The sequence below is a fragment of the Micropterus salmoides genome, unplaced genomic scaffold (assembly GCF_014851395.1).
Source record: "Micropterus salmoides isolate LMB-PRFRI ecotype aquatic unplaced genomic scaffold, ASM1485139v1 Ms_hic_scaffold_4, whole genome shotgun sequence".
NCBI classification, from domain to species: domain Eukaryota; kingdom Metazoa; phylum Chordata; class Actinopteri; order Centrarchiformes; family Centrarchidae; genus Micropterus; species Micropterus salmoides.
Window position 1 is genome coordinate 9,466,213 of NW_024043372.1, and position 71,162 is coordinate 9,537,374.

At 39.4% G+C, this 71,162-nt stretch overlaps 5 protein-coding genes across 8 annotated transcripts in view; 4 read left to right on the forward strand and 1 right to left on the reverse strand.

Annotated features, from left to right (window-relative positions):
* Positions 1-1,536: 1,536 nt before the first annotated feature.
* LOC119886055 (monoacylglycerol lipase abhd6-A-like) lies at positions 1,537-14,679 on the forward strand. Its single transcript, XM_038696537.1, has 9 exons — positions 1,537-1,656; positions 6,163-6,278; positions 8,209-8,368; positions 9,039-9,152; positions 10,744-10,876; positions 10,961-11,136; positions 11,378-11,432; positions 12,512-12,612; positions 13,996-14,679. The coding sequence occupies exons 2-9, from the start codon at positions 6,175-6,177 to the stop codon at positions 14,173-14,175; spliced, it is 1,023 nt and encodes a 340-aa protein (XP_038552465.1). The 5' UTR covers positions 1,537-1,656; positions 6,163-6,174; the 3' UTR covers positions 14,176-14,679.
* Positions 14,680-15,579: 900 nt separating this feature from the next.
* rpp14 (ribonuclease P/MRP 14 subunit) lies at positions 15,580-18,372 on the forward strand. 3 transcript variants are annotated; one of them, XM_038695644.1, is made up of 6 exons: positions 15,580-15,718; positions 16,456-16,615; positions 16,831-16,915; positions 17,094-17,170; positions 17,290-17,368; positions 17,524-17,730. In XM_038695644.1, exons 2-6 carry the CDS (start codon positions 16,524-16,526, stop codon positions 17,578-17,580), a joined length of 390 nt encoding a protein of 129 aa, XP_038551572.1. In that variant the 5' UTR covers positions 15,580-15,718; positions 16,456-16,523; the 3' UTR covers positions 17,581-17,730. The 3 variants fall into 3 exon arrangements, with proteins under 3 accessions (XP_038551572.1, XP_038551571.1, XP_038551570.1); XM_038695643.1 differs by lacking the exons at positions 15,580-15,718; positions 16,456-16,615; positions 16,831-16,915; positions 17,094-17,170 and having other exon boundaries at positions 17,290-17,396; positions 17,524-18,372; XM_038695642.1 differs by lacking the exons at positions 15,580-15,718; positions 16,456-16,615; positions 16,831-16,915; positions 17,094-17,170 and having other exon boundaries at positions 17,524-18,372.
* A 778-nt stretch (positions 18,373-19,150) lies between these two features.
* On the forward strand, positions 19,151-43,223 carry pxk (PX domain containing serine/threonine kinase). Of its 2 annotated transcripts, none has more exons than XM_038695638.1 (18): positions 19,151-19,406; positions 22,653-22,703; positions 22,855-22,902; positions 24,683-24,869; positions 25,439-25,516; positions 26,282-26,355; positions 26,976-27,050; positions 27,712-27,816; positions 28,474-28,575; positions 28,684-28,845; positions 29,232-29,349; positions 29,505-29,583; positions 29,716-29,764; positions 29,880-29,957; positions 31,268-31,354; positions 31,610-31,673; positions 33,809-33,868; positions 38,086-43,223. In XM_038695638.1, exons 1-18 carry the CDS (start codon positions 19,305-19,307, stop codon positions 38,277-38,279), a joined length of 1,713 nt encoding a protein of 570 aa, XP_038551566.1. In that variant the 5' UTR covers positions 19,151-19,304; the 3' UTR covers positions 38,280-43,223. The 2 variants fall into 2 exon arrangements, with proteins under 2 accessions (XP_038551566.1, XP_038551567.1); XM_038695639.1 differs by lacking the exon at positions 19,151-19,406 and adding an exon at positions 19,976-20,111.
* Positions 43,224-44,212: 989 nt separating this feature from the next.
* On the reverse strand, positions 44,213-54,816 carry LOC119885563 (uromodulin-like). The gene is made up of 10 exons (XM_038695641.1): positions 54,669-54,816; positions 53,280-53,370; positions 53,052-53,114; positions 51,398-51,600; positions 49,533-49,670; positions 47,832-48,022; positions 47,496-47,641; positions 46,903-47,148; positions 46,057-46,219; positions 44,213-45,045 (listed from the first exon to the last, which is right to left on the reverse strand). Exons 1-10 carry the CDS (start codon positions 54,811-54,813, stop codon positions 44,953-44,955), a joined length of 1,479 nt encoding a protein of 492 aa, XP_038551569.1. The 5' UTR covers positions 54,814-54,816; the 3' UTR covers positions 44,213-44,952.
* A 12,102-nt stretch (positions 54,817-66,918) lies between these two features.
* The window catches only part of pdhb (pyruvate dehydrogenase E1 subunit beta), a 7,419-nt gene continuing 3,175 nt past the window's right edge, over positions 66,919-71,162 (forward strand). The window contains exons 1-7 of the mRNA XM_038697103.1: positions 66,919-66,957; positions 67,051-67,110; positions 68,243-68,350; positions 68,788-68,850; positions 69,115-69,150; positions 69,631-69,821; positions 70,122-70,216. Of these exons, the coding sequence (XP_038553031.1) occupies positions 66,919-66,957; positions 67,051-67,110; positions 68,243-68,350; positions 68,788-68,850; positions 69,115-69,150; positions 69,631-69,821; positions 70,122-70,216 (592 nt within the window). The remainder of the gene's footprint in view (positions 66,958-67,050; positions 67,111-68,242; positions 68,351-68,787; positions 68,851-69,114; positions 69,151-69,630; positions 69,822-70,121; positions 70,217-71,162) is intronic.

The following is a 71,162-nucleotide window of genomic DNA, read 5'->3' on the forward strand; positions in this document are numbered from 1 at the left end:
ATGAGGTAAATGCACGTAATTACATACACAAGAAAAGTAAAACAAAATAAAAATACAGCGTCAACTGTTGCACAATACAGGTCAAATATAACAATATAAAAAGCAAAGTCACAAAAAGTATGAAACTGACAAATGCTCAGATACCTGTACCCATCAAAGAGTTTTAACCCACATATTGAGAAAACCTTGTTTCATATCTGAAGTATTTCCCCGTAACATTGATTATTTATGATTAAATAGGCAACAATTAAATTATGCATTAACTGATTTTAGCCACTATATACTGACATATCATCACCTTTTAAGTTAATAAAGCACATGTTAGCAAAAGGTTGCTTATTTACACATCCAGCAGTTATGGAGCAACAGTATCATTCTTTTGGAGAGGTTTTTGTGTTACCTGATGAGTGTAAGTCGATTATTTACTTTACTTTTAGCTCTGTTTTGTTCTTCACCAACACTTGAGATAAATCTGTCTCTTTAGCTACTAAATACTCCACTACATTCACCAGCTTCTCTGTCTGCTGTTTGCTGCTGAACAGATAGTGTACAGTGGGTTTTCTCTCTGAATACAGCTGACTGCTGCTGCTGAAAAAGATGTAATGAGAACTAAAACATTAAAGTTGTGGGCCAGACAGACAAATATGAGCTGAAACTCACAATAAAATTCCATAAAGCCAAGTGACTTCTTTCACATTGTTTTCACAATGTCACAATACATTAATATTATAAAAATAATTACTATAGCTGCTTTAAAGTTTTAGTTTGGGGGGACAAAACAGTCAAAAGCTCCCCGCCCACTTCAAAACCGGTAAGAAAAACACAGTCAAAACAAAAAATACAGAAAACCTCAGGTGAATTAATCAAATCTATTTCAACTTTGGCAGAAGATCACATCACTCAGAGTAACAAGCTAATTGAGAAAAAATGTTTTTAGGGCATCTAATTCTTTTTTCTTTTTTTTTTCAGTATTGGAGAAAAAACACTTCAGTACAATGAGAACCACAGTAATAGAAGAAAAAAATTGTTTCAAACATTATTTTGTATGTTTCAATAAATCAACAAAATGGCAGCCATACTTGTTTTGTGTACAGATTAGAACAGGGTCAGAAGAGAGAAAAGCATCCCATAGTTGACTTGGGGGTGAGGAGGGAAAAGTAGGAAACAAGGATTTTGCGCAGTGTCTAATTTGGAAATAGCAAAAAAGATGGGACAGTGGAAGCTGAAATTCAATCGACATATCTGCTAAGCTACGAAAAGTACCATCCCTGTAGAGATCTTTGCAGGTTTTTAGACCTTTGTCATGCCAGATTGAGAAAGTGGGATCAGATAGTGCAGGTTGTGCACGTGTGAGTGTTGGCCTCTAACTCTTGAGCTGCTGGAGCATCAACACTGTAAAATGTAAATGGTGGATACACAATAGGCCTACAGACCTAAGATGGTGGCGCCCTCATGTGGAGCCCCTGTGCATTTGTTTTACGTGGTTTTACGCATGAATTCATGATTTCCGACAGTGCCTGAACACAACACTGTAGTCTGATACTCTCCCTTTAAGTGAAGATGAAAGCTGTTGTGTAATTTGGGTGAAAGAGGAGGAGGAGGAGCGGACTGAATGGAGGACAGCTTCCTGTGACAGATCGAAGAGGACTCGGACAGGTACGATGCCACTCCTGTATAGATCATTATTAAACATGCTATAATGAAAATGTCTTCACTTAAGCAGCTGACGCTGTTATTATAGCTGAGTGATTATATAGCCTACAGGGGATGTGAGATGCGATGTGTTCTCAAATACGTTAAACGGACACTTACAAAATCATAAATGAAATGTAGCCTAATATTTATTTCTGCTGCTTCTCAAAGTTGATTTAAACATCCTCTCTACCGCTTACCTTTATTTGCCTATAAAACGTTTATCTTCTAAAACTAGCAGGAAACCAGTGGTGATCTGGTAAAGGGGAAGTTCCGTTTTCTGCACCGTCACTCTGTTTTACATAACACACAAACGCATCAAAGTTCAGTCTTGACCTTGGCAAAACATTAACCCCAAGCCTCAAGATCCACTTCTCTGAATTTGTATGTTTTGTATGATCTGATCCATCTGTTTATGTTATTATTCGACGCCAATTGTTCACATAGACAAACTGACCTCCATAAAAATTGTTGGTAAAACAACAAACTAAAGTGAAATATATTAACAAAAATGAAAAAACAAAGATTTTCGTGAAGACAGGGTTAAGTGTGCATGGTTAGAGCAAGCCATTATGTTACAAAACTTCATTTTATCACTTCATGCCTGTTGTATTTCTAAATACAGGCAAACTGTATAAACCAATTTACAAAAGTTGGGAATCACGTACTGTAGACAAACCTTAAAGTATACCTAAACGGGTAGTTCAGTACTACTTTTCCACTGGGTCCTACATGTCCCACAATGCAACTTGACAACAGCTTTGAGACCCTCCCTGCCTAATAAACCCTCACATATTTAAAGGCAGGGTAGGTAAATTTGAGAAACCAGACAGAAAATGCTGGATTTTGAAAGTCTCCAGCAGAGAAACTCCCACGCCCCCCAAAACACGTGAACGCGCGTTGCCGACACCGCAGGAGGACGAGGACAGTGTGACGAGCAGCGGCTCACATCAGGGGTAAGAAAACATCTAACTTTATCATTATGAAAATAAACAACTAACTCACTACGTACTCACTATGAAGCTAGCATCTTATTATTGGATAACTTTTAAAAGACTGAGTTTTAATCAGTAACGAGTTGGCTAGCTAACTGTTAGCATCAGGTAGCTGCGCTAACAGCTGCGGTAACATTGGGCAAAGCTAAAAACAGGCTGATACACATTTTCCCGTTTCCATCAGTTACAATACACGAACGAGTATTTCGTGTTAGACTCATAACATGTACGTTGTTTTGCATGTTGGAGCTTCCATGGTGACAGCATTATTGTCTCTGATGAGGACTGCACCCCAGAGCCAAACACAGACCGGGACAGGCCCGGTGACAGACAGGTGTCGTGCCAAAAAGTGATCGTCTGCCGAAAACTGATGTTTGGTAGGCCTATGTGTAATATTTTTGTTTATATTTGGAAAACGGGCTGTAGCCTAATTAACATGACTTACTGCCAACTTAGACATAAAATGAAGACAATTTTGCAATTATCCTTATGACTGCATTATTTTACTTGCTGTGTAGGCCTACCAACTAATCCACTCTTTTTTACCTGTTATAATACCTTTAAATGGCCAATACAACTCTTAAAATGCAGTATTTCACTTGCCAGAAAATTATTGAAGCCTTTTCTTATTGACTGAAAGGTTATTTCTGCCCTGAAATTAGTTGATTTCATTCAGAAGAGTTATTTTTGACAGATTATAGCTCACCTAGTACTTTTTTTTACCTCTTAAAATACCTTTAAATGGCCAATACAGCCCAAAAAATGCAGTAGGCTATTTCACTTGCCAGAAAGAGATTGAAGAGAGCGGGCAATACAGCTCCAGCAGACGGCAATCAGTTTTCGGCAGACGATCACTTTTGAAGCAGAGGAGGGAGGGCTGCCGGGGTACGAGGAAGGACGGGGAGGACAAGGTGAAAGCCAAGGAGCACATCTTCTAGGACCTGCATCGAGCTTCACGCTCCAACAACAGCATATGAACAGGTATATCTATACATATATATTTTAATATTAGTCAATTATCTCCCAGTTTACTTGTCTCAAAGTTTCTCTGCCCTTTGACTGTCAAAAATAAAGTGCTTTATAAATGTAAACCATCACTATTGTTATTACTTTTTTAGTATTGTTTACTGATTACAACAACTAACTACAGCTCTGCTTCAGCCATCGGCTCATCTGTGTTATGTACGTTGACCTGGTGTGTAATGTGGACATAGAAGTCCTGTTAGAGAACAACAAACCACTGTTCAATAAAAATATCTGATCAGGTTGAGGAATGTTTTTTCCTATTACACCAATCTTTCCAATTTGGGGTTCTAACAACTACATACTCCTTTACAGGCCAGAATCTGAGGACAACATCCAGACTACAGTGTTTCCATGCACCACACAAGGCTGACCTTCCAGACAAAGGACAGAGTAATAGATAGTTCAGTCAGACAGCATACAGACAGTTTGTAGTGTGGCAATGTGGAGCACTTGGTCACAGAGTCGTGATACAAAGTTGCTGTTTCTGGAAGATATGCAACTGTTATCCTGATCCACCAGGACAATACAGAGATTTAATCCTAGCAGGGTGTAAGATGTAATGTCACCAACTGCTACACAAATAATTCCCTCCACTGTGTGGATGAATACCTGTACATTGTTTTCTTTTTATGCCCAGGAGGGTAGAGAAAATACAAAGATATTTTTCCCTATTCTGGATAATATTTTCATTCTTTTTTAAATAAAACATTGAAAATGATAAATGCCTTTTCTTTACACTTGCAGCATAAACAATCAAGCAGCTACATTTATGTCTTATGTCTGAAATAATGACATCAAAGAGTGATATAACACTTGTTTTTGTTATTATATACTACTAAAACTACAACCTATATCACAAATAGATCATTTTTAAAACATCAATAAAAATAAGTAAATACAGGAAGAGACAAGGTGTGTCCAGATGTATCGACTGATTATGAAGACAGTTCAGACTTTTCTCATAGCATCGTATCGCTGCTGTGGAGATGATTAAATATATCACAGTCACCTCTCTGACATGATTACCACATTTCAAAACCAACCATATTACTTTTTGTTTTATATTTTGATGCATCTAGCAACACAGCTAGGGCAGGGACACCTGACTGAACCCCATGTTGACAGGGATCATCAGGTCTCCTGGTTCTGCTTCTAGGCATTTCCTCAGTAGTAAACAACCGGAGGAGGAGGACCACGGCACTCTGGAGGTCTGCGATGTAACTGTAATCCTTCTCCACCTTCAATGAGTACAAGCTCCACCTTGCTGTACCTGATAATACAAAAAGGAGGATCAGCTTAGTGAAAAGTTTCTAACACCTCACATTGTTCTCTTATAGAGTAATTAGTAAACTATTTCCACATAAAATGCAATAAGTAACAATAAATTAGCACCATCTATCTGTATTCCTCATACTGTTTAATATTTTTTGACTCATCACCTATAAATGTATTGAGTAAAATGCACAAGAGTACTCATAACGCAACATACTGAATTGTGTCATCAGCTTTTCTCCTGGCTGGTCTGTGGACATGGTGGTTGTAATCCAGGCCAGCCAGCATGGTGAGATGGCAGTGTGCTGGTGAGAAGCACAGGGTGTTGGAAGACTGCAGGTGACCTGAGGGTGCAGTAGAAATAAAACATACAGGATTTTTTACTTCTGGTAAAATAAATAATGGCATAACAGCACCAATTACAGTAAAATGTTTTCACACAGTAGGTTTAGCTACGAACAATCTCAAAACTATATTATAGATGGCTTATATACCAGAAACACAGATACTTGGGGACCTTTAGCCATCACTGTTTATGACCACTAACGTTGAAATGTCTCTCCTAACTACAAACACACAGATACATCATTTGTAAAAGAGTAACATACAGTCAAACAACGCCTGCAGACACAAGATAATCACACAACAGATTAGATACAAGGTGTAAAGATAGGTGTAAACATAGTATAATAAACCTAGATGGTGAATAACTAAACCGGCGCAGTCTACACCTACATTGTCTTACCTAATATTAGCGTTGGAAAACAGCTTGCGCTGCTCTTTTCCAGCTCACCTACAGCTAGATATAATTCCTCGTCTCTACTCTTGCATTCGGTCCGAATGAAACGAGTGGCTGTGTTTACTGCAGCCCTGAGAGGACTACAGACAGTTTTATACTCTCAGAGCACCTAACTTTTTAATATGTATTGGTGTATAAAGACAATTTCAACAAATATGACAAAAAGTGTTTCAGATGCATCTTGCCTACCCTGCCTTTAAATTTAAACACTGCACTGTTCAGCAAGATCTCTGACTCAGAAAAGCTAACTTACTGACTTTACTGGACTCTTAGCACTGCAGTACTCTGGTGTCAGTCGGCACTGGGTCAGCATCCACAATTTAGAAACTGAGCTGAGAGCAAATGACGAAGTCTGTTTGTGTGTTTATGTTTTTTAAGGAATGTGCAGCGATGGAGCTGATAATGCTATCAGGAGGTATTCTAGTTGTCCCCATCCTCGCTTTCATCACCTCCTTCCTGTTCTGGCCTGGAGCGCTCCTTAAGGCCTACAACTGGTAAAAACACAAATACACTCACATTAAAACAACAGACTGGTTCCTTAGAGTTTACTGGAAGTTTAGAAATCCTGGTAATACCAGTTCTTAAGTCCAGACTAACTAATAAATCTACTGTAAAAATGTGTAGATTTTTTTCAGTAAAGCAACAGTCACTTGTTACTTTTTCCTAAAGCTGGATTTAACTTTTATTATAATCCATTGATATATATTGATAAGGCATTATGAAGTACTGTTTTTTACGTGTTAAGGCTCCAAAGGTGACATGTTTGTTTTTTGTAGTTTGCTAGTAATTTCCCCTTTGGCGACAGATTGGATTTCATATTTTATTAACTCCCAAAAGGAACCTTAAATTGCTTTGGCACAGGCAAAGCTGTCTAAGCTGTAAAAAAAAAAATAAAAAAATAGAACACAAACCCATACATGTTGTCCTCTTGGTAGATTATTGTTGCTGTTTCACCCACTCTCTCTCGCTCTCTCTCACACACACAGAGTGCTGAGTCACTTTCATGTAATAGCGTCTTTGTCAGCAGCAAGTTACAAAACATGGAAACATTAAAATGAATTAGACTAGAATTTAAATTAGGCAAGCTGTTTACACAATGAGTAACAAAAAGAACTTAAGATGATACAGAAAATGTTTAGAAAAGTATAAAAGAGGTTTGTGGTCCTCATGGACAGACTCTCACAAGAAAGGTTAAACAGGCTGAGTAGCCTACCCGATGTAGATACTGCAGTTTTTCAGATATGACTTACTGTATGAATACTGTTGCCCAATATCTGTACTCAGAGAAACATGTTTTATTTTGTTTTTCATCCATATGGCTCTATGAAAGGAAATGTTGGTCGGTCTGTCATTCGGTTGTTTGTTCCACTACTTTGGTCAATGCTCAAACATCTCAAAAGCTGTTGGATGAATTAGTATGGGATTTTGGGCAGAGGCAAATTCCTACCAACTTTGTTGATCCTCTTATTTTTCCTCCAGCGACACAAGCAGGTTAAAGTTATCCTGTGAAATATTTCTGTCTACTAAATTGGTACAACATATTGTTCAGACTGTCCCTATGCTCAAAGGATGAATCTTAATGAAGTTGGTGATCCTCTGACTTTTTCTTTAGCTCCAGCATGAGTTCCACATTTTGTTCTTCCAGTGAAATATCTCGGCAACTATTCAATGTATTGCCATGAAATTGGTTCAAAAATAATTACATTCTCATCAGTATCAGCTGTACTATGTTTAGCACTCATTAGCATTAACACTAAAGTGTGAGTAAAAACGGGAATGTTTTCTGGCCCAAACAGATGGAAACTTTGGTCCATCAGTCCATTTAACGCTGTGGTCCAGATTGACATACAACGTTTCAACATCTATTGACCAGATTTTGAGAATTTCTACTAACATTCCTGCTCTCCATAAGATGAACCCTTAGATTTTAATGACCACCCGTCCTCTATACCATCAGGACAATCATTACATTTTAAGATGTGAAATTACAAACAGCTACAGTGAAGAACTTTATGTGAAGCAGAATTTAACCGAAAGTCAAAGATATCTGTGTGCACAGTCATGTTCAGGTACACTTACCATTGACAGTGCAGCATCTGTTGGGGCTCTATGAATAGATCAATTATCAATAATGTTTCTGTTCAATACGTAAGTTTAACGTTCACCTGATGTGAAGGACAGACAGAAGTTACATATTTAAGGAGAAACACATCATACGTGCGTGGCTCTGTAACATCTTAACACACAACTATAAATCTATTTTTATGTACTGTGGGGTGTGATAAACACTGCATACAATGGGATGCTAGCGAGACTTTGTACATTTAAATAAACACATTATGCAATTGCAAAAAATATTGCACATAATAAAAATGCACACATGCACATAAATAGCTCTAGTGACCCTTTCATAATCGTCCTCAGGTTTTTGCGTCTCAGGCTGGGGCTGGTGGTCCGCTACTCTCACAGTGGAAGTTACCGCTTCTGTTATGCCAGCCGGGGGACGCCAGGAGGCACCACGCCATCACTGCTGCTGCTGCACGGCTTCTCCGCCAGCAAGGACATGTGGCTGCCTGTCATCAAGGTATCACACACACACACACACACACCGTTAGGAATGATGGTGTCTGGCTTTCTCAAATACCCTTTTTAAGAAGAAGAATGGTGGTTGGATGGAAGGGTGAAGAGGAGAAAACAGAAATAGAAGAGAGCTAGGAAGGAACAAGTGGAGGAGGAAAAGAAAGTGAGTGTAAAAATATAGAGGGAAATAAAGAAGGATTAAAGGAAAGCATGAAGGATGGAAGAAATTATCTAAGGAATGATGGACAGAAGAAAGGGAGGAGGGATGGAAGAAGCTCAGAGAGAAGAATGGATTTATCTAAGGTGTCGCAAATCCACACTGCATAGGCCTACTAGATTTATACAGCATGTACTACATACAAATTGTCACAAATAAGCAATCAAACTGCAACTTTGGGATGTTTCTGCCAGTTAACCTTCGCTAAGAAAAAGCAAAATGTCTCTGTTTTGATCAAATACTTATTTTTTGTTTTCTTAATAGTTCCTGGATCTGTTTGACTAGCATCAACATTTTATTTGAATTTTTCCCAGCTGAGCTCCATTTCCTCTGTGAATTGCATTGTGGGAGAATAGTTTTCCAGTGTGAACACTCTATATACTAAAATCCTGCTCAGAATTAGTAAGTAGTGTGGATCATCTTTCATTTCAGTTGGGTGTGTTTGTTTCTTGTGCAGCATCTCCCCAGAAGCCAGCATGTGGTGTGTGTGGACATGCCGGGGCACCAGGGCACGAGTCGCACTGGTGCCGAGGACTACAGCATTCAGGGCCAGGTCGGCCGAATCCACCAGGTCTGTGCGAGTGTGTGTTAATACAACACGCTGTAATGCAATACAGATTGATGGACCCTATTGTATTTACAGGAGATGGAAATCCCTCCACATGTTTAATGCCAGGATCAGACTACATGACATCAGCACACTAACATAATAAGTGCCTGATGGAAAACTGGCATGTCAGAAATCTTTTACCTTATCCTGTCTAGTTTAACTCAAACACCACAGTTATTAACATTTCTGATCATGTAGTCTGTCTTTGGAACTCCTCGCTCAGTCGCCTTTGCATGTCATGAATAACAGCACGCTGTGGTGTGGTGGGGTATCAAAATGTAACCTGAGGTCAAGGTCCACTTTTTTTCTTGCCGGCAAACTAGACAAAGCTCATGTTTTCTTTGCTCTGGCAAATGTGTCTGGCCCCCTCTCCCGTTCAGACATATTTCCTGTTGACCTGGACCTGGTTGGGTAAATCACCACTGTTTATCTAATAATGACCAGGTTTGAGAGGATGGCTGTACAAAAGAGCGCTTTTACGTAGACAACCAAGATGGCTGATATGGAACGTTCTGTTGAATCCACTACTGCGTAAGTACTATACGAACTGGACCTCTGGATTCTGATGGCAATTCCTCTTCACAGGCATATCAACACCATCCCATCCTCATCTCCGCACACTGTAGACATTTTTCGGTTGCTCAGCGTTACGTCACGTTTAATTGCTCGGATCGGTTGTAGGTCTGTCCAATTGCATCCAGAGGCATTTTGGTCTGCGCCTGCGAGAGGTTTCAGATTAAAACACATTTATGAATTGTTCTGGCGATGTGCGTCTACCTTTGTTTATCATTTAGGTTTTTTAATTTTTACCCTGCCCCATAACACTACAAAACATACTTTTCATGTGGTGGTCTACAGGTAACAGACAGAAAACAAGAAAGAAAACTGAAAGCACAGCAAGATAGGTCACAGCATCCTTCTCACAACCACACAAACAACACGCACAACATGCATTACAGCTTTCTGTATTGCCATCTAATGATGCCCACCATTAATTAATCTGAGGAAGCTTCCCCACATTTCAGTGACTTATCCCTGTGGACATCGCCCCTCAGTTACTGGGAAATACACGTATTATGTTTCTTCCTGAGAATGAGATGTTTAGATGGATTTCAGTCTCATGTCTGTGTGTGAAAAATGGTTCAGGACGTGGTTAACCTAGCTTAGCATGAAGACTGAAAGCAGGGGGAAACAGCTAGCCTGGTTCTGTCAAAAGTAAAAAAAAATACACCTACCAGCAACTCTAAAGCTGTAGTATCTTGTTTTTTTAATTGGTACACAAACAGATATATAAAACCCAAAGTTTGTGGTTTAAGGGGTTATATGCTGGAAGTGTTTCTTGTTGTGGTGCAATGTCTTCATCTTCCTGAAGGTTTGTTACCCCCGTGCCTGTACAGAGATTACAACCAAAACATTTCCTTACGACCAGATCTGGCAACCAACGCTACAGTTGAAGACACTGCACAGAGGCACTGAGCGGATGGATACACTGCTGTTCTCCTGGGAGACGATAAATTAGATTACACCTGTCTGTCTCTCTTTGCTTGTGTAGTTTGTGCAGAGTATCGGTCTGGATAAAAGACCGTTCCATCTGGTTGGGACATCGATGGGTGGGAACGTCGCAGGGGTGTACGCTGCACATTACCCCGATCACCTGTCCAGCGCCACCTTGATATGCCCTGCAGGTAAACTCAGCAGATGTCTGATCTACATGGTGTTTCAGTGTTTCCCTCCAGGATTCAAACCTGAGTCTGCTCCTCCTCCTCCAGGCCTGGTTTATCCCACAGAGTCTGAGTTCATCATTCGGCTGAGGGAGTTGGAGAAAAATCAGAAGGAGGAGAATAGTCGGATGGAGGAGTCGATTCCTCTGATCCCCTGCACTCCTCAGGAGCTGGAGGATATGCTGAAACTCTGCTGCCACACCCCCCTCAAGCTCCCCCGGCAGGTACAGAGCTGTCCTGCCTGGTCTGAGATCCATAATAGACACTTTTAAGATTTCACACATATACTCCTCCTCCATATACAGTATCAATAAATCAGGGCAACTACTGTTATAATGCTGGTATTCTATAGCTAGTACTGTTGCCGCTGTTTCAGTGTTTGTGGAATACCAATGGAAATATGTGTGTGTGTGTGTGTGTGCGGGGGGGGCGGGGGGGGGGGGGGGGGGGGGGTTGTGTTGTCAGGTCCTGCGCGGTCTCCTTGACAACAGGATCCCCAACAATGGCTTCTACAAAGAAGGTTAGTCTGCTCACATCACTTCAGCAACACTCAACTCCAGTTGTTTTTCTCCTTCTCTTAAATTTTTCTTAAACTTTCCTGCAGCTAAATGCTGAAGACAGAGATTTTAAAAATAGGTCAACATATTTTAAATACGCAAATACTATTCTTGGTTCACAGTCCCATTCAATAACTGGGCATTGCAGAAATCTTGGTGTTATTTTTAATCAAAACCTCAGTTTAGACAATCCCCTCAGGAACATTTCAAGGATAAGACCTTTTCTTTCTGCCACAAATCTGGAAACTGTTATTCATTCCTTCACAACTAGTCAGTTAGACTACTGTAATTCCCTGCCCTCTGGTATCAGTAAAAAATCCCTCTCCTGTCTCCAGTTAATGTAAAACTCTGCTGGTTGATATATAAATAAAGAATGATCGTGATGAATGTCATTGACAGAATCTTAACAGCGATCAAAATGCAAAGTTATTTTATTTCATTAGTAAATTTAGAGTAGTAGTATAGTTTAGTAGTAGTAGTAGTAAATGTAATCAATATTTCTGTTAGATAAGAGACACTCATTGCAGCAGAGTGGAGAGTACGACACAACTCTGTTGTACTGATTGAATTAATACTGTAGAAATGTACATTATACTGAATTTACAATTTCAACCATTATAGTACTGATAATTCCATCCAGTCATTATTTCCATTAGGTCTTCTATTATTTTAATAATCAGCTTTTATTTTGAAATTTATGGTATATAAGTCAAAACGTTTTTTTTTATATCTCTACTATAACTGTGGAGTGACTGTGGCACAGGCTCCCTGGCTCCTCCTCTGCATGTCGAAGTGTTCTTGGGCAAAATACTGAACCCCGATTGCCCCTGGTGCTGTTCCACCAGTGTATGAATATGTGTGAATGTTAGTTTCTGTTTGAGCTCAGTGATTGAATGTGTGTGTAAAAGTGCTTTGAGTGGTCTAAAAAACTAGAAAGGCGCTATACAAATACGGAGCATTTACTATTATGTCTTTTTCTGTGGTTTATGTCTTCAATAATTGCATTATGTTCTGTTGATTTGTGTGCGTGTGTGCGGTTCAGTGTTCATGGAGATCGTCGGGGAGAAGTCTCGGCACTTGCTGCAGGAAAACCTGCATCGGATCACATCACCTTTGCAGGTCATCTGGGGGAAGGAAGACAAGGTACAAACTAAACACAGTGATTGTCTTTTAAAAACTACATGTGTTAAAGGAAAAAGGCACAACCACACAAATAGATTTTCCTAGAAAGAGATCTAGTACAGCAACAATTTTCTTCAGGTAATACTCAACATGTGACCAAGAAATATTATAAATTGACAGTGATGGATGAAGGATTTAGATAATTTACTTAGACAAAAGTACAAACGAAGTACAGGCAGGCAAGACAAACAGCAACTACAACACACTGCAATGACCAGAGACTGAACAGAAACAGCAAACATATATACACAGGGTTAACAAGCAGGGCGGAGGCAACACAGGTGACAGAGATGAGGCTAACGAGACACAGGCAGGCAGAGAGACAACAGGGGAAAACAGACAGACACTAACAGGTTGCAAAACACAAGGCAAGAATCTAACTGGAACTCACAAAAACACAGAACACAAGCAGACAGATCGCAAATAACCAACAGGGAAACAGAGTGAGCAGATCAACATCACACAGGCAGTGGAAAAAACTAACTAACACCGGCTACACTGAAACCAAAACTAAAGAAAAAATCTTAGACAGACTAAATAACAGATACAGAAAAGACTAAAATAACACAACAAAAAAAAAAAATTAAGTGGAGTACAATATTTGCCTCTTAGTAGTAGCAGAAAATGGAAATACTCAAATTGTACTTAAGTGCAGTACTTGAATAAATGTTCATAGTAATACAAATTGAACAACATTTAATAATTAATAAGAATAAGAGTCTTCAGCCATGCTAGCGACTCTGTGAAGCTGTATTTGGGCACAGCGGTGCTTTGAGCTAAAATGCTAACATGCAGATATAATGTTCACCATCTTAGCTTCGTGTGTTACCATGCCAACATTTGTTAATAATCACTAAACACAAAGTATGCCGTTTGTTTGGCAGTTATTTGGTAATAAATCAAAGAATTGGACAAATTAATTATTATTATTATTAATTATTAACATTTTGACCTGATAATGGCACGAGATGGAAAATTAAACAAGTTAAATTTAACAAGTTATTCTGAGTGGAAAGTGAATTTCTGAACCAAATTTGTTAGTTTCAATTTCAATAGTTGTTGACACGTCACTCAAAACTACCACCACCAACATGAACCTCATGGAATCACCAGAGTCATCAGTATTTTTATCCTCTGGGGACCATGAAGGTTTCTAAAAAGTTTTGTTGAGTTATTTCAGTCTGGACCAAAGTGATGGACAAAGTGTACTGAGTATTACTGTCCATACAGCCGTGCTGCTAGCATAGCTAATAATAAATCAATATAATCCACAGCTGAACACCATAGGTGTCACCAATATCCCCAAACATGACAAGCTGCTAATAAACCTGTCTACTCTCTCAGGTGGTGGACGTGTCGGGGGCGGCGGTGCTGCAGGCGGCGGTGCCAAACTGCCAGGTGGCTCTGTTGGACAACTGTGGTCACTCTGTGGCGTTGGAGCGGCCCAGGAAGGCCGCCAAGCTCATCACAGACTTCCTGTCTGCGCAGGAAGTCAACGGTGAAAGCGCTAAAAAACATTCCTGAAGAAAACTTTTGATTCACATGTCAACCCCTGACCTCACGATGGATGAAGAAAGCAAGGAGAAGGAAGGTTGTGATGAAGAATATCAGTATAATGGGATAAGACTTTTCTACAACAAAGTTTAAACCTGAAAATTAAATTAACGCACAAAAATGGGACAAAATGGCAAATATTCCTGAATTTTTTACACACCATGCAGGAGGCTGTAGTCTCTGTTTTAGATGCTGTGGTTGGATGAAAACATTCCACGTTGGGATTTTGCACATTTCACTTTCAGACAAACTTTATTTCAGCCTCTTGTGTCATGTGAGTGACAGGTGTTTGTGTTTGAAGTCTCCTGCTGTGAACCAACTGTATATTTAATATATTCAAATTCAGAATGACAAAGAGGCAAATGAGATTTATTTTACAAAAAACATTAGATAAATAATTTCTGCACCTGTACAAAGAAGACTATGGACTACATAAATAAATCTTTTGAAGGAGAATAAAATTTGTTTCATGGACTGATTGGTAACATGTTTTGTGTTTTTCCAGCATGTAGTAAAATTCCAACAGACACAACTTCACAGCTTTATCAAAGAGTGGATGATTTATTTGAAATGAACCACTCCACAGAAGCAAGTGGAAATTATAAGTTATTTATAAATATTAGCAAAGTGACTTTATCATATCACACAAAATATAAACATCTAATCTTTTAAGGTTTAAAATGACTTAAATACTGTATCTTAGTGTGTAATTTGGTCCAATAAACAATATATTATTTTTTAGTTCTTCAATACTGTGTTATTTTATGGAACAGTACAGTTCTTAATAAATTACTTAATAATAAATGCAAAAACGAACAAATGAATAAGAATAAGAATAAACAAGAATAGTCCGCAGCCATGCTAGCGGCTCTGTGAGGCTGTACTTGGGCACAGCGCTGCTTTGAGTTAAATATCAACATCCATTTTGTTTGGTTTAAGAGAAACAGGTTAAAACTCTAAATTACTTAACACCCAACAAAACACATTCCTTCTGACAGGTTAGAAGAGTATGAAAGTCCAGTTATGAAATATTAGGTGTGACAAAAGTGAAGTAAATCTCGTGGTACGTCAAAATTAAGCGATGAAGAATCAACATTTTGACTTTTTATCAAACAATTATGACTATGTATTGTATTATTTTGACTTATCATAAGTATTTTTATCATTCCTAGGATTTCATCATTATTTTTACTTTTCCTGCTGGAAATTGGCTTTGAAAAGAGACTCAAATGTTGAAGTGTTTTCAAAAAGAAAAATTTTATTGTCTTTTGGAAAACAGCAGCTTATTTCTAAATCTTTAACATTTAAAACTACATGACGTGTAGCTGTGAATGCTGTCTGCGCATGCGCACGTCTATGTTCACAACACGCCGTCATGTTTCCAAGTTGATGTGGTTGGTGAGTAAAATGCAGGAGCTGTAGGTGATTTTGAATAGGTTTGAATATTTAACAATAACAAACAGCAGTTCGTTGACTGTTAGCGGTGTTTAGCTGTCATTTCAGAAGCTACGAGGTAAGTTAGCGTATCCTAAATTAACCATAACACCTAACTTAGCTAAATGTTTGACCTTCTGTTAGCTAGTGTTGTTAGCTTCAGCGTGTGCAGCCATGAAACCAATGTGTGACACTTCAACGAGGAAAAGCAGTCTGACAAATGAAAAACACAACTGTTCAGATGTTCAACAGCAAGTTATGTACATAACGTACATAGTGTTTGCATTGACAGCTAGTTTGTACTTTTTCTAAATTTTACCACGTTACTTGGAATCGTTGCTTTGCTTTTAGGTTTTAGCAACTCTGAATTGACCCCCCTCTCTATTTTGTTGGTGTGTCTTTGGGTGGGTTTGTTATTTGTTCTGTACAAAGTAATACCAAAAAAAGTTGGCTGCAATTAATGGTTATTGTCATTATCTATCCTTTGGTTAATAACCAGTAACTTATTTAATCTATCTATAAATCTCAGGAAATTCAGAAAGATTTCAAGCACAATTTCCCAGAGCCAAAATGACGTCTTAAAATGATACTAATAGTGGAAACACTGAATTTTGTTCTGAATGTTTAATCTTTTGAAGGGTTTTGCTTATTGTCACGTATAACAAGAGACCATCACGTTTGTCTGTACTGTAACAAACACAATCCTGCTGTAGGATTGATGGATGTGTGTACAAATAACAGACCCAACAACAGACTTTAAAATCACGTTGAGTTGACTTGATGTCCGTTTAACCTTCAGTGGTTTTTGTTTTTCAGTCTGAAGTCAGCTGATCGACCTCCTGCTCGTCACCTGTTGGAGTCTGAGTCACCAATGCATTGATAGAATGAGACGCGTCGACAAGAAGGACGAACCTGCAGTTTACCAACGGGTCGTGTTGAAGAACTCCTCGCCGTACCACTACATGAAGGTCTGCCTGTAAGTCACTGTGATGTCTTTATTGTAAAATACCATGTTTATTTAGTAGATCATTTATTGTGTTTGTTTTTTTAGTTGTCTCTAAAACATCTTATTAAAATGTTTCTATATTGATATTATGGTTCTTCTGTCTTCAAAAAAAATCAAGTTAATCTATATTTATCCATAATATGTGTGTCATTCATTCCACATGAAATTTCCTTGTGTGTGTTTAGTGTGCTGGAGGATGCGTCAACCAGACTGAGTGCAGTTGAACTGAAGCTTTTTATCATCACAGGTCTGAAGAGTCTGTATGGAGAGGTGAGATTATTAACACGGTTGGGGTCGGCGGTTCGATTCCAATGGACTGATAATTTATTCAACGATGAAAATAATTATTAGTTATTGGCCTAGTTTTTCTGTTATGTGTTTTAGTCTGTCTGTTAGCAGGATGTCTCCTAAAGTACTTGAAACGTACATTTGTATATATATGCTTCAGGTGGGAGCAGCATTGTCCTTTGACCTGTTGAAGTACGATGAAGACACCCTTACTTTTCTTCTGCGTGTTTACAGCAGGTGAGGTCATCAGCAGCAGGATGGGAAGATATTTTCACTCCTAAACTAGATGTTTTTTTAAGTGTGTGTGTGTGTGTGTGTGTGTGTGTGTGTGTGTGTGTGTGTGTGTGTGTTTTCAGGGGTTTGGTGAAGCTGTGGAGCTCCCTGACTCTGCTGGGCTCCTACAAGAACCAGGCCTGTGCCTTCAGAGTGCTGCAGGTCAGCAGACTACTGGGATACATGCAGGGTCATGAGTTTATATGTCATGTATTGTGTTTATCTGTATGTTTCTGTGTTGAATATGTTGAACAAATTGTGAAAACAAATCTCTCTCTGTGACCATAAATACTGTCTTTCTCTTGTGCCAACTTCAGGTTTCTCCGTTCCTGCTTGCGCTGACCGGAAACAGTCGAGAGCTGCAGCTGGACTGAAGGAGGAGGAGCATTATTTTCATCGCGATGACTTTCTTGTGGAGCAGTATCTTTAATAAACCGCGGCTGTGCCTCTCTTCCATCACAGCAGCTCCATCCCCCTGCCGGTTGCTCCACGTCGGCCAGCGAGCTTCCCTCACCAAAGCATTCTCCTCTCGCGATGTGGAGCTGTTCGCCGAGCTGACAGGCGACAACAACCCACTCCACCTGGACCCGGCCTACGCCAGAACCACGGCCTTCGAGATGCCCATCGTCCACGGCGTACTGATCAACGGCCTGATCTCGGCCGTGCTCGGTACCAGGATGCCTGGCCGTGGCTGCGTCTTCTTGTACCAAGAGATCCGCTTCCCAGCGCCACTTTACATCGGTGAGGAGGTGCTGGCTGAAGCCGAGATCCGCAAGATCAAGATGTCATTCGCCTTCATCGCTGTGACATGCACGGTCAAGGATAAGGTGGTGATGGAGGGGGAGGTGATGGTGATGATGCCCGAGGAGCAGCAGCAGAAGGAGTGAGAGGACAGTTACAGTGATTAAAGATGGCTGCTGCAGCACTCACAGTGCAGCTGTGCAGCTCCTGAGATAATTTGGTTGAAACTGTTATTTTTATTTGATTTGTTGTTTATAGATTATTGCCTGGAAACATCAAGTGCGTCTGGACAGAGCAGGTACCAGATAGACGTGTCAAGTCACTTCATGTTTATTTTGTTTAGCGTGTTTAATTTGTCAGATCTGCTCTGTATTTTGTTTAATGTGTGAAATGCTGTGAGTGGAATAAAAACGCACAACAATGAATTTTTTTTCCCGGTTATCTTTGAATTTATCAAATCCATTCACATGCTGTCACAGTTCAGCTGTGTTTCTCAGTTCAGTTCACTTTCATTGCCTCTGTGTTTACCCCTGCCACCTTGCTGTGGTGTCCAGTTCACACTACACGATTTTAGTTGGCACATGTTTAGTGGCCCCTAGTCTTAACACATTCAAGTATTCAACTCTTGCGACTTTGAACAATAGTTCAACTGTTTTTTGGTTGACCTGGATGCTCTCAGACCCTGAAGTCCTCATCAAGACAGCACCTGTAGTGGGGGGAAAAGTCAGAATTCCAGTGTTAAGCTCGAGAAGAGTGAGCACAACATTATGAATATTTATTTTATTTTTAATATTTATTTCTGTTTGAACTTGAAAGATTGTTCTTGACCTTAGAAACAGCAATTTTAATCTCTTTTAAACAACTGCATTCCCCGACACGGAAAGAACTCCAGTGAAGTTTCCGGACGACACCACCAGCTGGATTTCAAACAATGATGAGACCAGGAGGAAATTGATCTTGCAGAGTGGTGCACAGTATTTACTTTTAGTTGTTTTATATATATAAATATTTTTTTTAACTTGAAGGATTTTCTTGACCTCGTTTATATGTTTTTTCCCTCATAGAATCTATGGGGCCAATAGTTTTAGTTTTTAATTCCACATCCAGACCAGCAGGTGGCGGTGACGTGCCCTCACGTGGTTTTCCTAATGTCCAATCGTGACGACGAAGCAGCCTGATGACGTCTGATCGGAACAGCGCTTCCTAGTTACGGTAAGCTAACAGCTAGTCCGCTCCTCTCGGGTTGTTTGTGTTCCTCCTCCGCTCAGCGGGTTTTCTCCCCAGCGTGTTTCCTCCCGCGGCTTCAGTCGGTGACAGACGAGCGCTCACACCGGACTTTCACCGTCAATCCTCCGGGATGTCTTTCCTGGAGAAGCCGTCCCCCGGCAAGCTGCTGCTGGACGACACCGTCCCCCTGACTGCGGTGATTGAAGCCAGCCAGAACCTGCAGTCCCACACGGTGAGTGTTTACTGGACATAAACCTCACTTAACCGTAAAAAATAACTGTTAAATCACCATCTGCGGGTGCACTGCGGGCAGACAGACTCCTCGGGTGCTGGTGTTTGTAAAAAAAAACAAGTTGATTTAAGGTTAAAGGGGGCGTTTAAGTCCATTGCTGCGTCAAGAGTTCCATTATCGGACACAGATGTAGACGCTTCATTTAGTCCCCTTTCTTGTAAATTGAGTAGTTTGTTTAAAAAAAAACACAACTTTCGTCCCAGTCAATCGGTCTCTTTCTAACATGATGCAACGCGTTAAAGTGACTCCATGGCAGACAGCTGACCCTGGCTCTGAATTGAAGCGCTGTCACTGATTAAGCAATTTCCTGAATCTCACCAAACTGCTGATCTAAAAGGATTTGGAGCTGGGCATTGACACTGACGGGTCGAAACTATGCCCGTAAAGCCCCTAGGACAGTCTGTCAATTGTGCCATGATAGCGAATTATATTTAAAAGTTGTGCGTCTTAGTGATTTATTTTAATACCGAGTAAGATTATATACAACAAGATGTAGGGCAGTCTTTAATTTATAGTGGTCATTCGGCATACATCCGCTCCACCAAATACCTGTCGTAAAATGCGTAATGTTATTTTTTATTATGCGCCCCCGTTGACCGCTTTCTGCAAACATTATTTTAAGACCTTGATATTTCAGTAAAACAAGTGAGTACTTTTTGTATGTTATTTCAGCCGAATCGTATGTTTTTTTATCTTGTTACAAAAAAATCGCTTTGTACTAAAATGTGCACTCTGAGCTCGCGTGTATAGTAAACTTATTTAACCAACGTGACTGCCAATGACTAGCAGTTGTTGTAGGCAAATAAAATAAAGCAGGTCGCCTGCCCTTTGTCCGATAATGGACGCGTCTGTGGTGGGTTTGTTGACAGTTCGGTTGGGATCAGCTGAGCTAGCCAGTTAGCATGCTAAGCTAATGTCAGGCATCCCACCATTGCTAGTGTTGTTGCAACAACTTAACCATAACCTTACATGACAAACTTGTTCTGATGGATGTAAGTTAATTATTAGATTTATATGTTTATGTATTTCTATGAAACCATTACATGCCTCTATTTTGTTAGCATTTCAACACTGAACTGTTTTTTTGCTTTATTAGTCAGAAAACAAACCAAAACAGCAACTTTCCTGTAATTCAAATAAAAAATATTGCAGATTTGATGATGCCAAGTATGTCAGATGACTTTCCAGAATATCTCAATATGTAAGCAACTCCAAAATAATGAATGTTATGTAAGGACAGGCCTTTATACACTATAACACTGCTTCTTGTCTCAGGGACTAGTCATTTCCTGCTACTCACCTATTACAAGTAATTGACTTGAAGAAAAGAAATTCCCATGGACTCCACACATGGTAGGAGGAGGGCAATGTCGTCTCTCCATGTTTCTCTAGAAAATAAATTAAAGATAATGTTGATACCAGCTGCGGCAACATTATTGCTTGTATTGAACTAATGTGGTCTTTTCGTTGTGACGTTTCTAATAACACAAAATACAAAAAATCCAGTACTGGATAATAACCTTGTTCCACAGTATATTTTTGAGGTCCACTTCATTTGTCAAGTCATTTTAATTTAATATCACAAATTTCTGTCTAAGGGCTTTACGATATGTGCAACACCTTAGACACCCTCTATCTGAATTTGTCTAGGTATGGATAGCAAATTCAAAAGAAAATGTAATATAGTTGATTTAATAGGAATACGCTGATTCATCTTTTTATTTTAATCTCAATTCCAATAATTCAACTCTGCTTATGCCAGTGCTGTTATTTTCCCAAACATTAAATCTGTTAAGCTCACTGTTTGGGACTCATTAAGATCATTTATATCTTATGTAACACAAGGCTGGGGATTAATGTCTGCAGCTTGCCATGACTGAATGAATGAAGCAGAAACACTAAATTATATGACGCTGTTGCTGAAACTGTACGTATTGCAGATCACCAGAACTACTTAATAAAGTCACTACTAGTGAAGACCGATCCAGTACCTATTACTATTGTTTAATATTTCTGTTTTAGGCTGTCACAGGGTCAGGTCATGTGGAGGGCTGTTGAGAATGGTCAGAAGGCAAGTTTATTTGTATAGCACCTTGCCACAAAAAGGTCTTTATGTAAGCCATTAAGACAATAAATAAAAGATACACAAGACAATATAAAGAGGCGGAGAGAACTGAACATTGAGGACGCTTTTAGATGGCAAAGATCACAGCTAGAGAGTTGGAAAGATGACATCAGAAGAGAGGGTGGATATTATGTAACAGACTCTATTGCTCTGGAAAAACTAGTTTGTTTTTAATGCTGCAATACAGACGCTAGACAAGAAGTGATGTCAGGATCTCAGCTGTTTACATCCAGAGTCCAGGCTGTTTGTGAAGCTGCTTAGCACACATGAATGAATGCAGGATTACAGCAGAAACCAGAGTCTGTCAGCAGTAATTAGTCTCTGAGAGGATCAGTTTAAAGGAAAAGTCTGTGTTTACACCATGGTTCTTGTTTTCATAATTATGTCCATCGTTCCTGTCAGTTATGAAAACATGTTACTCAGCAGCTTCATCGCAGATATCCGTGAACATGGTGACATGATCAGACAGATCCTCTACTGAACAGTGTTATCCAAACCACTTATTTGGAAATGAAAGGAAAAGTGAACACACCCGAAATGTGAACCCTTTTGATTTAGGCTCAACGTGGCTTTTGTACTGGCACCAACCTCAGAACAAACTTTTTTTTTTTTGCCCCACTCTTGTGTTAATGATCTAAATGATCCTTAACATTAGTGAAGGGATTTCAGTTTGTTAATTAAAACAGAAAAATGTGAGTGTTTGGAAAATTACTTTTATAATTACTATAATACTATATTACTGATACTAAAATTATTATCATTAATATTAATTTTCTTTCGCTGTAAAGACGTTTTTTGGCGGGTAAAATTACAGCTTTATATCAATAATATTACACATGTTTTCCCAGGAAAACTATGACTTTATTTCTAATTAAATTATGATATAAGTTTTCTAAAATTACAACTTTTTCTAATGATTGTATTCTCAAAAAGCTCACAGCTGACTGTCTGACAACACAGAGTGTGACAGCTGTTAAAACCTCACTCCACCCTTTTCACTACATTTAATTTATTTTAAATCATAAGAATGTATAATATTTATGTTCTCTCTTATCTCTCAGGAGTACATCATCCGAGTCCAGAGGGGCGTGTCTTCAGAGAATAGCTGGCAGGTAAATACACTCATCACAACCTCAGGTGGAACTCGGCAGGGCCAATCAGTTTGATTGTTTGGCAGAAATACTGACTGAAGGACGTGTCAGGAGATGAACTGACCAATCACAGCTGTTCTCTCAATAACGTGTGTGTGTGTGTTTGTTGCAGGTGATTCGGCGTTACAGTGACTTTGATGTTCTCAACGCCAGTCTGATGGTGAGTTTCACACCTCTCAGTCACACACAGCGCTCAGGGTTTTAATGCACACTGATGGACAAGCAGAGAAGTGTGTCGTCCTTCAGCAGTGCTTTGAGATCCTTAGTGACTGGCATGAATTCAAGCTGCTGTTCTGCTGTTGAAGGATGAAACTACAAACTTTTCACAACCAAGCATTAAAGCTATCAATGTTTCATACAGAAAAGAGATATTAGTAATTGGCGGCACAGCCCTGTAGATGACTAGCGTCCATGTGCTCTGACATTCCCATAAAGGTCAGCAGTAAGAATATTCAGAGTACCACAATGGCTTTCATACGTAGTTTTTTCCAGAACCTGGTAGAGATAACTAAAATTTATAGTGATCTGCTTTGAAAAATGGGAAGCAGCAAAGTATAATTTAATTGGCTCCAACTTAAAATGTAAGTTTATAAGTCTTGTAGTCACACACAAAAACCCACTTCCACACACCACCAGCTTCGTCTTAGCCAATCTCCTTCCTGTTTTGGAAACCTCGGTGGCCGTTCGTTATGACATGCTCAGGGCTTTGCTGTTGTGTCATCGATTTCCCACCAGCCTCTGCTGGTTCTGTGAGTGTATAGCGTCCTATGAATCTCTAGCAAATCTTTCATCAATGGAACTGCCAAAGTAACAATATAGTCCAAATGAGGACCGTATAAATGATAATGGAGAGTTACTAGAGAACAGAGACAGTATAGTAAGCTATCATTACATAATGATTAGTTCAGATATATCTTTGAATCTACATACTGACCACGGGGGAGCACAAAAACGGTAACTAATGCCTCATTGGCTGATTCAGAGTTAATCAGGAACTACTCATGAAGACAGTGGTCACTATGATAAATGTATAGATATTAATGAACTAATCAGTATGTAGTGATTGATTCATATAGTGTCGCTCAGTCTGTTCTCCAGTAACTCAACATTATCCTCAATGAGGTCCTTGATCCTGAGATATTCAGGAACTACTTATTAACAATTAATTAATTATCAGGTCGTTCCTGATTCGTTCCTCGCTCACTCTTTAGTAACTACTCACAATTTTGTGTTCTGTATTTGTAAAGCGTCACCCAATAAATAATACAAAGTTCAGCTACAGGAGAATAAAAGCATTTATTTGATGTGTTACTTTGCAAAACCTCATTGATAAAACCACAATACTAAAACAATAAATAATCCACACATTGCTAATTTTCATCTACTTAGGAGAAATCGAAGCGTGATAATGTACAGTAGGTCCATCTACACTGAAAGGATGCACTCTCCCACAGCCAGGGGCACGCTTCCTATCCGAGGGTAATTATACTAACACCACACAGGTGGCACTGTGGTGTGATGAGGTTGATCCAGTCTTGGGAAGTGAAGCGATGTGGTTCCTTGACCACTTTTTCTCCTACAATAGCGTTGTACCAGTGTGGAGTGGATCTGAGTTTGGGGTGTATGTCAGATTGTTCTGGTTGTGACTTATCCTATGGTGAGGTCACATCATTCCTGGATAACAGGAAGTTAGCAGATTTTCTGCTGAGTTTTTGCCTGCTCATTTCCTTTTGGGGTCTCTCACTGACCCCGACCTCCTGTCAGACCATTATCTATATCTGACACGCAGCAGAGTTGTCGGAAACCTGCTGTTGTTTTTTCAGTTTCTGGAACTTTCTTTGTAAATACATTGTTGAAACGTACAGAAAAGGACAGTAGTGCATAAAGGAAAACACATTTAATGACAATAATAAAACAAACACAAAACGTTCTCTCTTCAGGTGTGTGGCATCAGTCTCCCACTTCCTCCCAAGAAGCTAATTGGAAACATGGACAGGGAGTTTATAGCAGAGAGGCAGAGAGGACTGCAGGCCTATCTGGATTCAATCACCCAGCATCCCATGCTTTCCAGCTCCCTGACTGTCAAGAAGTTCCTGGATCCCAACAACTACTCTGCCAATTACACAGGTGTGTTTCCTCCTTTACTGAGAGATTATTTTCAGTTTCTCTCATTCAGAGGTGTAAAGTAACATCAAGTACTGTACTTAAGTACATTTTTTTACTACTTCATTACAGATGTAATTTTATACTACATTTTTTACTAACTGCGCGGCACGGTGGTATTTGCTTTGCAGATTTACATTCAAAAGATGAGTTTATAAAATTCTAACTAATGCATAGTTAGAGATTCAAGCACCTGCAGTATTTAAAGAGACCACGTTGGGAATATTGTGCCTTGGATTCAGCGTGTTTTGTAGACCCATAAATACATGATTAATAAAAACTTTGTTTAATATGCGTAGTATCTGAAAAATGTAATAAAATTATATATTATATTATAATAAACTATTACATGATGGGGTATGGGCAGATGGACAGCAGCAATCGGTAGTGTTTGGTAACACATGGATAGAAATGCCCAGTCAACATGGACATCATCGTTTGAAAGCACTGTTAACTCTCACTTTTCTCCAAAAAGAAAATACATTTTCCTGCTTTTTGATTTTATTAAAGTGTTGTCTGTCTGTCTGTGTCAGAGATCGCCCTGCAGCAGGTGTCCATGTTCTTCAGGTCGGACCCAAAGTGGGAGGTCCTGGAGCCTCTCAGAGACATCGGTAAGACTCTTGATCTGAACCAACCTGACTGAAAATTGCTAACTTGTTAACATGAGAACTGTATGCAGTGCTAATGCTTACATTGGCTTTGTTGTGTATGTATACTCATTATTAAAGCTACAACTCACAATTGTTTACATTATCAATTTACTATGCCAGTTATATTCTTGATCAATCCAATGTTAATCACATTTTCCTGGCAACTAGCAGTTCAAAACCCAAAGATATTCATATAGGACAGCTGACACTGAGTATTGATTTATGATCAAATGATTAGAGGCATGTCTCTCACAGTGAGTGACAACCACTTTTTTCAGCTCTCCATTTAAGATGAGCTTGTTGTAAAACCTGCATTTACTCTGTCAAACTTTCATCAAGCTGCTGTCATCATTAATCATCATTAAGCCAATGCAATGGTCCGAGTTGGTTTGTTCATTTTCAAAGAAATAAGCTTCACAGTAAATTTTAAAGCGATGCTATGTAACTTTTGCTGAAGTGAACAGCCTAAATTATGAGGTGATAGTAAATGATAAAATACTGTTTCAACTAGTTACTGTTTAGCATTTAACTGCCATGCTAAGTTTGCTAACATTAGCTACCTTAAATTACTGGTCATAGGGCTGTAGCAGCAAAATCTTTTAGTGTATTCATTTAGCAACGGTGCATTTCATTGCTCGTGAATGGAACTTTTATTTGTCAAGAGGAACAATGTGTTTTATTGGCATAGTTACAAAAGAAGTGACATATGACATGTTTGTTTTTCAGGTTGGAGGATCAGGAAGAAATATTTTTTAATTAAAAACAAAGAGCAACCCAAGGAGAAGTATCTGCTCAGTTGGGTGAGTACAGTAGAACTCAGTACACATGACAAGAGCTAACAGAGCATGTCGGATGCCGTAGCTTCTCCTCTGGACCTTTGAAAATGAAGCATTTTGCAAATATAAATCACATTTCACCTCCTGTAACTGAAGGAACTCGTGTCTCTCTCTTAGCAGAGAGAAACTTGTAAAGGAGAAAGACAAGTCCATGCCAATGTTTCCTCTTTCTCTCTGGCAGAGTTTCCAGGAACAAACCCTTACAGAGTGATTTGCCACAGTCAAGGGCAGATTCAATTTAGGTTATTATAAATTCAATCAAATGTAATTAACTGATGTGAAAGTAGTGTCCAGTCTGAAGCAACAAATGTGGACAGAGAAATAGACTAAAATATTTCACCCTTTTTAGCTGACTGAAGGGATTTGTTTTTGTTTTTTTCTCATTTTGTTACTGTGGATGTTTGCTGAACTGGAAACAGAACACAGGAATTCATTTAGAGCCTTGAAATGCACTTAAGAATTAAACCTGATTATTGAACGATATTTCTAGAAGTTTACAACTTAAATCACATTTAGGCAACTCATGTTTTTCCGAAGAAAATCGAAAATAACAAATAACTATTCTGTGTGTCGGTGTGTTGTAGGTGGACCTGGGTCCTGACAAGTTCCTGTCAGACAAAGACCTGCAGTCAGCCATGAAGCTGCTTACAAGCCTCTCTGTACGTATAGACAGCGTGCGTGCGTGCGTGCGTGGTTAGCACTGCATTACAAATCCAAAACACAGTAACTACATATTTGGTCAAAAGTTAAGACCAACAACTGAAGTTTTAGCTTCTGTTTTAACATATAAAAAGTATTATGTCATAGAAAAATAGAATTTCTTGTTCGGTAATCTTTGGACTGTAGAACTCACCATAATACTGTTGCACACAAACTGTCGTCTAGACAGCTAAATCCACAGAAAGCTGTCAACTGAAAGCTTAAAGCCAGGTGGTGAGACACAGCTGAACGCAGTTAAAGCTAAAAGGACATTCATTCATTCAGTTCACTGAATTTTTTAGTAATAAATGAATTAATAAATGAAGCAACGTTTGCCAGGTCATTCAGGTCGTAATCCCCCATTACTAAATGAGGCAGTAGCCAAATCCAGTCATGATGCAAATAAAAACCCAACTCCTGCCAAAGCTAACTGGTTTAATTGGCCATCTCAGCTTTTGACTCCAGTGGAATTAATCTTACAACTATTTTGATTTCAGTTTAAATATTGAATATATTGAATATTGATAAATATTAAGAAAACAGACACACACCTAGCAGAGATACATGTAATTGTAATTAATCGATGTTATGCAAGTAAGTCTTCCTCCTCTTCCTCTCCAGACTCCATATCTCTATCCGCTGTTATTCTCCAGCACCAGTGAGTCTTCAGCTCTGCTCATCCGACCGTTCAGTGAGAGAGGCTCTCTGAGAGATCACATCTATAAGGTACAGTTTGTGGGTGTGGGTGGGTGGAGTAAAGGCATCTGTACGCTTCGACCTGAGTGCTTGTTGGATGGCTGAAAAGGGAGTCGACTCAGTTGCAAGCAGGGGACAGCTGTCAATCATTATGTGAAACCACTTTTTATAGCATAACATAAAAAATACTTTTTATTTAAAATTAACACTTGAACATAGTGTGATTAGAACTACCTAAAATGACAGAAACCATCTTCGGGAAGTATTTATTTGATGTGTACTTAGATTTTGTTTGTTTGGTGTATGTCCACTAACATGAAGGATTTCTGGGTTTATTATGACCTGAAGGGAAGTCCAGTATGACAAACTACAAAGTCCACACATATCAGATTCAACCTTGAATCTAATCTGTAAATGTTTTTTTTCCATATAGTCGTATCTTTCCAATCTCATAGTTTTGATTGTAAGATATCTGAGAGATTTGAGGTTGTCCAGGTTTTGAGATATCTCTACTCACTACAATGTAGGTGAATGGAATTAAATTTGTGCTGCTTTACAGGATTGAAATACTTCAACTTTCCCGAACAGTGTCTCTGTAACTCTGGATAAACCAAAAATCTAAACTAATTCTTTGGTAGAAAGTTGTTCCAGTGAAAACTGTTTACTCTCTCTCCTCCCTCTCTCCAGGTGAAGCCCAGAGAGAGTTACCTCAAGAAGTATTGTAACCCGAAGAAGAGTCAGGGCCTCGAACTGCAGCAGATTAAACTCTACGGCCGTCAGATCCTGGAAGTATGTACACACACACACAAACACACACATAAAAAACACAATCAAAGAAATAAACCACATACACCACAAAGTGTTTCACCGCGTGTGTGTGTGTGTCTGTGTGTTCAGGGCCTGAAGCTGCTCCATGATGGCGGTGTATTTTTCGGTCACTTGCATGCGTCCAACATAATTGTTGATGATGGTGTGTGTCGACTGATGGACATAGAGAACGGCATGCTGGGAGTTCCCTCAGTGCTGCGACCCGCCTTCACCCACCTCAGGAAGATCAACGTACGTAAACACTGAGTTAGATTAGATAATAGAGGATTTTTGTTTTAGAAAACTTAAACTGATTCTTTCCATCAAAATTTTCAAAATTAAAAAAAAAAAAATATCTATTTTTTATTTATACTTGGATCTGTGTTCTTAAATAATTAGATTACATGAAAATGTATTTAATTAGCACAGGCTTTTACTGGCCGGAGTAATGAGTGCGATAATAAAATGATGTCTCTGAAGCTGAGAGTAAAAAAGTAGAAAAATAATATTTTTGGAAAGGTTAGCTTGTGTTGCTGTGAACATCTTCCTTCAGATTCTACGTGTGCCTTGTGATCTGTAAATGAACCAACATATTTTGTTATTTTAAAAGTGTATCACATATGAGTGTGTATCTGCAGTCCACAGACAGAATCGACGTCTTCTGCTTTGGATATTTACTGTACGAGATGACGTACGGCCGACCGCCAGACAGCGTCCCTGTCGATCAGTACCCTGCTATACCCTACACCGCTGTGGGTCAGTATATTTATACACACATACAAACACAGATTAATATGTACACATAAAGATGCTGTCATGTGTCTTCTGACATCTGGTCTTGAAACATCAAGTTTACTGAAATGTCCCAATGTGTCTGTTGATTTATTTTTGTTTTGTTTGCGTGTGTTCAGTGTCAGTGTTGCAGTCCATTCTGTCCACAGAAGCCTGTAAGAGTGGGATGCCAACAGTGTCGGAGCTCATGCAGACACCGTGAGTTCACCATATTGTCAGTCTTTGTGTTGTTGTTGTAAATGACAGAACAGTGTTGTCACTGTCACAATGTCTGGAATTTAAAGTAAGACATGTGCAGGAACCAGAACGTCATCTTTTTGTGTTTTGCAGGCTGTTCAGTGACGTCTATCTCCAACACTCAGAAAAACTCCACATCAAAGTGAGAGGCTCAGTTTGATATCACTACTGAGAGTTTGGCCAAGCACGTAGAGGGTTTGCTTCAGAATATTTACTCTCAAAATTTTAAATATCTGAATCTCCCTTCCCTGCTCCAGGTTCCCAGCAGGCTAAAAGAGGCGCTGAAGACGGCAAAGGAGAGTCTGGAGAAGAGGCTGCTGGAGGAGCAAAGAGTGGTGCGTCACTACTGTCATTTTACATCTTTAAATATTTTTTTATACCACTGAGCAGCTCCTCTGCAGACATTTGGGAGTCATGTCCCTTCTTCAAGGGTACATCAACAGTTTTTCAAATCAGTGACCTTCTCTTTAAGGTGGACGTAATTCTTGCTGCTGGCTTGCTTTTAGCTAGATATAGTGGAGGGGAAAAAACATGCAACATAGTTTCCCACAACCTTTTCATGTTGCAAACTCAGTGCTAACATCAACATGGAATTACTTTAAGCTATGCTTAAAATAATGTGTGTTATGGCCTCTGGATGCTGACTGCAGGAACTGATAGCAGTGAAACTGCAAATCTTTTCTCTAGAAATTCAAAGTAAATGCAATTTGACCCTGAGCAGCTACTTTCATATGTTGTAATGTCTTTGTGGTAAAAATCTCAGATTCATTAATGAGATACTGTATGTGGGGACAGGAATGCTTGATTGAATAAGGTGTCTCAGCCTATCACAGTCATCTTAAGGTGGTTTTGTCTCTAAGGGGCAGGTAGGGCGGTTTTCAGATGTTGAAATTTACTTGCGTTTTCAGGCAAAAAGCAGTCAGGACAGGAAAAAACGCAAGCGTCTTTGCAAACATTAAGTACAGGAGATACCATTGCTAGCTGACTAACAGCAGCAGTCCACAAAGTTGTAGATTATTTTATCAAACATTTTACTTGAATTGATCTCGGTCTCTGTTCTTTTACACTCACTGCAGCAAAACAGCATCTTCTCTGCAGCTTGTATTATGTTACCATGCACTTATAAAACAAGAATATAAACAAGCAATATTTCCGTCTCACTCTTTTCCTCAAACTGTCTGAAGAGCTTCAAGATTTCGAATGTGAATTAGTTTTGATTATGCGCCACATAGAAATGAATGGGAACCTTTACACTTTCCTCTTCCACCCCTTGACCATATTAGTATTTTCTGTTTCTAGAAGCAGACAAACCCAAACTCCAGGCTGGATTACCAACTTGTCAAAGCAGGCAACTGCCTCCCAAAAACGCAGTCATTTGGGAATATTCACCACTTAAGTGCAAAATCAGCTAAAATGGAAATGATGAGGTGGTTTTTGTGAGAAAGACGCACATTCAGTTATTTCTTATGCAGGTGTGTCTGAGCTGACTTTTCTATGGGGACCTCACATCTTTTTTCTTGAGTGACGTTAGCACTTTTCAGTGCAGGTTTTTGAAAAGTTGCGTAATGCATCTTGTAGCTTGTAAATATGACGTTTGCTGTTTGAAAAGAGTTTATTAATGTTGTGTATTAATGTTTAATTGAAGCTCCACCAGCACAGGAGGCTGACCAGAGCTCAGTCTCATCACGGCTCAGAGGAGGAAAAGAAGAGGAGGAAGATGATGGCGAGGAAGGTAGGCGACAGTCTCCCACACACAACAATACAAAGACATCTGAACGTCAACATAAACAAACATCTTGGCTGGTCGCTTGTCAATTTCGCTTTAAGACTATTCTGAAAGCATTTAACAACTACAGCTCAAAAGTAACTGTACCAGAAAGTCTTTGACCTTGACTGGAAGGAAATGTTAGAAAAATTATTAATGTTATCTATAGTGAAGTAACGTTACAGCAAAGTCTAAAACAGTGCTGTTATTTTGTCTTTGCAGAAGTCCAGACAGTCGGCTTATGAAAATGAAGAAGATGTCTCTGTCAGAAACAACAATAACTCTGGTAAGTCACTGCTGTTAATAAGTCACCCACACAAATACAGTATTAGTTAGCTTGTTGTTGTGCTAGTATGTTTACCATCTGTACTAGGAGTGGGAATCTCACGATTTGATTCGATTACGATTCAGAGGGCTGTGATTCGATTATAAAATGATTATCGATGCATCTTGATGCATTTTCTATACAGGATCCCTGGATAATTACTAAGCAATTAATTTGCGCATTAAATTCCAAAAGAAACATCTCCTAATTAGCTTAAAAGGTACAGTTTGCATCCCCAATTTACTTTATTAACCTCAGCCCCATGGTCCCTCATTTCATTAACAACCAATTAACAAACAATTATCAGGATGTACAGTATACAGGACAGAGCTGTACACCAGTTTAGTCTAAGCTTCTACCTGATGTTTTCAACCCTTGACTAGTAGGTTAGTTATTAATGACATACAGCTGATAATTAATATTACTTTGTTACTAATTTAGCTAACGTTACAGACCCACGGACGCTTTACACATAGTTACAGTGACAGAACAACAAAAAGTCATCCAGGATTTAATGCCTTGGTGTAAAGAGTTGGGTTTTAAGTAGATTTTTGAAAGTGTCCAGACAGGGAGCATTTGGGATCTCTGTGGGGATGAGATCCAGAGGTTGGGGGCTTTGACGCGGAAGGCTCTGTCCCCTGATGTCCGAAGTCTGGTGTGGGGGACAGAGAGCAAGCCCTTGTTACAGGGGAGATGTTAGCTAGTGCTAACAGTAGTGTTAAGTCAGCGCAAACCGAGACCAAGTCAAGACCAAGACCAGTTCCCTGAATTACATGGCATGCAATAAAATCTGGAACGAGATCATATGTACTTCTTAAAGTGATCCGAAAGATCCACTTTCCCATTAAAGCACCCACATACAAACACTAAGAGCTGAAATCAACGTAATCATCGCAGGGAGGGGTGACAGTCCTTATTGGTTATATATGAAACAATATGTTTTACTTCCAATCACAATTAGGATGTTAACAAATCAGACAACGCAAAAGCAATTTATTGATATTACCAAAGTTATGGTCTTGAAATAAAATCCCGAGTCCCCAAAGTCCGAGACCGAGACGAGACCGAATACAAATGCGGTGAAGACGAGACCAAGACCATCAAAAATACCGGGGTCTTAAGACCAAGACCGGTCTCGAGTACTACAACACTAGCTAACACTTCACTTTTCCACAAGGAAACTACAGACTTTTATTAACGGAAACACTGTGACCTACGCCCTTTCTTGCCTACGCTGCACGTTCACTAAGTTACCAGACTGAAACTTACTGCTAATTCTCCACTAACTGTCTATCTGAGTGTTACGATGCTCGCAGTGTGCGAGTTAAAATCATTACTTGCGCACTGATATTAATGATTGTGTGACATTTTTGTAGGGTGCTTATTCAGCGGTGGTGTGTGGAATACAGGCTGTTGTGTGCGCTCTACAGACGGTTATTAATTAACATTTTATAATCGATTATTAGACATTTGTTAATCGATTCATAATCGTCCACGTCCGCATCGTGATACATCTAAGAATCGATTATTTCTCCCACCCCTAATCTGTACAATGTGTTCAAGCCTAATTGTAGACTAGCTATCCGCTGTCTGTCACATAGGTTAAAGGTTTTTTGTAAACAAAGTTTCTCTTTACATTTAGTCTAAAAACATTGCCCCAAGGCCTAGTAAATGTGGTGAATGTATTTCCTTCCTCATAAAACTTGCAAAGAGTACAACACTTGCATTGTTAACATCCATGTCTGCTAAAAATCTAGGAGTAGTTACTAGTCGTTGCAACATTTCTCGGTACATTACCAACTGTCTATCAGTGGAACAGTGTGAAACCATCAGTAGGACTTTGCATGCTTGGCTGTGACAGCACAGGGGGACATAAACACGTGCAGATTGTGAAAACAAATGTCCCCGCTGTTACGATAAAGACTGTCTAACTATCGCATCAGGAGAAAATGGGGGCCCACTCTTAACAACATTGTTCCATAGAACTGCTGGTCGTCAAAAACTCTACATGGTGCTATTTTACATATTCAGTTATGGTGGTGGTGTTTTTTATTAAGATAGTTACTGATGGAGACTATTTTTCTGTCTGTCTTCAGGTTCTGGAGCCAGTTCCCCTCCCACGTGCCCCTCCTCCCCCACCCCCCCATCGACCATAGGTATGCTTGTCTGTCTCTCCGTCCTTTGATCTGTCTGTTCAACTGTCTGTCTGTCCCCCCCTCTGTTTCTCTGTCCTCCCACCCGTGTGTCTGTCCCTCTGTTTGGGAAAGTGCTGGACAGGCGGTGTAGCACCCCCTTGTGGTGAACACCTGCAATGGCTGTGGTGTGTCTCATATCCTTTATCATTAACCCTGAATTTCTGCCCTCAGTTTTAATCTGAAATGAGCATGTGTGATTATGAAGACTAATTTTTTGACTTGACCTGTCTGTCTCTGTCTGTCTCTTCGCCTCTTCTCTCGTCATGTGATTACCTGGTTTTCAGACAGGTATCTGTCTCTGCCATAGTAGTGTGTCTCATTCACTTTGTTGTGTCTCTAGCTAGCTGGATGCAGGATGGGAAACACTGATGTGTGATTTTATATTTTTAGTTTAAGTCTGGAAATAAAGTTTTTTTATTGACAACAAATCCCATGGTGAGACCAAAACCACAGATGAATACACAGACAGTTCTTGATAGTACGGCTAATTCTTTTTTGGTTTTGGTCTTTTCATGTGATATTTAAGATAAATACAGAATCATCACCAGACTTAAGACCTTTAAGTTTTCTCAACATGCTGACACAAAAGTGGCATCAGTTTCCTACCCTCCCTCTTCTTCTCTCCTCTTTGTCCTGGTGATACTGTGTAAATGGTGATTGGTCCACTGAACAGATAACTGTCATCTCCCTCTCTCTCTCCTTCTTGTGCCGTCTCCACCAAAGAGCATGCTCCATTCTGAACGTGTCGTTGGGTAAAGTAAAAGATTTATAATGTCGATGATAATAACGAAGGTCTCTGGTGGTTTTTAAAGCTGTTGCGCACCCTGGCTTCCCAGCAAGCTCCTGGCCACGGAAATCTTTCTAGGCTTAGATCGAGACTTGAAAAGATCACTAGCCTATACGGATCCAATGCAGACAGAAGCACAGGTTAAAATGAGAGCTTTCTGTAACTAAAACCCAGTGTTCTTCTGGTCTGTACATTTTCAGTTAGTGATTTCCAGATGCATAAAAATGTAAGGAGGTTTTGCTGTCAGTAGTATGCACACAACACATCCACATTATAGCTTGACCAGTGGACCACTGGATACTGGACACAAATTTGTGATTTTAAAAAATCAGATAACAATATCAGCCAATAACACAATGTAAATCTTATACAGACCTTTAGATTTTTTTTGTTGTTGTTGTTTCCTACTTCTAATTGTGTATCATGTCTGTTACAAGAAACGTACTGCATGGGACACTTGACAGTGTAAAAAATAAACTTGTCAGTGCAATCTCGTAGACAAACTACATAATGTTGACACTTCTACTTCCTCATTCAACCATCTCAGTCTTAAATTGCCAGTATGGAAGATGCCCAACATTGCTTTAGACTGCTTGAAGATGGCTAATCAGATGAAATTCTTCTTGGAAGTAAGCAGACTGAAAGTAGAAATCTGTCAGTGGAAAGAGGCATGAAGTGAAAAAGCTTCTCCTCTTCATCAACAAGTCGCTGCTTGCTTGGAACAGGGTGTACGAACATCTTTATAAAAACCTCACAATCTGCAATGATGTCCAACCTCACAGAAAGTCCAACCCCTCCCCGATTCAGACCCCCTCTTCTCATTGGAGATTGTGATCTCTCTGTTGTGTCTGGCTGCCTGGTCAGTCGGTTGTTGCATGTCTGTTTCTGTCTCTGTTTTTTGTTTGTTTTGTCTGCTTGTGTTTGGGACGGGGTGTCACAGTCTGTTTCGACAAAAAACTGAATCATCAGACACTGTACCTGGTGCACATAGAAAACAAGCAGAAACTTCCACAGGAAAGACAGATCCTCACAACCTCGCTATGACAGCAGGAAAACTGCGGCTTTGAAACAAAGATGATTTGATTCTGTAACAACCAACAGTTTAAGCAGAAATAAATCAGACTTTAATTGCTCTTATAGTCAGATAGTACACACAGTTGTTAATTTCCCCACTGTTAACTATGAAATCATGGAATAACAAGCTGCAGTCATGCAAATTCATAATTATTTTTATTTTTTTATGTGTTTGGATAGGACTGGAAATGTCAGTCATATTTTCTCTTTCAAATTGTACATGCATTTATTTTGTTTAGGTATGTGACTGGGTTGCTTTTGTATTCTTACAGCCTACTATGCATATTGCTTATTGGCATTATAGTCTTGCAAAATATATAACCTTAGTTATTTGCCTACAAATGAACTCCTACACATAAATGTTGCTAATGCTGCATTTCTTTACTGCTGGCTAATACGACAAACTGTCAAAAGTACAGTTTGTCATGATCGGCATGTATAACAGCATGTGATCATGGATCTGAGCACAGATTTCACATTTTATTTGTGTAATGTGGACACAGCTGGGCTTTGATCTTACACATCTGATCACAGAGGAGAAGTGGAGTGGAGAAATACTGAAGGTCACTGTGGCTGCAAAATGTAATGAAAATCAGTTTGTTCCACTGCCATCCTGGAAATAATTCATCACCACTGCAGGCGTTAGTGGTTCTGGAGTTGTTAAATTTAAAACGCCTCCAGGTTTGGTTGCCATCTGTTAGACTGACTGATGTCCTTACATTACGTTGAAGATAATTCACTGTGTGGTCAGACAAAAGGTGGAGTCCGTTGACTCAATTTGCCGCTTTTGGCCTCTGCTTTACCTCCATGTTAGAGCTCGGTTTGCTTCTCTGCCTATGATCACTGGGTTTCATTCAGGTTGGGATGCAAAATGGCACAACTGAAAGAGATTTACCAGGTTCAGGTTCAATTCCCCATCAGTTCACTCTGTTGATCATTGTGCTTCTGATAAAGAAAGTCCACATGTGCCGTGCAGCTGATGGTGAGGTGAAGTTAGAGGGTGAGCTTTTTGAAACTCCATGGAAATTTTATAACTATATTAAAAATTCTTAAATAGGGCTGGATATCCAACCTTGGTCCTTTTACTTGGTACTGTGCAACATTTGACAGTAGTACAATAACTTTTAAGTACCTAAACTGACAGGTTAAAACTGATGGTGGATTGAGTTCAGCCTGGACACGGATGCAGGAGCTGGTTTCACAAAGATAAACCTTGTTACTCTCCAAAATTCACAGAGCACACGATTAACAATTTTTAATGAAACTAATGTGACCACTTTTTATTACATCAGCCTTTAATAAAGGGTTTATAGGTTGTAACTAATAGCTTTTATAATGGTTAATAAACATTTCACTAATGCTTTATAATACAGTTATAAGCCTTAAATCACAAGAGTTTTTCAAACTTTGAAGTGTGCCTCCTGGGGTGAGCAGGAGAGACGTGAGGTAAAGATCATCACGTATAAGCGTGAATATAGCCACTTAGAAATCTAGAAAAAAGACAGCAGAACTTGCCTGAGAATCGTCCTGTTTTTAAGTTTTCTTGACTATCTTTGTTAATCCAGAGAGGGAAAAAAAACTGCTAATAGATAGAACAGCATACTTTTAATAAATTTTTAAAATGTAAACAAATACAGGTTTGGGTTGCTGATCCTTAGGTTATCCTCCTCCAGCATCACATGTTGCATTTTAGCTACAAAAAAACCAAACTCCTATGGATCAGTGCATCACTTCCCTTCTTGAAAAGAGTTACAGACCATTTGGTCCAAAATCTATTTAGTAATAACTGATAAGATAAGATGATAAGATTTATAACTGCAGATGACTTGTTAACTTTTGCACTGACTTCCCAAAAGTGGTTCTTATTAATGGCTTGTAACTGATCTATAAAGTAAATGATCTAACTATTAATTAATTAAGCTATTAGTTAAAACCCTTTTATAAAGGATGCCTTATTAGAAAATAGTACAGAATTTGTTTTTTTAATCAGTGTACTAGTCTCTAGTAAGACTACTGACAGAGAGATAGTTATATATAGTTAGAGATAGATAGTGATATAACTGAAAGCAACACTTCAGCCAACGAGCTGCTGTGATATTTAGTGCCTCTATTGGTTGACACTTTTTCCCGTCTTCTTTAAGACTGTTCAAACACTGAAGTGAAAGTAACTTAAAGTAAAACTATGTCTGGTGTGAATCTGTAGACTAGTTTAACGTGTCTTTGTGCAGCCAGCTCCCAGCGGAAACTGAATGTCACTAGAAGCTGGTCTTGTTGTTCTCTCACACTCCTTCCTTTCATTCTTCTCCGATTTATCCAGGAGCCCAGACTGCTCCTCCCCCTCCACCACCACCTCCTCCTCCTACGCTGTCCTCTTCCTCCTGTCCTCCTCCTCTGTCCTCCTCTGACGGAGCGGGAGGAGGTCGCAACGCCTTGCTGAGCTCCATTCAGACCTTCAGTAAGGGTAAACTGAAAAAGGCTGAGACCACCGACCGCAGTAAACCCATCATCTGACCCCGCTCATCACCACAACCTGTCCTCGACCAGGAAACCGTCACTGTGGCATCAAGACCGGCCCGCTCGTTCTGCACTGTGGTCTGGACTGGTTCATGTTGTCTCTCCCTGAGATGTGAAAACAAATCACTAACAAAAAAAATCCAAGTACCATTTTAGTTTTTATTGCCATGTCTGCTTTTACATTTTTTAAATCTATTGCTGTGGTTACAGAGAGTACAGGACGGACTGGGAAGAATGGCCACCTCAGTCTGCCCATAAAAAAACTCTGGATAATCCAAGGCACCTGAAGGTTTGTGTTCTCTGACTGCTAAGAGTTGGTCAACTCAGTCTGAGTCTGGTGAGCTTTTCTGGTTGATCTGCTGCTTCAGCCGGCAGCCAACGGGCTTCTTTTCTGCTCTTCAGGCTTGTAAAAGTGGTGGATTTGGAATCTGCAGGAACTTTTGCAGTCACTGTGGACGCTTCATCCCACTAGATGATGAAGGTTTGGATCCAAAACTCTTAACATTAGTACTCTGAAACGGTCATGGCGCTGGACTAGTCCTGATCCCGGAGCACCAGAGAAACTGGCACCAAGTCAAGCTTTCCCTCTTTGACATATGTAGCCTCCAGGCTCTACTGAGACTGTTTCACTGCAGGACGTCAGTGACGAAGAACAATTCCAGAAAATCATTAGAGCTACACTGCAAACAGTCTCCATCATCAAGTCATTTCTGTCTGTGAGTCCCAAAAACATACTTTTTCTCATTGAAGTGCAAAATATTTTACTACAATAAAACTTCTAAGTTTTAGAATTTTCTAGAAATGTATCTGCATCATGAAACAAGAAAAACAATGCAGGTTGCTGCATTAGAAGCAAGACAAAAAAATAAAAATACTTGACCTTAAAAAAAAAAATAGACAAAAGATTAATGTATAAGTTGATTTCCTTTTTGAAACAAGTTAAAAATTCTTACCGAACTTGCAGATTTATTTTACAGACAAAAATGACTTGATAAGAGGGATGTTTGTTGCAGTGTGTCTGAAACTACACAAACCTTGACCACAGTCATGGTGTGATCACACCTGCGGTTGGTATTGTTTGGTCTGAACCAGAGGGGGAGATTCATTTGATTAATTTTGTGCAATTAGTTAATCGGTTAGAGATTCTGGCAGTGAGATATGAAACCTCTGCTGTGTTCTTCTCATAAACAAATATCTGAATCCTTCAGTCCAGACTCCACTTTATTCTGTTCAGCTCTGTAAGCATGAGGCGTCCTGATTGGTCAGTTGTATATTCATTCCTAACAACATAATGGCTGTTTCGGACCACACATGCAAGAGCGAATAGTTTGCACAAGATAGAGCGCAAATTGAAGAGCAGCACATAATCCTACAAAGCAGCTAACCAAGATGCTACAAGTGTGCTCAATGCTAAGTGTGTTTCCATCCAGCAGTTTTTTGCTCATAAAAAATCTGGTGGAAACGGCAAAAATAAAAACTTGGGAAAAGTTTACACTTGGCTGAGGTGGAAAAGTTGTTGTATAGATAAAAACAAAACGATAAAGTGCAATGTAAACAGATCTAATGAGTAAATCATGACGTACATGAAGCATGTGACTTAAACATCACTAAAGCTTGACTTAATGGGATGTAAACAATGACAATATAAAGTGTCTTACGTGGTATCCTCATCCTGTTTCACTCAAGTCCCTGAAGGACTGCAGAGAAAGATTACAAAACTGCTGGAATTCAGAGATGCACAAAATGTTACTTTTTCAGCAGTGAAATTATCGCCGTCATACTGTAACTTCTGCCTCACGTCAACAAGACAAAACCATAGGACGTGTGTTGTTCAAGTTCAGTTTAGTTGGACTTTGGCTGCTAACCGTGGCAGAAAATAAGTGTAGGGCGTGCCACTATGGCTAATGCAGCTTCTCTCCCTTGGAAATAATGGCTTTGCTGTACGCGATGTCAAACTTGCACTTTTGGTGTGAAAGCCTGTAAGAGATACTGGTCAGACATCCGTACTGTCCCAGATCAGAGCAACATGGATTGTATTTAGGGTCTGAAATTAATCCAAAATAAAAAAATCTACTGGCTACTGTGGCAGAAGATTAAAAAAAAACATTAACATGTAAGATTCTGATTCTTTTGTTTCTTTGCACTTATTATTCCAGATGCAAAATCCATACTAATGCTTTTGCATTTTAATTAACTTCAAATCATATTCAATATGTTTTTAGATTTCCTTCAGTCCTGGCAGCAGTTGTTTTTTGTTATTTCTCTGAAAAACAAATGCAGAGACTTGAAAGTTGCTACAGAGAGAAAATCCATCATGGTCAACCTTTAGATTTTGTCAACGTTGCTTAATCTTCATGTTGTAATTTAATGTTACTTGCGGGAACTGTATCAAACAATCGCTGTACTAGTTGTAATCGACTGTACAGCTACTTTTCAAGATACAACAAATGACCCAAACTGGACTTGATCCCGATTCACTGATCAGATTACATCTTTGAGTATCTATAAACGCATCAAGGAGTGATTGTAATACAGTCCTTGCTCACAAGTTTGGTATAATGTAACTTACATAAAATAAAATAATCAATGTAGGCAAGTAAATGGATCTCTCTGCAGCAAGTTCACTAGAAATTACCTGAAGTTTTTTGCAGCCTGTAAAGAAGGAAATGAGTAATACCTTTTGGATAAAGGTCTAAATACAAGCTAAGGGTTAATTTCAGACCCTTGTTGTGATGATTCCTGTTATTTTTAAGTGTTTGCTTCTGTTTTAAATCTGTTGTATTTTAATGTTTGTTGTCGTCACAGTGCTGACATTCTTTTATTTTATTGTGCCATATGGATCCTTGTGCCTGATGTGGATATCTGAATGTTTTTTTGTTTAAAATATTATATATGACAATATAAAGCTCTGTCTGACAAAAATATTTACGCTTTAGCACACAGGATGTTATTATGTGGTTATTGGCAGTTTGGGCAGATCGGAGCAATGTTGCTAAATAAGTTAGTAATTATTATTTTATATAATATCTTTTTGTCTAAAACTTACAGAAAATAGTGAAAAATGTCCATCACAGTTTTTTAGAACCCAAGGTGATGTCTTGATATATCTTGTTTTGTCTGACCAACAATTCAAAACTCCAAAATATTCAGTTTACAAAGACATAAATCTGAGTAAAGCAGCAAATCCTCACATTGGGTATGATGAAACCAGAGCATGTTTGGCAGTTTTGCTTAAAAAGTGACTTAAAACGACTAATCAATTAATCGACTACCGGTTTTAACATAAAAATAAGCTATGTGGTATGACTGCAAAACAAAATTGAGTCCTGAAAGTTAAAGTGGGATTAAACCTGTAAAAGTCTTGGGAGGGTTGAGTCATTCAGATCCGACTCTTTCCAATTGTCCTAAAGTAGATCTTCCGTCTTTCACGTGATCATCTTCAGTAGATTGAGTTTTGCCCAGTTGTCATGGAGTTATACATTCAAATAAATTTTTTCTGAGCTTGTTAAAGACTTCTCATTCATGGTTGAGAATATTCAACGACAACTGGGCAACTCTTCTGGGGGAGATGGTGTGAGACAGTCGAAAGCTCCAGAACAGCTACTAAATGGACCTTTTTGTGAGTTTGTTTTGTCAGTTTGCAGGTAATGAACTTTCAATCTCAAACATGTACTGGTCTTTAGCTTCCACAATGTTTTATTATGAGAGGGATTTAATCTGATTGCTTAAACGAACAGTTCTACATTTTGTGAAACCCACTTATTCGCTTTGTAGGAGTGTAAAATGAGATCAGTCTGTCCATTGAGTGTGTGGCTAAAGCCAACAGCGCATTAGCTTAGCTTGGAATAAAGCCTGAAAACCGGGGGGGGAAACAGCTAGCCTAGCTCAGTCAGAATTTATCTACCAGCACTTCTGATGACAAATTTTTGTACAGATTAAACAAATGTCATGTCTGAGAGGTGCTGATAAGCAGACTGTTAGCATCTTTCTGCTAAACTAAGCATACCAGCTTTTGGCTGCAGCCTTAGATTTAACGGACAGAAATGAGAGTGGTATCAATATTCTCATCTAACTCTTTGCCCCAAAGCGAATAAACATATTTCCCAAATTGTTGAATTATTCTTTTGAAAGTGGGTATGATAGAGAGACCACAAGGCCACCAGGATCTACTTTTTGTAAACCTCAACAGAAGCAAAAGTGGAAGCAGCCATAATTGGATTGACAGAATGACTGATCTGCTCAGTGAATTTTCTTTATTTCACTGTCTCTCAGTTCTAATTTCTTCAAATTTTACATTAATCCCACTCACCTGTGATACCTGACATACTGTGTGCTAAAGTCTTAACCTATGTGGCGAACAGAGCTGCGATTGGAGCAGATTTTGTTGTGAATCTGATGACTGATCACAACAATCCATGTTTAGCACTCAGAGCACGAACAGAGCGTTCGTTTTAAATGGCTGCTCTATGCTGAAATCATTAGTTTTTTTTATTCAGTGCAATCCGGTCCAGTGTGATGGCCTTCATGTCTTGAATGATCATTAAATTGTATCAGAAAATTTTCTCTGCAGCACTTTACCCATTAGGGGTGGAAGATAAGTCCAGGTTTATGTTTATGAAAACAATTTGCAAAATAAATTCCTAGAGAAAGCATTGGATTACATGTATGAAAAACAACTCTTCAATCTACTGGACATTTACGCTTACAGATGCATCAATCTCTTAAACATTCAATGCAGCTGCAGAATGATCCTTCTCATCTCTATGAAACACAGGATGCCTGCTGTGATGAAATGATAACTGTATCAACCAAGTGTACATTTGATTAAAAATGATTGAGGACACATGAGAGTAAACAGTGTCTATTGCAAACCTTAAAACTAAGGAAGATTCAAAGTGTCCTAAATAAAAATACATCAAAGAAATAAATTGAAATACAACACGCATTCTAATATGCATTTCTTTATTAATGTAAAAACAAAATGGATATAAAAGCTCCCTTGAGCCTTCTCTGCAGGACTTGTCAGGTCTATGCTGCCCCCTGCAGGACAACACTGAAATGCACCTCCTCACTTTGTTTTCAGTGCTGTGATTGGATTTTAATGTGGTATGAAAAATCAATTAATTCATTTATGACAGACAAAAGGCAAAATTATTTTAGCATGTTTTCTATTTAATTATGAAACAGTAAATGCATAAATAAATAGGACTTCACTATATTTCTTCATTTGATTAGTTTTAATATGCTGGCATTTTAAGTCTTCCATACTGGACTATGAAAACCAGGGTTATATATAAATCTGCTTAGTCTGAAAGTTTGTTTGCTGATGCTGGAACTTCAAAACTATACAGCAGGTGGAGCACTAGTTATACCACAACTTCATTTGTGTGTACAATCAATCACTAGACCACCTCAAGTCAGCAACCTCATCCTGTTTATTTGTGTGAATCACATATAACAATCTCTGACAAGTAATAATGCAGTCAATAGCTTGCTCCGTTTAGGCCCACACACCCTGCTGGCAGGTACTACCTCCACCTCTGCTTGTGCCTCTTCCTGGACCATGTGACACATCTCCTTCCCTTGTAACAAGGTCCTGGAACTCTACCAAGCTCTGCCCCTCAAACCAAGAAAACTGGATGGAAGTCAAGACCTGAATCCAGACATTTAAATGTTTGCTTCTGTTGTTACCAAGTTTTAGGTTGTAAAGTATTGAACTTAACAGGTGGACGTATATGAGGGCAAATCATAACCTCTGTCTAAAGAAGGTCTCTGGCATCAGATGTGAATGTCTTCCTTGATTGTTTTCCAGTATTCCACTGACTCCTGGTTGATTATTTCAACCCCTAGCCAGTTTTCCCTTTTGTAAGTTTTGGTAAAAGCTACTAAGTAGGCTTGCTTGTTTTATGAAAATAAACTTGAAACAGGTGTGATGAGTTGTTTGATAAAGTTTATTTATTATAGCACCCTTCACAAATCAAGTCAAACTTTAGAAATAAAAAACAACAATAGTAACAGCATACAGTGTGTGAACACAGCGAAGTACTAAACCAAATCTGAGAAAAATCCTCTTTTGTCCAAAATATATATTTCTCTGCATTCCCCTTACTGTCTCTGGGCTTTAACTACAAGTTTATCTTTAACTGGTCTGAATAGATCAATCCGCTAATGTTCAGACTCCAATGCATTCCCTACGTCAAGCTGAAATCTAATGGTCACATGTTTTTGCAATCTGTGGAGACAGTGAGTTCTGTAAATATAAGATTCCCAGAGAACACTTGATATCTGCTAGTCTGATGCCTAAAATTATAGCGTCTCCCTATCAACCAGCCAAGAGCGATTGCTGAAAACTGCAGAGAGCATTCATACTTTTTGGGGTCTGATAGTGACACCGCGCATGAACTGTCTATAAGCTGTATCTCACCTGTTACCTGAATGAAGACTACTAAGAAAATCCCCTTTACAACTTGTAGAATGGAAAAGAAAACTTGTAGAAATTCAAAAGTCAGAATTCACCACACATCAACAGTATTAACCCAAAAAGTGGCACATTTTAACTGCACTTCATGTTTCCAAGTTGTTTAAAGGTCTTCAATGGAAGTGGATGGTCACCTTCACTGGTGATCTTCAGCCACCTTCAGCTCTGCTTATCAGAAGAGACGTTTATTACCTAACTACTCCAGGCCATGATGACGATGGCTTGGTTTTCATCTTCATGTTCAAACGTTGCAGATCTGCGTCTTCTACCATTTGGGCTGCAGATCTAGATTTGACAAGAGAGAAAGAGATAGTTTTGGGGGTTTCTCAGTCCACATTTAGAACCAACACTGATACATATATTTGTGGGAAGAAACAGCCAAAAGAAACAGTTTGTCATTAAATCTGATCCTTTTCCGGTGTGTAGCCAAACTAGTGAAGTGGCTCTATGGACGGCAATCTTGATTACTCAATCCCAGTCTCATACTTTAGTGATCCTCTGGTCTGGGTTTGATTTTTTCCCTGGTTTCAGCCCCTGAGCTCCAAATGAGGGAAATAGTAATGCTACGTGCACAAAGCCTGGCCCATAAAGAAATGGTTTTCGCAGTTTGGTCTGCGTAGATGGGATGATCAACGTCCGACCTCACTAATGCTCTTGTTGCTGTATGGGATCAATCATCTGCAGCCAACATCTGGTGGAAAGATTTCTTAGAAGGTTGTTATAGCAGCAGAATAATGGCCGTGGTTTTGGACTCGTATGTTCTGCTATTAGATGGGGGACAAATTAAAGGGAAAACCTGAATAAAAGAGTAAAGAAACATATCAAATGCAGATGCTTCCGTGTGTGTGGGCTCTCTGAATTGTTTGAAAATGATAATAAAATGAGTCACCAGCTCTCAACCCAGTTTAACACCTATAAAAGATTTTGGATCGATGTGCCAATTTTGTGTTGTCTGTGACTGTCTCTGATGCTATATGTCCTTTTGTTATGTAGGCTGTGTTTGTTTTCTGTCTATCTGCTATACTCATTTCTCTCAACAAAATACATCTTTATCTGAAAGACACTACTTGATTAAATAAAGATTGTATTAATAAATGAGGGAATATCTTGCAGAGGAAAGGTGTTCATCCCTCCAATACACTTCTAGCCATTAAGGATATCAAAGGCAGGTGAAGTTTACTGATCATGTTGTTATGAAAGCACAGCACCAGCCTGAAAGATCTGAAAGAGGATGTTCTGGTTTGACTCTTGTAGGGTGAATGGTTTGTGTCTGTGTGAGAATTCTTGGGAACATACCGGGGCGCAGGAGTTGTTCTGTTTGATACACAGATACAGTTTGCAGTGCAGGTAGACTTCCCCAGTTTTCCCACTGAACTTGAACATTTTGAAGGAGAAGTAGCTGGATGTTCCCTGTCCATTGCCCTCCATAATCACGGATTTGTCAGAAGGGTTACTACAGCTGTTTAGAAACAGAAATTCAGAAATTACCACCTGCAGACATTTCAGGTTCTATAGCATCTATCAGCATCAAACCCTCACATGAAACCTTTCAGATACCCAATGGAACCTATTTAGGTTTATCTTCCAACATTTGTAAGTAAGTAAATAGAATAACCCACCTCATGAGCACCAGTGGCACCAATTCAGAACTACCACTTTGATAAAAGCTTTAAATATTAATATGATATCCTTTAACTGAGAGTTTTGACTACCATATAGTATCTAATGCACTTCTGTCAGACAAATGTGTTTAAGTAATGACATGTCGTAACACATAAGTGGTGCACACCCACACCCTTTGGGGGGCAGCACAAATTGACAGCTTTTTGCCCCATTTGTCTTTTGAGATTTAGCATCTGGGAAGTTCTCTGACTCTCTTGACAAGTCTTTTAACAGCCCGCTGCTTTTCAGCAGCTGGGCAGGTGGAGTATGTTACATTTGGACAGAGACAAGCCAGCTGTTTCCCTCTTTTTCCAGTCTTTGTGCTGAGTTAAGTTATCAAGCTGGTGGTATCCTTCAGGGATCATTAACTGGTTGCATCCTGCCTGAAATCCAGAACTTTCTTTCTTACCAAAAGCCTCTCAGCTATCAGCACCAATGAATTTGATTATAAGGCTCTATAAATAAACCTCTATCTCTCACCCGTTGATGATGAGGTTGTACCTCAGACTCGATTTGGCTGATGGTTCGTTGGTTGCGAAACAGGAGTCCGTCACCAAAGCAATCCTTTGATCATCCGAGATGCCCACCTTCATCTCAAACCAGACCCTCTGGTTCAGGTGGAGCTCTGTATTTGAATTCACAGCTTGTGTACGGCCAGTGTCGGTGAAGGCCTTCATGGTCAGAGTGTAGTTACGATCTCCAGATGTAATATATGTTACTATACCGCTGCAGAATGAACATATACAAACACACATCAGCTGTCTTCTACTCACAAACTCCTAAAAATACCTCTAGAACTAGGTCCTCCCTCTTCTCAGAGTGTAACAAAACCTTAAGCTGAGTATCAATATTTTTAATTGTTTAATGTTCTTTGTTTTACTAATTCATGAGTCTCCTAATAGGATTCAGGTCATTTTGGGTTGATGGTTTAATATATATTCTACCTGGCCCACAGGGAGAGGAGGTATAATTCAATTAGGGGGAAAATCCATTCTATAATGCATACAACCACATTTTGTTTTTTGCAATATAGTGTGTCATGATATATTGTTGAATCTCTACCCAGCACACACCTGCTGTTACCGCCTTTGATTTTGATGCCCGTTGGGAAATTGATGTTTATTTCTGGAAAAACAAGGGGGCATGTGAGGTCCATCAATTCCTCATGTGTGGTCTCCAGTATGACACCATTCTTATAGATAATTTGGCTGTTGTCCATCTGCAAGGTCACAGGAAGCGAGATATTTATACTGCAAAAAACGTCTGCTTCAACTTGTTTTATCTGCCCTTTTTTTTAAACATTTAGTGTTGCTGACTGAGATTGAGCCTCACAGACCAGCAACATTTCAAGAACCCCATGGTGTCGCATGTTAGAATGATTAAAAACTACAGAGGAGAGAGACACCCACCCTGATCAACGTCCCACAGGATTTGGTCTTGGTGTCGAAGCCTAAGGTCACCATGTGGGTCTCATTGTCTATCTCACCTCTGCAGGTCTTGTCATAGAGGTGCAAGTCTGAGTAGAGGATGCCTTTGTCCTCCAGGAGACAACCCACCAGAGTAACTGACCGAGTGGTCTTATTGCAGACCACATTTTCACCTGAACACAAGGACACATGACAGAAAGTAAAACATACAGTACATGCAACAGTTGATGCAACCCCCCTCAAAAAGCCAATAATATTAAACAAATAAGCTGCAGTCAATACAGAGTACTACAATGGCCTATAACTGAGTTCATATTCGAGGGTCGCGGCCTAAACCTGTCTAAACTGTGCGCACGATAGTGGCTGATGGTGGAGAAGTGCAGCCATCCTGTCAGTCATGCAATGTGCAGCGTAGTTCAATAGGAAAGTAGGCTATGTTAATTTCAGTCTGTATATCTTTTTAATGTAAATAATATGCTAGTAGGTACTAATTACAATGAAAAATACATCATTTCTGATTCCCAGTAATGGTTGTTGATAAATTAATTAGAGACCCCCACAGATGCATGATTTTACTGCTTCCATGGAAGCTCAGACCCTCCTTATGGGAGCTGAGCTCCTACTGGCTCCCACGTAACTCGAACCCTGCTCTCTCCAGTCTGTCTGTCTTACTAACCCAGCTGGGCAGCGCATCTCTTGGTCTCTGGTTTGCTTGCCAGACTTTGTGCCTGAACAATGTTAGAATGAAATACAACTATTTATACGTTTGATCTGACATGCAGCCGTGATTACTGTAGTGTTATATTCAGATATCGACATAATTACATATTCATTTATTTTTTAAGGGAGACATGCAAAGTAAGGTTTTCGTTGTATGGTCTAAAGCCGTTGTGGTTTTTTTCACTGTTCTTATAACAATAAACTTGTTGAATCTTGAAAATTATTACTATTATTATTATTACTATTATGCAACTCCGAAAAAATAACCGCATCGCGCATGAATGTGCACATTAGTTTAGTGGGACCAGTCCAGACAATATAGGGGCCTTATGACACTCCTTATAGGCGTACATGATTTTAAACAAGAGAGTTATTATCTGTCTCTCAGTCAAGGTTTAGTTACAACTCTGTTGATTAGCGATATGGAAGAACATCTCTCAGTAAATAATATCTAATACGTATTCAGTCAACTCATAGTATAAATAGTATTTTACTTTTGACAATGTAATAATGGAAACCTGGGGTAGTCAGTTTGAAGATGTGTGTTTGCAGATTGGTCCCCAGTCAAAACAGACCTTATGAGGACTGAGTTACTGTGTAGAGGTACATTAAAATGAGCTGTGGATTTTGCTAGACAAGGTTTCCATTCAGGCTTACTAAAGAGACACACTGTTTAAAAGGAGGGAGGACTCTAGAGAGAGGACTACGGTGTCAGGTGTGACTGTACACCAATTCTAAAATGTCTACATGGCTCATGATTCAGGCAGGAGGGCCCCATAGCAGAATTTTGCTTAGGGCCCCAGGGACACCTGGCACTCGCTGTATTTTTGATGCAATAGGTAAAATGTCACAATTTTATGATTACGGTTGACTTAGTTCAGTTGTAGGCTAAGTAGAGATGGTTCAATTGAACAAATTAGAGGGTCTAAATATTGTGAATTTGTTGTGTTACAGCCGTCTTACCAAAAGTGTTTAAGGATCTGTATGTGGAGGCAAATATGGCCCGACAGTAGCAACGGGTTCCACCCTTGTTACTGTTCTCACCGCAGAACTCATGAGCACTGCAGAACCGGTCCTGACAGAAGGCTTGAGGGTCTGCAGCTACAGAGAGCAACAGAAAGACAGAGAGATGTAAAAGGCTGAGGGAAAACCACCAAAACACATAAAAGTAGAGCTTCCTCCTCCTTTTTGAAGTCCAACTGAAATTAAAGTTATTTAAATATAAATATCCTTCGTGTTTGTTTTTTACAAACTCCATTTCAAGAAAAGTTGAGATATTTTCCAAAATACATTAATCTGAGAGTTGTTAATTCCCATGAACCTTTATTTAACTAATTTCCATTGTGTTACATCACCTTTCCTTTTAATAATTCTTTCAACTCGTTTGGGAAGTGAAGATATTATAAGCACTGATGCACCTCCATACCATCACAGATACTGGCTTTTGCACCTTTCACTGATTTAAATCTGGATGGTTGTTTTCATCTTTGGCATAGAGAACTCAAAATCCGTTGTTCCCCCAAAAAACAAGCTGAAATGTCATCTGACCACAGCACACGGTTCCACTGTCTTTCAGCCCATCTAAGATGAGCCCAGAGAACTCGGCAGTGTTTCTGCATATAATTGATGTATGCACTTCTGGATGTAGATGCGGACTGTGTTAAGTGACAATATTTTTCCTAAGTACACCTGTCATAGAAGCATGACGGTTAATAAGCAGTGGGCTGAGGGCTAGAACACAGAGCACTGGTTTCCGACCTTGACCTTTACGCACTGAGATGTCTCCAAATTCCCTGAATCTTCTCAGAATTTTATGTAGGCTGCTGTTGATTTTGAAAAAGACCTAAATTCTCTGACATTTTACGTTGAAAGTTTTTCCCTTTGATTAAAAATTTTCTCACAAAAGGATGAGCCACGATGGCAGATGTTACTTTTACATCCAATCATGTTATCTTACAAACAGATGTTACTTGAATATTCTGGATATTATCTTATTTTAACTCTGTCCCAACTTTTATTGTGTGTTGCAGGCATGCAAATCTAACACTGATACTATTGAAAATATTCACAGATTTTTGTTTTTATTGCATTTTGGAAAATATCCCAGCTTTTCTGGAAATAGAGTTTGTAATTTGTGCACTTAATTAGTCAAAACTGTCATTACTTGATCAAGATGAATATCTTTTTACCAACACAGGTAGAATTTTGGTATGTATAAAGTTTTCAGCCATGCTAGCAGCATTGCTCTATGGATGGCAATGGTGGTCCACTATTGAAGACTCCACAGGCTGAAATATCTTTTTAGATATTGTCTCAGACATTTTTGGTTGTCAGACAATGAATCATGCTGAGTTTGGTGATCCCCTGAATTTTTCTACTTTTCTATTTGTGGTTTTTATTGAAATGTCTCGACAGCTATTGGATGTATTGTAATGAAATTTGTTGCAGACATTTATGGTCCCTAGTGGATGAATCCTACTGACTTGGGTGATCACTTAACTTTTCATCCAACGCCACCTTCCAGTCAAATGTAAATGTGTAGAGTACTTTTTAATGACTAAAGTCATGCAAAACCAATGACATTCCCATCAACCTCAGTTTGGTTTATGTTAAGTGCTTATTAGCAAATGTCATCATGCTTATACCTCCTAATATGCATTGTTACTGCTATCAGGTTAGCATGGTAATGTTAGCATTTAGCTCAAAGCACTGCTGTGCCCAGGTACATTCTCAATGAGCGCTGGCATGGCTGTAGAATTTGAGTGTAAGCCTATAAATCATCTCATCCCTTCTTTGCACAACTCTGTAACATTAATGGACATTCTTACAGCAGCTGGCATTTGACCTCCAGCTCTCCAGTTTGTCGTTGTTGTACAGGCTGCAGGCTCTGGCATAGACCTCCAGGAACTGACAGTTGAGACCGTCTACAGTAGGATATTTGCACAAAGTGTTGATGCAGGCAGTTACGTAGGGCTCTGGATCGATGTTGCTGTGACAGGCGGTAAAGGGCCCCTCCTTCAGGAGATTGCAGCTGGAGGCAGAGAAGGACACAAAGACAAATGTGAAATGTTCAGCTACAGTCAAAAGCACTTTCTGAACACCATTGCGTTATGTTGCCTTAAATCAGGTGTATACAGACCAACATGAAAAAACACATCCTCCTCTGGGCCCCAGCAAAAAACTGCAGGGTCATCTGGAAAAAAGGTTGAACTCGGCAATGCACTGGCAACATCATCTAGTTATGGATTGTGTTGGCCAATTAAAAAAGTGAAAATCTACAGTTTGCATGGTTTACCTGTCGATTAACGAGATGGAGGATAAAAACTTATTTTTCAATGTATTGGCCATTGTGTCTGATAAATCTATGGACTGATATTTATTGATTTTTGTCAGTAGAATCTGAATTTGAATAATTTAGACATGAATTTAAGCTGCTCATCTTGAATAATTGCACTAAAAACTGAATCTGATAAGCATAATTTGAAATTGAATTTATTAGTTTGAAGTTCCAATGTACTTGAAATTGTATGTAATGTTATGAAATTGAATTCAGTTGCAACTTAAACTGTATTTGAGCCTCACTAAAAACTCTTAATCTTCTTTCACTTTCAGTTCTCTCAATTCAAATTTGCTTCACTCATTTCTAATTTATGTATGAAGTATGCCCACTGTGCAAAAATGTCCTCACTACCAAGGACCTGTACTGGGAGCTTGTTTCAAACCAAGTGGGAACCTCAGGGTCTGATAAATGAAGCCAATGCAGAAGTGCCTTAAACCTGCCGTCTTTGTATAGATTTTGTAGTCAGCAGTATCACTCTCCTTTTCCCTAGTGTTTCTGTATGATCTCCCACTCCTTGACATTTTTGTTGTTCCCGTCTGTCTTCTCTGTGGCTGTTTCTATATGTAAGTGGGTGTGGTGGATCTGGCTCTCCTCTACCTTGTACTTACACCTGTGATTACCTGCAAACCTGAGGCTCATCTACACAAGCTGCCTGTTTATATACCACAGTTTCTTGTCTTCTTCAAAAAAGCATGATGTTCATTTTCTAAATTGTGGTACCGTTTAGAGTAAAATATATGGAAAAGCAGGCTATGCTTTAAGGCGTGGCTACATTGTGACTGACAAGTAGTTACATGGCGACCTGTCATGTGTAGTAATGGATATCCCTCCCTAGCTCCACCCTCTCATTCAAATATGGTCACTTCTGGTTCCAAAATACCAAGACGGTGACGCTGGGGCTATGTGACGTCTACTTCTTTGTGGTTCAAACTCATGGATATGTTACTCAGACTGGACTTCCTGGCATTTGTTTTTCACACTGTCTAAACACAGATTACGTGTTGTTACCTGAAACTGTGTCTCATACAGATTAGTATTACCTCAAACTGTCACCTCTGTTTCTGAAATAAAAAGGTGTATTATGTGAGTTAATGTGTGATGAGTTGTATGGAAAGAAGTGTTTCATGTGTGGCTCTGCTCACCGTTTAGTCGTTGTGTTGCAGTTGATCGTTCTGTCAGTAGTGTCCTCGTAGTGTGTCTCACAGCTTTAGGAGGCAACAAACACCAGAGGATAAAGACCATTTCCCTATTACTCCATAACCACACACATAAAGCACCCAACGAGGACCCCCACAGTATTTGTACAATGGATCACCAGCAGTAGCAAGGCAGAAGTCAGTGGGACATTCAGGTTGTGATGGAGTTCTCACCCGATGGTGCTGCTGTCAGAGAGCCTCGCTTTCCTGAAAGAGCTGGAGTTGCCACATAAACCGTCCACAGATGGAGCTTGTCCACTTGGTCCTGGTGAGTTTTAGGAGAGAATGTGAGTCTGATCAATAAAACAGCAGCACACTAAAGGACAGTATTCATTTATTCAACATGGTCAGAAATGAGGGTAATAATAATAAGGGTGACTGAGACTGGCAGCCACCTTGTCTGCGGCTGTTCACACACCGCATATAACAATGAATCTGTGTCTAATGGCACCATTGTCCTTGTGCTGTGAACTAGGTCCGTCACTTTTCATCAAAAACTACCATTTTGTCAGTGTATTATTGCCGCAGGCAGCACTTAGGATTCCAACATTTTTCTGTCTGTCGCGCCCTCTTGCCATAGGGACTAGGTTATAGTTGGTGCAAAATGGAGAAAACTAGAAAAACAAGCCAGGCTGAGTAGATAATCATGACACGTAATCATCTGAGAAGTGTGAAAGCAATTTGGATTTGACACTGTAGATGATTAAAACAGTGGTTAGAAGACTTCTGCTGGCTTTGTAAAATGTGACTGCCACTTACATTAATCATACCATGTATTTTAGGATAGGCTGTGTGGGTTTGAATTGATTTTCACCTGTTAGATCGGATTCGTTAAAAATAAATTTTTCTTGAAAAAGTGACAGGTCTATTGCAGACGAAACACAGAAGCGCAGAGAAAGGCCACTTCTGGAGCAGACAAATGCAGGAATAACCACACGATATGTCTCTTTTATCAAACTTTCACGATGGCTGAAAATGTGACAGTAGTTGTCAATCAAATCTAATCAAGCCACACCCACACAGTCCTAATTAAGCTTATTCATTCTGTTTTAAAATGTTAAACTCTTACTGGATAATAAATCATGATTTTATTTTCTGAAGGTTTTATGGCTCTTATCTGGTCATCAGTCTTTATTGTTATAAAAACATTAAGGTTTCAGGGGCTTTAAGACGTCCTGACCCATCTACCTGACACCTTATAAACGTCACAAACTTAGCACCGCCGACAAAGGCAAGTTGTTCCTCCAATTAGGGAAATAGCCATAGACAAAAAAGATGTGACCAGTGATTCAGAGGTTGTGGACCTCACCCTTTGATGAGGTCATCTCAAAGTCAGCCAGTCCTTTCACAGACACGTAAAATGTAGCCTACAGAGGTGTACAAATTTGTGGAAAAACTTTTTCACACTCATCACAGGCAATTGTCAGACTTTTCTTTTGTTAAGACAAAACTGGTTTGTTAAATACAAGAACAGAATACTCTATTTTGTTTTGTCTCTGAGTACTCCAACATCTATCCAACACTGCAGTCTCTTCCCATATTTATCCATTGAGTGACTTGTACCTTTAATGTCTATCTGTGCAGTGTAGCCATCAAAGAAGACAGTCATCATGTAGTTCAAGTGTGACATCTTGGCTGTCACTCCAGTCAGGTCCTTAGAGAGCTCCACACCGTGAACCAGCTGAGCTGTGGCGTTGACCTTCATCATTATGTTGTCCAGCTGCATCACAGCAGAGGGAAAAAGTCTATATATATATATATATATGTGTGTGTGTGTGTGTGTGTGTGTGTTCAGCTACTCCTACTGCCATACACAGTAAAAGCATTAGAGCTACAAGCTTTAAGTTCTGAGGAATTATTGTCTGAAATAGGTTTGTCATTCTCCATGACTCCAACTTTTTGTTTTTTATAAGACTACAAAAAGGCTTGGCTAGTTAGACTTCTCTTCAGGAAAGTGTGTGCTTATTTAGACCAATTTTATTTTAAGCAAAATCTATGAATTCCAGTGGAATAGGCATGATATGTGGATTCAACTGTAGGGGTGTGGTAAAGACGATCCTCTACTGACTTTTTACAGCTGTAAACTGTAGCACACTAGGTAGCTTACCTGAACTCTCCCGCCTTGTTCCAGATTAATATGAACACCTGGTTCATCCAGAGACAAGATCACACTGTCCAAAAAACTAACGTCTTTACGCCGTCGTTCCTGGAATGTCGCGAGAACCTGGAAACCTGGGATTGATGGGGTTTTCATCAGAGTGTACACACACCGATCCTGGACAGAGTTAACGTCGCCGAGGATATCAATGACAGTGGGGCCGGTTACACTGCACAGGATGCACCTGGTGTGGGATGGAGGTGGGGGGCAGATATGAGAACAAAATAACATTGTGAGCATAAGCACAGATTTGTTAAAGACTGGTGGTTTTACTTTGATACACACAAAGTGAAAGCACTGCTGAAACAAGACTAAGAGTCTACAGCCGTGCTAGCAGACATAATGTTTACCATGTTCACTATCTAATTTTTACAGATTAGCAATAAACACAAAGGACCGATGCGGCTGATGGGAATTGTCATTGTTTGGCCTTGATGATAAGATTTAATTTACATCAGTTGCTTAACTCTTTTCATAGAATTATCTGTCAAATACGAAGGAAACATATTTACTGCTCATCTCCCTGGCAAAGCTCATTGGAGCCACAGGTACTTAAATGGAGGACTGTAGTCAGGTAGAGCAGCAAGCGAAGCATGTTGGAGGTGACCAGTCAGAGATCTGGAAGAGACAAAATCACAATCATCAGAATGGACCTTTTTGAATACATATGCTGAAACACATAAAGATCCACCCCAGTTGTCAGTGAGTCTAGACAGTGAGGCAAGAAACGAACATACAACCACAAATACAAGTTTAGACAAAGATATTATATACAGACAAATAGCATACATTGATACATACTACTTGCCTACAGTGTATCTCTAGAGTTTTTGTCTTCCTTTTGATGGCACTACATAATAAGGTGCGATCCATCAATTAGTTGACGAGCTGATTCAAGTGTCCCAGTAAGACTATGACAGTGAGTCAGCATGAACAATACCAGGACTCCAAAACTGAAGTACCTAAATGAAATTCAGCCATTATTCATTTACTATTTTATCATTTTGTTATTATAAATTTCAACATTTCTGCTGTGAAAGAAGCCGTTAGAGAAAACACATATATACTGTATATATAAACCTTTATTTAAACAGGAAAAGTCCCATTGAGACACAGTCTCTTTTACAAGGGAGTCCTATGTAGCACAAGTAAAACACAATTTTTCAACTATGAGTTGAAAAACACTACATTACATAAATTACAATACAATACAAATTTATACGTTTACAAGATATTTACATAGACAAAAATGCAATGAATTTAAATAAAATTAAACAAAGAGATCTACCTATTGTTAATTAAAAACAAGTGCATATGTCCGTGAGAGTGTCTGATTCTTTTTTTAAAAGCAGCTAAGGAAATTGGCACACCAATCTTAAGCTTAAACTGGAAGTTTATTCCAGGACGAAGGGCCATAGTAAGACAGACTCCTCTTTCCTGCATCTGTCCTCATTCTTGGTAAGTATTTATAAGTATCAACAAGTTCAATGGCTTCATCTTGCAATGTGTTAATAGCAAGAGCTGTGACTTTAGTATTAAACATCCTCCTATTGCTTTGTGCTCACGAATATTTGGCTATGCTGTAATCATTGTGTCACTTCTTCATGTTTCTTATTCATAAAGGCTGTAAACCTGTTTATTCATTCTGTCAGTCTACGGTTGTGCACATATTGAGCAGATTACATTTTCTCATGCATTCTCTGCATTTAACAGCTCCTCTACGTTTTTCTTTGCGGATCCTACATATACAATAATTATAGGTGTCATTTACACTGGGGACGCTGGGGACATGTCCCCGTCACTTTATGAAATGGCTGATTTTGTCCCCATCACTTTTTGAAAGCATAATTTGTTAAATATGTTCTGAAAAATTGCTCGCAACAATAAATGTTAAATAACAAATTAAAGTGCTTTGAGAAATAAATGTGCCATGTCCAAGTAAGTAAAAAAAGCTTTTTTCTGCATTATATTCCATTCCATTATATTTTTATATTTTGAATTGTCACCTGCCACCTGAATCTTGTGTTTCTCTTCATATAAATAGACATTTATACCATACATTGGTGCAGGAAATGTCTCCTGAATGCAGTAAATTAAGTAAAGTAAATTAATTTAATGCTCAAAATCTCAGAACCCCCACCCCTACTCACATATTTCAGCATCGAATATTTCTTCACAATACCGGTAAAATATCTTCTCATCTTGTTCTTGTGACCAAAGTCTTTCATCGCACCCATGATCTCAGACCTTTTGTCCCCACCACTTTTCAACACAAAGTGACGCCCTTGACCATAATGCAACTTATTAGCATCTTTTTATTAATTCATCTGCCTGCAAAACATCCACATGCTTAGTAGAACGCCAAGGTGTCTTGCAGTGATTTAAGTAGATCACTTCTCCTAAACTGATCATAAGACAAGATACCACCTCCACACTTCATCATTATTATTAATGTATCAAACTAGTGGAGTTCACCTTTTAAGACAGATGCACTTTTGTCTTTTTTTGAAGACATGGGGCTTAGTTTGGCTTGTGCTTGCAGGATTTGCTGCCAACTGAGGATGTACACAATCACAGCTCTCCTCTGAGTGGCTTCTTTTTACAAATTCAAGCCTCTGCTTTTTCCAAAGGGGTTTCCAGTTTTCCTTTGGCTGTCTTGCAGTGTGTTTAAAGAAGCAGAGGACTACTGAAGATATGCAGAAAAAGATGGAAGCGTCGTTGTCTTACCCTAAGAAAGATGAATTGATGCCGATGTCTCAGAGGATTTGTCTTATTCCTCCGTCAGTGTGATGGACTGTGCTCTCTCTCTCACACCTCTCTCTTTTTTGTGCCTCCTGGTTGACAATTGTGTGACTGGTTGATGAAATGTCCACTTTTATCCTCTTGGCTTTGTTCTTCCTCAACTGGTTTTGTCACGTTTATACCGCATGTTACAGAAGAATGTGCGCTGGGTGGGGATAGTTGACTGCGGTGGCTCTGAAGTTCAGAACAGTTTCACAAAAAACAGAAACAAAATATAAAATGTATAAACATAACAAATACAAAATCATATTATTATATTTCTGTTTTTGTATGGATTTAACAAACAAGACATCCTTTATAGATGTTGCAAGGTGTAATTTGGAACTTTTTAACCTATTTTTTTTATTACTTAATCAAATGTATTATTACCACTATTATAATCATCATGGGTTGGGAAGGGATCAGATGGGGAGGGGGCATACAGTTGTTTGATCTTGGTGGAACTTTTGCGTAGTTAAAAATGTATTTCATGAGTTTTAATGCTCAGGTATGCAAACTGTATGAATGGTCTTGAATGTAACTGAACAAGAAATACTTGACATAAAAGTTCTTTTATTGTTGTGAGTGATGCGTTTTACCTCCAGGGAAGAACAGACGGAAGGTTTCACTTGTGAAGGAGGTTTAGACAGGATGTATTTAAAGCAACCAGTTTGTTCCCTGTCAACCTGCCTGCCTTCTGGTTTGCCTGCTTTTACCTGTAATTTATGGAATTATTTACCTATTTTTCTGCATGTGGGTCCAACCCTAGGAGAGTTGGAAGTAATAATACTTAAATGATGAAAATGCATGTGAATTGAAAAATAAAGGGGTAAAAATGGAAGTCAAATGAATAATATAGTGATAAATGATCACTGATTGATTTAATTAAAACAGTTGTTATAGGATTAAAACAGAACCACGTTTCTTCATTTTTATGAGCAAGGCACTTACTGTGCTTTCAGACCAAAAGCGAAGCGAGCGTCTGGGGCGGTGAGTTTACATACAAAGTTTTGGTCTGGAAGCACCATTAGGATAAAAGCGTCAGCTTACTGAATAAATGTAATGTAAACTGTCAACTTATGTGATAAACTTGATTTATCATTCACAACACATGACATTTACCGTTTAGGCCTACTGTATTTGCAGGGCTCTCAAGTCTCCCGCATTCACCGTGAGACACATGACTTCCTTGATGTTGTCCCGCTATATTCAATTAATGGACGATAATTTTGTGCTGAGTTCATAGTTTTCTCTGTACCCTACTAAAGGCCAGAGCCGTTAAGCAGATTATAAATTAAAAATGTGTTGTTTCCAGTGTTGGGGAGTGTAGCCAAATGCGTGCTAAATTACTGATGCAGTCAAAAACTCTCCAACCTCTTTGCAACCACAAGCTTTGGCTTTTTTAGCCAGTGGTGAGTAACATAAGCCTATTCAGATGCAAAAAAAAAAAAAATACCAATACCTCACAGTAACAATACTCTGCAAGTACTGCATTGAAAAAGTTAAGTAAAAGTATTGTTATAACCTGGCTCAAAAGGCCACAATAAAAGGAGACACACCATGGTAGAAGTTTAACAGAATGTGTTTATTGAAACCAAAATTACCCAAATTAAGGCTGGTGCCAAAGTAAAGGTGAACAAGTATGGGGTATATGCATCAGTGGTTTCAGTCAGGTCAGGATGATGGATGCATGGAAAGTGTGTGTGAGGGTGTTGTAATGTGCAACAAATAATAACTATCAACTAAAACAGGTTGAAGGTTGAAGGTGGAACCTGTGGAGGGAAACAGATTGTGGCAAGTTAGCAGAGAGGTCCGTCCATCCATCCCTCCCCAGCCCAGCAGCGACCTCAGCCCCCATCCACATTACTGTGTTTTCGAATTAAAACGAAGACCTTTTGCTACGTTCGCACCTCCCGTCCAGACTACAACGATGAAGACCTAAAACAGAGAAGTTTGGAAACGCTGCCGACCCCATTTTGCGTTTCAAAACTCTGGAGGGTGTTTTAGTGAAGATGGGCCAAAACAGAGGACTCTCTAATTGGGTCTTGCAAAGCAGAAACACGATGCTGCTGACTGGGTTTTTGACATCATCATCATACCCTGCAAATAACATTCATCTGCCTACACTTGTACTGTGCATGCCGGCGTATTGCAACAACTCCCAGTCTGTCTGACGCCACACTCCCTTGTCACATTCAGTAACAGTGCCAGCTCATTATTGATCCATATGCAAAAAAAATAAATAAACAAACACACACCACAACTGCTCTGATGCTTAATCTGTATTTATTTATTCTTTCGCCAAATCTTATGTAACTACGGAATAGACCATCTGCTTCATGTTTACACTGGCACGCGCATGCCCAGTGTACCTGAACAGGTCCTAGTGTCAGGTCGGAAATAAGGACCGGCCGGGCCAGTAAAAGACCTGGTCCCTACCCTAACCAACGTAATAAACTCAATAAAATTACTCTATTAGATTTCTTCTTTAGTCAAAAACTGCGTAGTCAAAAACTTCACTGGAGATGGTCAAGAGTCGGTGCAAAAGAGTTTATTCCAATAAAGGACCGATAAACCCGAGCAACATCCCTGCAGGTCTCAGGATGGAACCGAGTTGGTGGTCAGCGAACATCGCCTTATATTCACCTTAAGCTCCACCTTGTCTCCTCCCTTCAGGTGGGCGTTACATCTTAACTCCTCCTTATCTCCTCCTTCTAGGTGGGCGTTACTCCTTAACTCCACCTATGGTGTTCGCTGACCACTCCTCCCCTTTGGTGGATTTCCTATCCTCTACTGCCATCTAGTGGCCTTTTTCCTTGTACTGTTTTACCAAATTAACCCTTTCATTAATGTTACAATTTCCACTTTTTAACTATTATTACATGTAATTATTGTTACCATTTATCTCTCTTTATATTTTTTACATTACTGGATTAGAAATCCACCAATATGTTTCAACTTCAGTCCCACTGTATTTTTTTAAAAGTTACACAGGCATAGTTTGACACCATTAAAACTTAAACACTTACAATCGTATTTTTTAAAAGAATTAATAAGGAATAACATATCTAATACATATATAACGTGATTCAATGAACAAATACATGATTTAACAATGCCAACCATGAGGGTGCTTTGTCTCATACAAGTTAACTTTCGGCAGCGCAAAGCTTGGTTTCATGCAGTACCTAGCCGTACCAGGCGCCATAAATCACAACATGTCATGATCTCATTCTTGGCTTCAGTTCGCGATGATCTCAGCCCTGGCGTACGTGACTTACTGCAGGTGCCTTGCTTCTATTGAGTGGGTTACGGTTGGCTAGGTTTTGCCTGCGCGGCCTGAGCAGCTTCTCTGCTCATGTAGGCATTACATTACATTAAAAAGCACACGTTCACAGAGAATAAGAATAATATATGATAAACACACAGAGTATAAGAATAAAATATGAGTTTGAACACACTCATTAAACACTCAGTAGTTAAACACTCAGTAGTTAAACTTTACACTATAAAATAACACTTTAAATGATGACAATGTAGACCACCATTGCTCTAGTAATTAATGATAACAATTTAGGCTATAATGCTCCAAAATAATTCACAACACTAGCTGTGTGTTTTCAGTCGTTTTAATGTAGATGGAGATCAACTCCAAAACGCAGCAGAAATGCTGGTGTGGACGGTCGTATTCGTTTTAATTCTCCGTTTGTAAACTAAAACGGAGTAGTGTGGATGGGGCCTCAGAATGAGAAGCGTTAAATACTCTACAGGGCAATTAGTCCAGAGTTACTGCAATCAGCTATTCCTCTACAAGGAAGAGAGAAAGAGATAGGCCACACCCACACATGACCCCACAGGGCGTCACCCCCCTTAAAACAGGGGCCCCAAAAGGGGAACCCCAAATCTACTACCTACAAGTACACAATAAAAGCAAGAACACGTTACAGAACACACTCTGGCTGACCTCAAGTAAACCAGAGAAAATTACAAAACTCAGCTTTGGAGATCACAACATTGTCCTTGCTTCTGACATAGGCAAATTCATGCCCGAACTACACTAACAGATCCGGTTCTGCAGAACACAAAATGAGGAATACCGACAACTGGAAAGTTGAGGTCAAATGGCGTGTTTGATTTGACATGGGAAGTCGGAATTTCTGAGTTCCCAGTTGGAACTTTCAACTGAAACTCAGGACAACCGCACTACCCCGACTTCGTGATCCAAGATGTCTGTCGGGGTATCAACAGTTAATGAAAGCTGCAGTTTATACTGTTTATTAGCACTTCTGTGAACTTGTGACTCAAATGTTCGTACACAAAGTGCTGTCCAGCTGCTGTCTGTGGACGTGTTGCTACAGTGTTTAGTGTGAGTAAATACCGCACAATACGTTTTTTTTAATCCACCGGTGTATCAATAGCTAACCTGGCTAGTTGTAAACAAACAGCTGGCCGAGCGAGGTTTTCCGACTTGTTAACTGGAACGCCGTCAACTCGGGTGTGACGTCATTTCCAGCTCCGACCTCCGAGGTAAATTGAACGCAGCAATAGCCCCGACCCAAAGTTCACATGAAAATGAGCACCCGAAGCTCATCCCAAACGAACAAGTTGGCCTTCTGCTAGACATGATATACCACAATTCCAGCAACTAAATACACACAAAACTGGAACTATCACAAAAGTGCTAAATCAAAATAGCACACCAACATTTCCCCCAAACAGAGGCTCACTAGCCAACCAAGTCGTCCCAAGACGCACAGCACAAGGAAACAAAGCTACAACCAGACTCATACTAACCAAACAAAGCATGAGCCAAGCGCCTAATGTATATTACCAAAACTAGCAGGCCAAGTCACAGACGCTAACCTGGATGGTTTACTTTCTCAGTGCCAATGTTTTAGTTCACCAACCAGACCAAAATCTATAATAAACCTCAGGATACTTAGACACGCAAGGTTTAAAGGAAATTTAGTAGTACATCATTTAAGATTAGACAAAGCACTGATTTACAGTTTCAACCGTCCCTGTTGGTAACACCCTCACAGAAACAGGCTCTGCCACAACAAGTTTACTTGACTGCAAGACCCCCTGCTCAACCAAAGATGACAAGGTAATATTTTTAATGTCATCCGTACCACTCACTAACACCATAATGCTCTGTGTTCCTGACTAGTAGCTCTCTCTTAAAGCCACTGGTAAATGCCACCATAGGCGCACCAAAAAACAAAGTCAAAGAAGCCACAACAATAACTTACTAGACAGTAATGTCAACTGCAGATATGGGCAAATCACAACCCCAACAGGAACACTTCCCCGTAACTGCCTAGTTAAAGAAGTGGTATTATGCTTGTTGGCTTTTCCCCTCTCCTTTATTGAGTTATATCTTTTTTGTGCATGTTACAGGAAAAAGCCCAAAGTCCAGCCCAAAGGGAGTTCCCATCTCCCACAGAAAGCTCTGCTCTGAACCGCTTGAAAACAGCTCATTTGTAGTCCAGCCCTTCACTTCCTTTACTTGTGACATCACAATGAAAACGCATCATAAAGCTTGCCAAGCAGCTAGCGGGGTCAGGGTCATTGTAGAAATGTTGTACCTGTACCTGCTTCCAGGTACTTTTTTTGTTATATCACCTCACCTCCGTTGAGGTTCCAAGCGAGCTGAGGGATACTAAAATGTAACGTGAAAACACAACAGACTGCTGATTGATCAGAGAGATTATTCACTATTCACTGCATCATCATTGCTGCACCAGACAGAGGCCAGCAACAGAAAGTTTTATATTTTACAGTTTTCGTATGGAATTTCATCACTAAATCCACTTCTGAGAAGGTGAGAAATCAGCTGTGTAGATTTTGAATATTGACAGTTTTACGAGAAGTGATGGCGGAACAAAAATGTGCTTGAATATTTTCAGAGTTGAGGAGCTCCGCGAGTGGCTGCGAGGGAAGCCTGTACCAACCCGCAGGAGGAGCGTGAGGCCGGCCAGCCGCCCGCTCACAGAACCCTCTGCTCCCGCCATCACACAGACCGCTGCAGCAACAACGGCAACACAGCTGGAAGGTTTTCATACCGCTTATCTGTCTTTAAATTCTGCGGAATGTTGAAACGTTTTAACCATAGAAATATTTTAAGAGCTGGTGTGTGTGTCGCATTGAACATTACGTCGCGGCAGTTGTGTGTGGCATCGCTATGACGACAAGCTACGTACTATCTCTGGGTACTACCTGCAATGGAAAACGGAGCAGGGCCGAGTAGAGTCGAGTCGATCGATTTGCGCTATGGTAGCATTTTCAGCACACAAAAACCTTACACCAGTCAGGCACTAAGGCTCCCACGAAAACCCAGTTCACCTGATGCATCTCCCAAGACAAAGCACAAAACCAGCACACAGCTGCACCAAATAACTAATCAGCAGTGCACCACGATCCTGATGCACCAAACCAGTTTTTACTGCACTAACTTTTAGACGAGCCCCCATTTGTAAGTAGGCTATAAGTAGGAAAATGTAGAAGTAGCCAATTAAAAATAAAAGTAGCCAAAGCAGAAAAAAAATGTCCAATATGACTGTATATTGTTATATATTATATCATCAGATTATTATTCCTCATGCATTAGTGAGGTTGAACTATTTTGTATCAGACTGCAATTAATGATTATTTTTATTTAAATTATTTCTCCATTAATCGATTGTAATAGATTCTGAAAATAGTTAGAAATGTTCTTACAGTTCCCTAAGTGACACCTTCACAATGCTTGTTTTGTCAGTCCAAACCTCAAAATGATTAAAAATACATTAAAATAATCAAGTAAAAGCAGCAGAAGCTGGAACCATGAAATGTTTTACATGAAAAATGACTAATACCAAAACATTTGCCAATTACATTTCTGTGAATTAGCCTAACTGATGTAGTTCTACTAGCTGGACTTGTATAAACTGCTAAGTACTTTAATTTATATCAAAACATCCTATTTTTTAACTCTTCATACATTTTGTGTGTAAAAAGCTTGTTTTTTTAAAGCAACTAGTAACTGAAGCTGTCAGATAAAGTAAAAAGTACAGTATTTCCTTTGAGATGTGGTGAAGTAGAAAGTGGCATGAAAAGAAAATACTCAAGTTCAGTACAAATACCTTGTGTAGGGGAGCACGGGGCACAACTAACACGGGGCACGATTGTATGTAGCTGCACAGGGTCGAGCAGGTTGTGTTTCAGGTCAGTTTATCAAAGAGCCAGCAGACAGTCTCTCACCAATTTTTAGAGATATTGGACTCTGTATCATACTTATCTTTTGATTACTGAGCTGTGTGTGTAAGCCACAGAATCCAGTCATGGATTACCTTAATAACCGTCTTTTTACCTAAAACGTGGTACAGTTTTGAAACACCTGACTAACTACTTGCAAGTATTAATCAGGCTTAAAGACACACTAACCAGAGCAGGGTTAGTTGTAACTCTGCGGGACAACTAACCCCTGTCAATATTTATATATATTTTGATGCGTGGATAAAATCCATCTATCCATTGGTACATCCATTTGAATATAAATCCTTGATAGACCATGATTTAGATGAAAAGACATCTCTCTTTCTTTTTATGATATATATTATCATGGATGGAAAGAGATAATATATACAAATATCTATTTATCGACTCATGATGGATGGTTGGTTGAGGGTTAGATGGATGTGTGGAAATCTATCTGTCATATATGGATCCATGAACAGTTCACCTATAATATGTAGATATAATTTAATCAGATAGAATAGTTTTGAATGAACAGACTTTTCTAGCAAGTTTTACAAGTAACCCCTTGTTTGTTACAACTAACCCCCCCATGGGGTAAGTTGTAACATTTCACTCCCTTGACATTCAGTGCAATTGTACAACAATGGTGTTCATTCGCAGCAGAGATGTGTGTGTTGCTTGTATAAAAATCTGATTAATCAAACTCAAATATTTTTTAGTTATTTAGTCCAAAACAAAATGTGTTAGGTTGTGCCCCACTTTCCCCTACTGAAGTACTTTGTTACAGTCCATTACTGGGCTTAGCTTTGGCTACCTGAAACTAAGGAAAGGACTGGAGATGTTTGTGAAAATGTGGGACATTTATGCAGCAAAACTAAAAACTGTAGTTATAAACGTGACAGGATAGACTGAGGAAACTCTACAGAGGAAACAAAATACAACTTTTAGCTTTGGCGCACAGAAGCCGTTGGCATGGTTACTATGCACAGAGCGCCTGCCGTTTACTGGCAGAGCGATTGTCTCTCTGTCTGTTCACATGAGAAGCGTAGAGTGACCCCACGTGGCCAAGTGACTACGCAGGTGGAGTGTTGCTTCCAGTGTGACCTTAAAACAATAGTAAGGCACTAAATACCAAATAACAGTTGGGTGTTGTGAATGATGAATGGTTTATTACATTTGTCACATCAGTCGACAATTTATTAGTCACCTTTTTCAAGTCAGCTCAATTTTTGACAGCTGTTTTTCAATTCACAGGCCTCCACCTCCATTTTATTATTTACTTTTTGTTAGAGACTACTTTAAATGACAAATGCTAATATTGAGTTTTGAATGATGATTGATTTAGTATTTTTATATTTGTCATTCCTAACGTTTCATCTATTTTTTCTTGTGGCGGAATTGGCCTTCCATACAGACGACAGCGCAACACAGGATGCAACCCCGTGTCCTTGGATTAAAAAAATAAAAAATTGTTTCACTCTTGAGTTTTGTCCCGCCTCCGTCTCCGCTGAACCGCTGTGATTGGCTGCGTGTTATGACGAGTTCCGACCGACGCGTAAACTACAGCTGTGATTGGTTGAAATCTCCTGACCTCGACAGAGTCTCCGCCTCATTCCGGCAGAGGACAGGTTGAACATGGCGGCGTCCCTGAAGTGCTTTCTCCGCTCGGGAAAGGTGCGAGCTCATTGAGAAAATTTTCTCTTTGTATCACCACTTTGCGTTTGTAGTTGTTTAATTGAATAATGCCGTCTTTCTGTCTTTCTACAGAATGCCGTGTCGGCTCTGCGGCGGCGGGATTTTCACCGGAGTGCTCCTGCCGCTGTGCAGGTCAGTGTTAGCAGCTAGCAGGCTAACTTTAGCAACAGCTAACACTCCAGCTGTTGTTGGCTGTATGTTTTTCTGTTGTTTCAACTAGAGTTTAATGACAGCTGTCTAATAACATCTGTCAGATGTCATTGTCAGTGATTAACTAACCTGACAAAGTTTTACCTTCTCATTTTAAGTTGAAGGGTTCCTGCTGTCACTGATCGTCCAGTCAGCCCTCTGATGGTGTTTGTTGGATAAACCATTGAACATACTGGTTATAAACTGGGGACTGTGGCTGAGTGCAGACAAAACAGACATTAAAACATTTAGTTGTCCACTTATTATAGGCTGTAGTTTGTGGTGCTGTTGAATTGTGCTGTGTCTTCTTCAATTCAGCTTTTACAAAGATATTTAGCCAAAATAAAAGTATGTAAAACGGCAGAATAATAAAACATGACACAACCATAAACAAATGGGTATCATGTAACCGACAACAAAGACGTTACATCTTTACAAAGTTGAACTGTTTTGATTGCTTTACTACTCTCTAAACCAAATAAAGTTTCAATATAATCTCTGATTACTTTCTTAAAATGTGGTAATTGTGTTTTCGTCTCTACCATTTGCACTTGTGAATGTAATATTTTACATATAAAATAAAGAGGTTTAAGAGGTTTTATATTCTAAAAATCAAATCTAAAATGTCAGAAATATAAAGAGATTTTTTTTTGTCTGTCCAGTTGTCCAAACACTAAATATTTTCAGTTTACAATTTACAAAACAGAGAAAACTGGAAAATCCTCACATTGGGTTTAGATGCATACTTACAAAAACATGGGATCTAAAGCCAAATCATCATGCAGTTATAATTATCAGAACAATCACCCTGGCACCAGAGCCTCAAGCCCTTCTTACACTAAACTATTATCCATTTATTTATGTTTTATCTATGCTAATGAAGTAGTATTAAAAGTACTGTCACAAAATATACTTTTGTAACTTTACTTGCTTTTCTGACTATAGTGTTTTTTTTTTTTTAATCTGCGGAAATTTAAAATAAATTGTACGTAACTGTAAGAAATTTAAGTGGGCAGACCTCATTAACAGCATGGCTATATGCTGATAATGAATTAACACTGTTGTTTGTCTTCAGGTGATGGTTCGTGATGCCCTGAACCAGGCGATGGATGAGGAGCTGGAGAGGGACGAGCGGGTCTTCCTGTTGGGTGAGGAGGTGGCCCAGTACGACGGAGCCTACAAGGTGATGCTCAGTAGAACACAGTGGACATGAAGACAGTTTGACTTGTTTTAGCACATCCACATCTGCCGAGATGCTAACTAGCTTTCAGTTGCGCCTCCTTCTCCCTACCTGCTTCTGTCACAGTTGCACAGTGAGACTGTGAATAGATAAATTTGATAAAGCAGAGGAGCAGATTGAGGAGATAATAGGGTGACATAAAGATGCCCAAATCTGAACATATCGGCAGCTTAACCTGTTCGCTCACTCGTTCATGTGAGGCTCTTCCAAAGGGAAACTACGGTTCATTAAAACTTGGGTTGTTTTGTGTATTTTTATCGGTATTAACACTGTATCACAAAGTTAAAAGCTTGGACCAATTAAAAGAAGTCAAGCAGGGCAAAAAACACAAACACAATTACAATGTAAGTACTATAAAAAGTGTGTGTATGTGTGTGTAGGTGAGCAGGGGTCTGTGGAAGAAATACGGAGACAAACGCATCATCGACACTCCAATCACGGAGGTGAGACTCATTCGCCCTTCGCAAATATACACTAAACTAAATCAGTGTGTCAGTTTCAGCTCTGTGATCAAAACACCCAGAACCATTTTTCACCTGGTTAATCTCTCTCTCTCTCTCTCTCTCTCTCTCTCTCTCTCTCTCTCTCTCTCTCTCTCTCTCTTCTCTCTCTCTCTCTCTCTCTCTCTCTCTCTCTCTCTCTCTCTCTCTCTCTCTCTCTCTCTCTCTCTCTCTCTCTCTCTCTCTCTCTCTCTCTCTCTGGTGCAGATGGGTTTTGCTGGCATCGCAGTGGGAGCCGCCATGGTGAGTTCGTCATCCACGTGACAACACGTTCACTAAACACACATGAATCCCTAACTGTACAATGGTATTTAATTTCTCCAGAATCACATACTACATCTTTAAATCAAGAGCATGAATTAGTCATTTGTGCGCACAAGTTTGATTCTTTTTTTTCTGTGTATGTCGAGACTCCGTACAGACCTGTAGCAATAGAGTAAGACCCTACCTGACTAATTAAACTGGTTATAACTTGGACTAGGATGGACTCAGGTCTTGGGACAGGTCTAGGAATTAGACCTAATTAATTACTAGGAATGAGTAGAACTGTGAAGAAATATATACTGTTTTAAAGTTCACTTAGTAAATACATGAATACATACACTGTCATACAAAACAAAAAGATACCATTTAATTTGTTTAAATTCTGAAGCCACCATGATCATACACAACCGCACACCTCCCCTTCGGCTGTCAGTAATATTGAACTGTTGTCTCCTGCAGGCTGGCCTGAGACCCATCTGCGAGTTCATGACCTTTAATTTCTCCATGCAAGCCATCGACCAGGTCATCAACTCTGCGGCAAAGACCTACTACATGTCAGCTGGTCTGCAGCCGGTACCCATCGTCTTCAGGGGACCCAACGGAGCGTCAGCGGGCGTCGCCGCACAGCACTCGCAATGCTTCGCTGCATGGTGCGTCCACTTACACTGGAAACTGTGACTGTTATTACTGTCATTTGGCCCTTAATACTGTTCTTTCTAGGAGCTTTATTACATCTTGGACTTTCTATAAGTAATAACAACATTGTACTCAAAGTTGACAGCTGAGATCCTTGAGAAATATGTCAGAGTTAAGAAATACGAGCAGTCAGACAATCAAATGGACTGAAAATAAGTCCCGAGAAAGGAATTATCCTGTAATGGTGGTAGCAGTAGTTGATGTAACTGTATGCGATACTGATCTGACAGTGTTGTTGTTGTGTGTGTCTGCAGGTATGGTCACTGTCCAGGTCTGAAGGTTGTGAGTCCCTGGAGTTCAGAAGATGCCAAAGGTCTCCTGAAATCAGCAATCAGAGACGACAACCCTGGTGAGACGCCGCACACTACAGCAGGTCAAAGGTTATTACCAGCCTGAAGGTTTTAGAGGAAGAACATCTACTAAATGCTGTTCAGTCATTTACAGTCTAGTTCAGAAACAAAACTGGTAAATGAAAACATCACTGGAATGAAACTTTGCTGTCTGTCTTGAGTTATCTTGCAGCTCATTTCAGCCTTTAACAAACCTGCTGCAGTCAACTATAGGAAAATGCTAGTATTTTACTATACTATGAATTACTATGATTGGCATGAGTAGAGAGTCCCTCTGTCCCACCAGACAGAAGTCAGGGGTTTACTTTTTAACAATAAAAAAAGTTTATTGTTTAGTCTCAGAAAGAAATGTAAATTGGTGTAACACAATGTAATTTAGTTTCGCAGGAACCTGGTACATAAAGTCAGATAATATTATATTTATTTACTAAAACATATCTCCCACCAGTCCTGTCTCATTTTTGCTTAATGCTTAAGAATATCTTTTAGAATATAAACAGTAAATCGAAATATTCACGATGCCTAATAATATTAATAATTAATAATATTCAGAGGAGCTGAAAGGCTTTCCCTCCTCTAAGGCAGCTTCTATGTGGCCTGACAGTAGAAACTAAGAAAAATTAAAGCCCACAAAGTTGTTGCAGCTGGACAATAACAGGGACACAGTTTAAAGAGATTTTGGTCTCCGGTGGAATTTAAACTCTTGTCATTACCAGAGAGACATTAACAGGAGGTGGAGTGGACTTTCTGTAGTGTTTAATGTTCCTTGAGTCAGGACACTCTAAATTTAAGGCCCTTATCACATTTCTCATTTCAAGTGTCTCATATCCAGATGAGATTTAAAACTCTTTAAGTTGCACTGATCTACACACAAAGCGGATTGCACTCCATCTTGGTTTTCCCGGGCTACATGGAAACCAGGTTTGGTCCTACTGCAGTGGGTGG

Bases quoted from the DNA above. Each gene is read 5' to 3' on its own strand.
- LOC119886055 (XM_038696537.1), top strand. From the start codon at position 6,175: ATGGAGCTGATAATGCTATCAGGAGGTATTCTAGTTGTCCCCATCCTC. The intron at 9,153-10,743 runs GTCTGTGCGAGT...TTGCTTGTGTAG, and splicing joins AGGTCGGCCGAATCCACCAG to TTTGTGCAGAGTATCGGTCT. The intron at 11,137-11,377 runs GTACAGAGCTGT...TTGTGTTGTCAG, and splicing joins CCCTCAAGCTCCCCCGGCAG to GTCCTGCGCGGTCTCCTTGA.
- rpp14 (XM_038695643.1), top strand. From the start codon at position 17,608: ATGACTTTCTTGTGGAGCAGTATCTTTAATAAACCGCGGCTGTGCCTC.
- pxk (XM_038695638.1), top strand. From the start codon at position 19,305: ATGTCTTTCCTGGAGAAGCCGTCCCCCGGCAAGCTGCTGCTGGACGAC. The intron at 29,584-29,715 runs GTGAGTTCACCA...TGTGTTTTGCAG, and splicing joins TCGGAGCTCATGCAGACACC to GCTGTTCAGTGACGTCTATC. The intron at 31,355-31,609 runs GTAGGCGACAGT...TTGTCTTTGCAG, and splicing joins GGAAGATGATGGCGAGGAAG to AAGTCCAGACAGTCGGCTTA.
- LOC119885563 (XM_038695641.1), bottom strand. From the start codon at position 54,813: ATGATGAAGGTCAACGCCACAGCTCAGCTGGTTCACGGTGTGGAGCTC. The intron at 47,149-47,495 runs GTGTGTGCTGGG...TTCATTCTGCAG, and splicing joins ATCAAAGGCGGTAACAGCAG to CGGTATAGTAACATATATTA. The intron at 45,046-46,056 runs GTATGTTCCCAA...TGTCAAATCTAG, and splicing joins AGAACAACTCCTGCGCCCCG to ATCTGCAGCCCAAATGGTAG.